Here is a 72,089-nt window from a genome sequence, read left to right on the forward strand (position 1 = left end):
TACACATTAACTATTCACAGGCTGCTCCTGTCACTTATAGACATAGGTGCCTAACCAGGGACAAATTTGCAATTGCCCATCCATTGGTCCAAGTTAAGTTTGAATAGTGTTAGGGATGAACTTTGCTTGAAATGGATCGGAAGTCTGTCCCAGAAAAGAAATAATCTTCAGGACGCCTACCTGTCCCTCAAACATGTCCTGTTGTAGATGAAGTTTCGATCCTTAGAATGGATATTTCTAAAGCTATTTGTTTTGCAGATGTGAAACAGATCTATCAGTGTAAGATCAGAAAATGCCTTGTAGATTAGGCTGTCTGTAGAAGACTGAGTACAAAGATAGGGCTTTGAGAGAGTCTGCAAAGAACTTGCTGTTTACTCCCTGTATTCTTTTTGTGAGGACATTCTAGATTCTTGCAAGCTGTTGCAAGTACCTGGTCAGGATGCATTGCACTTGATGACTGGTCTGATGAGAGAGGAGTATAGTAGAACAATTACCTCCTTGGATCTGGATGCCATGCTCTTGCTTATAAGTGCAATGGAGAATCATTTTTCTTACCATAGTGGTGGTAAAATGTCATGTTACTTTCAACATACATTCCCAGATCCCTGATCACTGGGGTCTACTTTGATGGGTATATTATCAATGTGGTAATTTCCAAAAGTTTCCATCTTTTCAAAGGGTGCTATTATGCATTTTTCACATTGAGTTGTAGTCCATGACTCTGGCATTAGTCTGTGTCATGCCTTCTTGAAGGGTACTTGTGTCTTTAGGAGATTTAATAACCTAGTTTGCAGTCATCTGCAGACTTGGTCAGTCAGAAGCCCTTGATGTTTGCCTTAACTTCAGAGAAGTAGATGCCAAAATGGAGAGGCCACAGAACTGATCTCTGTGGGACTCTGCCAGTAACTGGCCTCTTTATAGAGGTGGATTCCCCTATCATAACTTCTTGTGTCCTGTCAGCTAGCTATCCAGTGGGTGACATAAGGGTTTATGCATAATTTTGTAAGTTTTTTGACAATCTTTATCTGCCTGAATTAGGTATTGTGCAGAATGCATGGGCCAGGATGAGGTAGGCAGTGTGTGCACTGCCTTGCCATCACCCATAACAATAGTGATATTCTTGGAGAAGTCCACCAGGTCAAGTAGGCATGACCTGCCTTTGACAAAAGTAAACTAAACAAGTCATTGTTTATCAGATTCATGATAATTCTTTCCATGGCTTTACAAATGAGACTAATAAGACTTATGGGTCTGTAAGGTCTATGGAAAACCCTTCTACTGTAATGGGATAACTGTTGCAGTTCCCTGTTTGTTTGGCATGAAGCCTGTGCAGAGGCTATAGTTATTCAGAAGTTCTAATGTGTCTTGCAGGTCATGTTTCATGCTTTTCAGGAGGCATCTTGAGATATTATCAGGACCCATCAAAACAATGTTCTTGGCCTTAGAGAGTGCAGTAATGACTTGCCGCCTTGTGGTAGTTGGTTAAGAAATGATGTGGGGTATTTCCAGCAGTGTGACTGGGGGTGATGAGGTGATTTATTTTGAGTAAATGTTTTGTAATTATTTATTTAATTAGCTACTTATTCCTTTTGTTGCTGGGATAGTATGACTGGGCTATGGTAGCCCCTTTTCAATTGTGGCCCAGGGAGAAAAGTTTCATTAACAAAATAGACAATTTTATACAAGGGAGAAAATGTAAAACTTAAAGCTATAATATGGAAGCACAGTAAGTGAATGGCAGCTGTATTAGAAAAAAATTTGCAATCAGTGAAATATGGTCATTACATATTAATACAAGACAATTTTCTGGCATATACTTTGAGGTTAAAACATCAAATTACAATTTAACATTTATGAGTAGGAGAAATAAGAGAAGTGGTGTAGGAGTTATGAGTAGAAAGGACAGAAAAGGTGATACAGAGGGAAAAAAAGTTGTAACGAAGTTCAGGTAGATGCAGAAGGTAACAAGTAGGAGATGGAATTTTGCTGGCAGGAAAACCTTTTCAAGTGGTAAGGAGAGACAACAGAAGTGGCAGTAAGGGCAAAGGGATAGAAGACAGGAAATTTACATTAAGATTTTTTTTTAATTGAACATATTTTGGACTAATAATCAGTGAAATGTCTTTATGGTGAGTTGAAATGGTTATTTTTGGCAAAGCAGTTTACTCTGAGTTGTGTGTGCTCTTTGGCATGTTTGTTTTCTGGTCTGAAAAATATATATCAGTCCTCACACCATGTAGACCAAAGGCTATCCAGTCATCTCATTCCATTTTTACTAATAATAGCACTAGACAAATATCTAGAAAGTTAAACTGCAATTTTAATAACTCACAAAATGGCAGCACAGAAGTCACCTAACATCTCTTTGGGTTCTTCTCAACTGCTCCAAATGAACAACTGACACATTAGACTCAATGCATTCTAGGATTATACAGTTCTTAAAGACAGGGAGCTATGTGCTCTACAGAAAGAAAAATGTTCTTCATTATGGTATCTCAGCAGCAGGGTGTGTGTGTGTGTGTGTGTGTGTGTGTGTGTGTGTGTGTGTGTGTGTGTGTGTGTGTGTGTGTGTGTGTGTGTGTGTGTGTGTGTGTGTGTGTGTGTGTGTGTGTGTGTGTGTGTGTGTGTGTGTGTGTGTGTAAGCCAGTGTGTGTGCATACTGATAACATGGCATTCCCTTTCTGTTAGCAAGCCTTCCTGTTAATAAACCTGTTGGGCCTTTGTGTTATCTCATTGCAGTACGTCTTTATCCAGATCAGTAGTTGCCTTACAGTTCTGCTTTTGAGTTCTAAAACTTTCAGTACACCTTCATTTATGTATGAATCCATCTCTGGACTTTGATGCAACAACTGCAGGATTTTGAACCTTTCCTATACTGAAAAAAGATACTGCACAATTGACTGGATGTCACACTTGATTTGATTCCCGACTTCACTCATGCCCTCAGGGGAAGATACTTGTATCATCTATCAGAATATATTTTCCTTTTGTCTTTGCAAAGTGACACCTGTATAAACATTGTAACTGGATGACCCATATATTGATTCCACAATTATTCTCTCCACCCCCCCCCACTCTGTCTAGGTGATGGCTATTTATGCCTGTTTTCAAATTCAACCCTTGATGCGATTGCATTAAAATCATACAGGACTGAGTGAAAATATTGTTGCGTTATGGTCCAGCATTTTCCAAGCTGAACCAGTCAAGCAAAAGAACTGCCCAATAGCATCACTCCTAAATATACAGAGAGATTTGAGTCAAACAGTTACAGGGACATCCTGAAGTGCAAAAAGTATGACTGAGTCCATCTGAAGAACAGAAATGTTTCATGCATTTACTTCAGTAAACCACAATATCTTTTCAAGACTGCAACCTTTATGGGAATGTTCAGTTTTGTATGTGGCTTACGTACAAACAGTAATTTAAATGAAAATTAATTATTATCTGGTTATATGGTGCTTCATCCTCCGTCCTGTTGCCTTCTGTAAATGTGACACATATGCATTCTTGACTGATTTCTTTGTTATGCATTCAAAAAAAGATGAATGATGCTTTATTGTCTAGATATCCTTTAGTAATGTAGAACCATTTCCGGTCTTTTAGTGCTGGAATTCTCAGCACAAGTACTGCACAATTTTTTTAAGAACATTGCCCAGAACAGGAATACTAGAATGCATCTCCTGACGTCAGCTTTGAGTACTTGGTGGCTGGGTAGCCTGTTCAGGGGTAGCCTGAAGAAGTTCAGTAGAGTCACAATAACTTTCTGGAGTCTGTTAGTTGCAAGGCCAGAATACAGGTATGGAGAAGGACAGGGTCGGTTGTGCTGTTAGTTAAGTGCCAGGAAGAAGGATGGATTAAGAAGGATTAGACCTAGAAGTGGTTACTAGCTTTTCGTAAGTTAATGTGGTCTTACTGTTTTGGGAGTAGCTAGAGTTTGTGTGTGGAATTAAAAACTACTAATTACAGATAGCACATCTTAATGCTAAAAAAATCGCAGCCATTAGCATCATAGATAGTTTTTTGCTTTTCACGGTTAGGGGTCACCATAGCGGAACTCCAGTCTGCTAATGATTGGCAGTCAGTTTTTATGGTGCCAAGTTGCCAGCCCAATGCCCAGCCATCAGCAAAGGCACACCCATTCACGCATGTCTTTCAGAGGTCACTCAACTGTGGGGAGGCCATGCAGACTCCACACAGAAGGCACTCCAGCCATGAATCGAACAGGAGAACCTCTTGCTGTGAGGCAACAACGCTACCGCTGTACCACCATGGATTACATTAGCATCATAGATAGTACTGGATATTATTGCATATAGTGTTAGTAATACATAAGATGGGATGAAAGGTAATATCTCCAAATGAGATGTCATGGTTTTCTTCCAGAAAAAAAGTCTCACTCTTTGCAAGTGAGAGAAGACTGCTCATCACAGCTGGAGGAGTTTAAGTATCCTGGGTCTTGTTCATGAGTGAGGGTAGAGGGGGGCCAATGGACTGATCTGCAGATAAATTCACAAACAGCAGAGTATTTAGGAAGAAAACTTTTTCTAATTGCTATTTGCACTTCACCAGTGGACATCCTACCCACCAGAAAAGAAGTATTGTGAAAGGCCAGTTTGTTAGAATTTCGAGAATGACCTCTGACGATTCAGATTTTGTTGAAGAGAGTGAGTTTCTGGTTCAAATGTTTTTGGAAAGGGGACACCCTTTAGAATTTATTATGAAAATCAAAGATGAAGTCACTAGAGGTAGAGAAAATAGATTTCAACCCATTTTGGGTAAAAATGTTAATAGTTCAAAGTATAATGACAATACAACTATGATAGAGGCTATTGTTAGCCCTAAGAATATAAGCATTACAATAGGGCTTTTATCACTGATTTTAGTGGAGATGCTGCTATTATTCAAAAAATCTTTGAAAAGGAATGGGATAAATTTATTAGAATAAGTGATCTTGGTTTAAAAGAAAACATACCCCTCAAGATTATCTTCAGAAGGGGACGTAACATTAAAGATTGGCTGTTACCACTACATAATGAGAAAAAGAAAACAGTGAAGCCTAATGGCACTTTTCCATGTAAAATGTGTGCCCAATGTCCCTGGATGGCTGATACTAGAAGTGTTTTTATTGAAGCTAGGAGTAAAGAAATTACAAGTAAGACTCACAGCACTTGTGAATCTGCAGGAGTGGTATATATTGCTACATGTAAGGTGCGCTCCAGTTTTTACGTTGGTAAAACTGAGAGGAAGATTAGAAGAAGAATGTATGAACATATCAATGATATAAAAAATAGAAAAATTACCAATGCATTATATAAACATACCCACACCTGCCCCCTAGCAAAATACACTTTTTTTATTATAGAAGAAGTTCAGAAAGATGAGAGGGGTGGTTTATGGGAAACTAAGATTGAATATCGGGAACCATATTGGCAGATTATACTTGAAGCCAATAGGTCCCCAGGTTTAAATGATAATGTTTCCCTTGCACCAGTTTTAAAGATGAGAGCTGCTAGACTTGGGTATCTTACGTTGGGAGGTGTACTAAGTTAAACCCCTGAGAGGGAGCTTCATGGCAGACCCAGGACATAATGGACAGATTATCTGTCTCAGCTTGGGGATCATATAGGATGAAGAGAGAATTGTTGTTTGCTATATGGAAGTTTGGTCTTCCTTGCTTAGCTTGCTATTTGGGGTTGGGACGGTGGCCTAATGGTTAAGGTGTTTGCCTTACAAACACAAAGTACAGCGTTTGAATCTCATGGGGGATAATTGGCTAGGCTTAACATGGCTTGCAAGGGCAGTTAGCCTAGTACTAATCTATGAGCCTGTGAACCAACTGTTGTGATCCATACTAGCACAAGTTGTTTAGAAAATGAATTTATGCATGGATGAATGTGTAGACTGATATAATAAGTAGAATGCATCAAATTTACATGAAACAACATCAGCACTGGCATATTATACCATAAGTCTGTGCTTGTTGCTAGGGTGAAACACAAAGTGGATTCTGCTGTAAAATATATGTCTAGACGTGCATAGTGAATGCATTCAGATTACAGGTATTTCTAGTGTAGTCTGGGAATTTATTCTATTGCTCAGGGCCATTGATTCTGTTATTTGCCATGAACTTGGTATATAGAATGATGAGTGATTTTATGACAATAAAGTAGCCTGAAGAATTCTCCACTAATGCCACATTTTTAAGAATGTGCTAATTTTACAAATTAAGAAAGATAAGCACAAAGATCAATATGAAGATAAAATAGATGGAGTGTAGCAATGCAAGAAATTAGTCTGCTTTAGGTACAGTAATGAAATGGTGACCTGGTAAGAGGAAAGGGTGCTAAAATAATGAACTTTAATAAGTAAATTTGAAGTTTGGTCTGACTGGATGATAAGGCAGAAGTTTTTTTTTATAATTTGTCTGATGGTGTCTATCTGTGGCTATACACAAGACTAGTGTAAATACAGCAACAGACTTTCTTGACAGTACAGGGTCAGTCCAATTGCACAGGAGATGGTCTGAAGTCAATGAGATGAGAAAGACAGATGACACTGAGGAGAGGAGGGGAGAAAGACAAGGTGTTACGATCTATGAAAGACTTGTTGCATAAATAGTTGCAGATGTATGGAATCACAGATTTGTGGAAATTATCAAGGTGAAGTGAATAGTTGACACAGTTCATTGTCCTGTTTAGATCATCAAACTGTCCCAATCTGTCTCCATTAATTGTTCTGTGAATGGATCTAGTCAGGGCGGAAAGGCTGCAGTGGCATTATGGCCTAGACAGAAACATGTACTGTTTTACTTAATAGACCACAATTACTAATATTTTCTAATAAACAGGGAGGATGCTGAGCTCTCCAGTAATTTATACATAGGTAGTATTACAGAAATTTGTTAACAATGTGATAATGAATTGGAATGTCCAGGCTAGAAAAGGTACATAAGCCAGGGGAAAGCACTAGTGCCAAGTGTTCCATTGGCAATGCTAGCTATTTCTTCATTTGTTAACTTACTTATTTAATGTTGTTAACAAGGACAGTCTCAATGAGCCAAACAACGGTAACAAGTGGATATCTAGGAAGATAGACTCCATAATACAAGCCTAAGAGAAATTGATGAAAACAGCCTATTAACCTAAGCAGTACATAATTGGGCAGATGAAGATGTGTATGCATGTTTGTGTGCTTCAAGGGAAGGGCGTCACTACTCACACATGCATTTCTTTTGTTGTAAACAGCCACACATTACTTTTAACATGTGGATTTTATTTTCTTCACAGGCCAAAAAGAGAGTAATGTAGTTTCAATTTGGATCATTTTTCGTAAGTATGAGGGCCCTACCACCTTAGCCTCTGGCAGGCTTGTCAGACAGAGAGAAAACGACCTACCTGGGATGGTATAAGGCACAACGCCATTCTTTTTCAGCCATGATTTACAAATGTTGATGATTTCAAGCTTATAGTTATCCATCTAAAATGATACTACCATAACTACCATGTGTTCTATATGACTACCTGCATCCAATGTTCATTTTTTGTCTAGACCTCTTTTTATTACTATTTCTCTATTCTGGTTCTCAGTTAATTCATTTGTAGTGCTTAATATCTTTTGTATATGTGACATTCAAGTAATAATGCCCAACAAAGTGTGTGTTATTGTGGAAATAACGCCCACCCATGGGTGTTCTGAGGCCTGACGTCATTATGTCCTGAAAGGACATAACTTCTACAATAACACAAACCCTGGAGGGTATTATTGTCCTTAGAGAATGGGCTGTGTGTAAAATTGTTGTGTTTTACTTACTTAATTTCTATATTATTTTTTATATATATTTGATGTAAAATACTTCCTCCACTTGACATTTCAAACTTGGTGTAGCATTTATTATTGGTATCATAGGAAGCATATTACATCCAAAATACACTTTTAAAAATATCCAGGCATTTACTTTATTTTTTGGTCCCTTACTCCTAAAACATGTGGTTTGTTGTCAGTCATTGGAGACAGAATTTGCAAAATAATGAGTTATATTTGAGTTTCAGACTTTTATTTCCTTCAGAAAATTCATGCTAACACAAATCCTTTTTTTAAGCCAGTTTGTCATTTTATAAGAGCAATAATTAAAATCTGTTCCTATTTTTGAGCCTTTGTTCCCACTTTACTTTGGGTTTTGTCCAGATTTCTTCAGCTGAAAGGTCCAGAGGTATGCCAACCTCTTTACTGTTGCTGACAGTAGTCGATCTCACTTACTCACTCTTACCCCCCCCCCCACTTCAGAAAATTCATGCTAACATTTAAAATGTTCTTATTTTGAGCCTTTGTCCCCAGTTTATTTTAGGCTTATCCAGATACCTTGATCTAAGAGCATACCTCTCAACTGTACAGATTTTTACAGAACGTCCAGATATTTGCCTCATATTGTTGGTCTGTTCTAAATGAAAAATGTGTTTTTTGAAAAATCACTGGGATGGTCTAGGCATTAAAGTTGCTAAATAATGACATGCATTTGAGTTTGACTTCATATCCTTCAGAAAATGCATGAGCATGAAACCTGTTATTCTAGCAACTTTCTAAGTTTATAAGAGCAATATTTAAAATGTGTCCCTATTTTTGAGCATTTGTCCTCCCATTATGTCAGGTGTATCCAGATTTCTTGTGCTTAAAGGTTGAGAGGTATGTCTAAGAGGTCGAGAGGTATGCAAACCTCTTAACTGCTGCAGCTGCTGCCAGGGGATCACTCAGTTGCTCTCACTCTTCTTTGTCTCTCTCCCTCTCTCACACGCAATCACACACACACACACATACACACACACACACACACACACACACACACACACACACACACACACACGCGCGCGCACGCGCATCTTCTACTTTCATGCATGCATTCACTCACACACGAAGACAGAAACATAAACACACACACACATTTACACTTTTGTTCTGCTTCATTCAATCTCTCTCTCTCTTATTCTCATACACGCATACATACACACATACTTTATTTAATTTTTTTAAATAATTTATACACTCGCTAACAGCAACACCACTGCTTAGCAAGCTTAAAATAATGGCAGCCATTCATTTTCTTTTCAGTCTGAGCTGTTTAATATGGTGCAGTGAAGTGTCAGACTCATTTTTCAGCAAGCATTACCTGTAGATTAACACCTTGCTGGGGAACATTCATTCTCCAATCATTGTGATCTACAGGTTGCACATTTTCTAAATTAAGTATAAGTGACTGTTAGTAAATGTTGACCATTTACCTGAAGAATTCTGTAATATTTCTAAACAACTTGTATGGCTTCCTTTTGACTCCTTCCCACTTCTTTAATGTAACTTTAATGGTAAAGCAATGTTGCCACACGCCTATTTACACAATGTATTTTTTTATTTGATCACTAGGGCTCTCAAAGGACCATTTCAGCCACTGCCAGGAGGAAAAAGAAGAAAAATAGAAACAGATATCAAACAAGGTATTGCTTGTTCAGACATTTTAAAAAGGGTTGTAAACTGACAATCAGACATTAATAACCAATAATAAGTAAGCAAATATAAAATTATGCTGTAACAACAGCACAAAGAAAAATGCAATATATAAAACATTTATTTACACATATATTCATTTTGATTTCAATTCAAAAGCAACATAAAACAATATGTGATCAGTTATAACCCTGGTAAAACACTGTCCCTTCTTGTACATTTTTATTTGTCTATATTTAATTTTTTTGCAAATTCATGATCTTGCTCATGAGTTAATCTAATCGTCAGTGATGGCACAGAGCCCCCATGAGCCTCACTTGCCCTCAGTCCTCATTCTGAATTCTGGTTCCCAACTTTACACTGCTTATTTGGGTTACTAGCCCCAGTATTACTGGAGATGCAGGATTTATGGGAGGCAAGCAGGCCAGAGAACCACCACAGATAGCAACATACAGAAGTTACTAACTCTGCTTTATGGTGGTTGTCTCACCACCTTATATGCTGGAGCATCCTAATATCCTACTATAGGCCAATACTTGCAGTTAAGCATGGTCTAATTGCATTGCCACTCCAAGCCTCAGTGGTGGTGATGCTTACCTAAGCCTAGCTTGGTATCTGTTCTGAGCACGGATTGCTAAAGTGCTTCCACAAATAGCCTCCCAACCACCAGCACATTATCTCATCTCTCAACCCAGAGAGAGAGAGCTAGAGAGAGATGAGCAGACAGAGCTTTATCATTCCTCTCAGTTCTGTATTAACTGGTGTCTGACTCAGAACTGAATTTGGATATCTTGGTCATAGTTGAGCTTTTATTACTCTATACCATCAAAGCTGGTCATGTATGTTTTTTTTTTCATTTGCTGAGAGATGTGAATAGGAAAAAAATAAGCAGGTTGGTTGGAGAGTGTCACCCAACCTTTAAACAGTAAGGCCGAGGCTTGCAAGGACGTAATATGTAGGTAGAATGGAAAGCAGTACCATATAGTTAAGCAGTTGGGATATGATTTGGTCTTGTTGTTCACCGATAACACATTTTGAAGAGTGTGCTTATTTTACAAGTTAAGAAATATAAACCTAAATATCTGTGTGTAGTAGACCATACTCCTTGTGGCTAGGTGAAATAGGTATTTTGATATTTATTTGTCAATAACTGCATAGATAAGTATTCTCTGATGTCTTGTGACTGCTTTATTCATTTTTAGTGTGTTTCTGAATGTATTTGCTTATTCTTAAAATAGATTATAACTAAGATTGTTTTGCATTGTACACAGGAACACAGGAACAGTATTAGGCATGTCACAATGAAGAGCATAAGATGCCTATCCATATACACCTTTAAACAGAGAGACACAGTTGAAAGTTATTGCCACCCTTTTCAAGCATTTAACAGTAGTTTTAAATTTGCATGGCTAGTATAGAAATGATGGAGTTTGCAAGAGCTCTAAGAAACCTTCCATATAAACATGGCTTGACTCTTAAAGCTGCCCGCTTTTGGGTTGGGGAATAGACAATAATATGCTATACTATTCAGAAGTGCAAATTATTGCATATTTAAGGGTCTAGCATGCAGATAGATTTCCTCTTGTAATAGGACATGGCCAGAGCTCTGCAGACTGGGGCATGGAAGAAAGTTTTTACGAAGAAGCACATTTGTATAAAAGGCTACAGCATAATGTGAAAGGTAATGTTAATGAAGCCGGTTTGCTGTTGGATGGTTCATGACACAGGTAAAGCAGTTGTACATAATGTGAAAGGTAATGTTAATGAAGCCGGTTTGCTGTTGGATGGTTCATGACACAGGTAAAGCAGTTGTACATAATGTGAAATGTAATGTTAATGAAGCCGGTTTGCTGTTGGATGGTTCATGACACAGGTAAAGCAGTTGTACATAATGTGAAAGGTAATGTTAATGAAGCCGGTTTGCTGTTGGATGGTTCATGACACAGGTAAAGCAGTTGTACATAATGTGAAAGGTAATGTTAATGAAGCCAGTTTGCTGTTGGATGGTTCACAACACAGGTAATGCAGTTGTACATAATGTGAAAGGTAATGTTAATGAAGTCGGTTTGCTGTTGGATGGTTCACAACACAGGTAATGCAGTTGTAGTTACTGATGCTATGTATAATGCAGGGCGCATGGCAGCAGCTGTGATGCATGGAGTGCTGCACTGCTTCCAGCACTGGATACACCAGGAATGAATAGGGTAATGGGACTAAATACTTTATTACCCATGGTACATCTCTTTGTCTTGGTGGAATATTATTTAGGGTACAGTCATCAGGGAGGCAGAGGGAGTGTGGAACCTACTTTATACATTGTATCTAAGAGCTAGTAAGGGAGATAGAGTTATCCTTTACTGTAGAATAATTTTCTGTGTGTTCATACCTTCCGTCCTAATAAAGGCATTCTGTCTTCTCTTTGGGAGAGTATATCTCTAAACTGATGTATATTGTTATGAAAACAGTTTCATATAAGTCTTGTAGAAAGAACAATGTCTTTATCTCCTATAGTTCCAGATCTCTGTCTTCATTTGTTTAAACAATTTTGTCAGAGATATTTAGGTTCCTATAACTATGTATATCTTGAGGATTTAGAATTAAATATTTATGGTTGAGGCATTGCCTATGCTATGGGTGAAGCACACAGATGTATGCATGTGAGAAATGTAAATCATCATTCCTTATGAAGTGGATCTCCTACCGTTAATGGTCTCTCTTGTCCAACTTAGTACTCTGTGGGTTTTATATTTAGAAGAAAGATTCTCCCTAATATAATATTTCTACAAGCAATATATTAAAGAGATGAGGAACATGATAAACTGCTGGACCTAGGTTGCAATAAGGGGTCTTGTGTGTCATATCTGTGAGGATGATGAAGGGGCTATGATGTCATTTTATTTAGAAAAAGACTTCATATACTGTTAGTTCAAAGGAGAGTAGATGGAAGAGCAAGTCTGCAATGTAGAAAAAGGGATTTTAGAGTAGCAATATTTAACTTTTCTCATTGTTTATATTCCACCAGAAACCAGGGCTGACACGATAGCCCCCATATTGAATGTTTAGATAGTATTTTAGGAAGACTACCTTGGGGAACTATTATTTGTTTTTCTTCTGTATACATGATGTTGTGTTTTCTGATCATAAACCTGTTGTATTTGATGTTAAGTTGTATTCTAGTGTAGAAAATTACTCTGTGCCAGTTAGATTCAGACGTTTTTTTAATCAAGATGTTCTTGAGAGGTTTTCTTTATTATTTAAAGAAGCTATGTTTCAATTTTCAGAAGGGTCTACATTGAATGGATTTCTAAGCTGTTTTAATGAGACCTGTAGGGATATTTTGGATATTATTGCCCCTTTGTGTTTGAAAAAGAAAAATTCAGTAAGAAATCCGTGAGTAACGGATATCACTCGAGCTGCAAGGAGAGAATGTAGAAGATGTGAAAGGCAGTGGAAAAAGAATAAGCTTTCCGTATTTTTAATTGCTTTGAGGGAAAGTTGGAAGGTCTATCAGAATACTGTAAAATGTGCAAAAATATGTATTATTCTAACCCTGTCTCTGAAAATTCTCATAATCCTAGGATTTTGTATGATGTGATTGATTCTGTTTTAAATGCTCAAGACTATTTCCCAGTTCAGGCTTCAACTATAATTTGTAATGATTTTCTCAAATATTTTATGGATAAGGTTGTCAAGTTAAGAATGACTGTGCCTATGGTTTCTTTACAGGGTCCATTGATTCCTGTTTCGAAGAAATTATGTACTTTTAATCCAATATTATTGCCAGATTTAATTAAAATGATAAATGAGGCTAAGCCTAGTGGTTCTCCTGACGATGTTTTACCATCGTTTGTTTATAAGGACGTATCTTCTATAGTGGCACCGGTTGTGTTGACAATAATTAACACGAGTTTACTTTCTGGTGTAGTGCCCAATGATTTTAAAAGGGGGGTTATACATCCACTATTGAAAAAATCGGGCCTTGATGCGTCTGTATTGGCTAATTATAGGCCAATTTCCAAGTTACCTTTTTTGAGTAAGGTGTTGGAGAGATGTGTCTATGGCCAATTGTTGGACTTTTTAGATAAAAATAATTTCTTAGAAAATTTTCAATCTGGTTTTAAACCATTACATAGTACTGAGACAGCTCTGTTGAAAGTTATGAATGACATTTTTCTTGCAACTGATGGAGGCAAATCTGTATTATTAGTGCTGTTGGATTTAACGGTTGCTTTTGATACAGTTGATCATGAGGTGCTTTTGCACCGTCTTGAGCATTATGTGGGAATCACTGGTTTGGCGTTAGATTGGTTTAGGTCTTACCTTACTGACAGAATGGTATGTGTACAGCTGGGTGGTTTTTCATCTGATTTTTTCCATCTTCCTTGGGGAGTTCCACAGGGTTCAATCTTGGGGCCTTTGTTGTTTTGTATTTATATTTTGCCTCTAGGAGACATCTTACGAAAATATGGTATTGACTTCTGTATGCTGATGATTGTCAACTTTATTTACCTTTGGATGAGTCTGATGGTCGATCACTATCAAAGATTCTGGATTGTCTACGTGAGCTTAAGATATGGATGGTGGAAAATTTCTTGAGTCTTAATGAAGGAAAGACAGAAGTGGTGCTTTTTGGTTCTAGGCGTTATAGTGATTCCATTATGACAGATTGAGGTGAATTGACTCCCTATTTGAAGGATTCTGTTATTAATTTGGGGGTAAAAATGGATAAAGATCTCTGTTTTAGGGGTCATATTAATAGGGTAGTGGCATCCTCCTTTTATCAGTTAAGACATCTGGCTAAGGTGAAACCTTTTTTGTCTAAGTGTGATCTTGAAATTGTGGTGCATGCCTTTATAACCTCACGTCTAGATTATTGTAACTCAATTTTATTTGGAGTGAGTCAGGGTGCCTTGTCCCGCCTGCAGCTTGTTCAAAATGCTGCTGGGAAGTTTTTGGAAGGCAAACGTAAATTTGATCATGCTATGCCCACATTGGCAGTTTTACACTGGTTACCTGTTTTCTATAGAATTCGCTTTAAAATTTTGTTATTAGTATTTAAAGCCCTAAAGGGGTTGACCCCAATTTATTTATCAGAGATGTTGCATCCTTATGTCCCTGCTCGGGCACTTCGCTCAGAAGATTTGTCTTTACTTGAGGTCCCAAGGTCACGATTAAAGACGAGGGGAGATAGAGCTTTTGCTGTTGCAGCTCCAAAACTTTGGAATGAGCTTCCACTTTATATTCGGCAGTCTTCTTCAGTGGCAGTTTTTAAATCAAATCTTAAGACTTATTTTTATGATTTGGCTTTTAGTAATGTATGTTGATTGTATTTGTATTTTATTTTTTGTAACTTTGTAAAGCACTTTGGTGGCATATTTTGTCTGTAAGGTGCTATATAAATAAAATTTGACTTGACTTGACTTGACTTGACTTCTTTGGGAATACATCGGGTCTAATGTAGAATTTCCTCATTTCTGTCCCTTGGTAGATATTTGCAATGATATATAAAACAGTGCGGATTGTGTATGTATATATATATATATATATATATATATATATATATATATATATATATATATATATTGGTCTTTAGCTTTAGGATAGAAAATACAGTTTTAACCATGCACTGGAGAATGAATTGTTACAATTTACAAAGATCAAGACTTTTAAAGAGACTTTAGGCTGGTGGAGGAAAAGTTGAGGCTTCAGGTAACCTCTGGTCTCTCACTGAAAAACAGCAGGATTTTTAAAATCAAATTAGCTCAGTTTTTAAGGACTCCTATATAAGAGAAGGTTAAATTAAAACAAAACACATGAATACCAATTTACAAGTTCAGCTATTAAGACTGCAAGATAATCTTGTGAGGAGGTCAGGGGATGGATGATAACATTTTGAATATTAGATTATGAGAATATTGAATTTATGGACAGAACATGCAATAATACCTTGAAGGTCATCAGTTTGAGTCCTCTCTATAATGAAGGCTGAGGTGACAGAATGTGGAAAAGGATATACATTAAAAAAATATCAAAACTCAAAAAGAATGATGACACATCCGGAAAATAAGGTAGTGATATTTAGATATTACTATGAAAACCTATATGCCAGACAGTCCGACTATAGTAGCACCTTAAATGAAGTGAAGAAATATTTGTCACAGAGAGTCAGGCTATGGTGTCAACACAAATATTTGTCACAGAGAGTCAGGCTATGGTGTCAACACAAATATTTGTCACAGAGAGTCAGGCTATGGTGTCAACACAAATATTTGTCACAGAGAGTCAGGCTATGGTGCCACCACACATGAAAGGAATGAAGGAATATATATCAGAGCCAAGATTGTCAGGGCTTCAGTTAGAGGATTTAGAGGCTGTTTTATAATAGTTACTTATGTGGAAATTGAACAGGCAGGTTATTAGATGGATGGGTGCAACAGCACATTTGGTGATATTCTGGCAGAGATTTACTTAAAATGTAAGGATAAATTAATTCTCAGCTTTAGGAAATCAACTGATGATATAATTATGCTTCAGGAAATCCCCATTCAAATGGAAGTAGGGTTTTGAAGCCCAGTAAGGTCATCACACTTGTAGAGTCATACAAGCATATGTCAGTATTTAACCATGATTACAAAGGGTTTACTTTGACCTTAAAAACTACCTTCTTAACTTTAGCTCCTGTCCATGCCAGGACCCTACTTAATATCCCCCACACCTCTCTATACCTCTCATTACGCTAAATCTTTCATCCTATTTCTACCTATACTCTCTGCTGATAACGTTATCATGTATTTCATTTTTTTGTTCTAAGCTCTCATCTGCTGCTCTCTCAACCTTTTTATTTTATTTTTAAATATACTTTTTATGTAACTTCTGTTACTGTAAATAACATAAACAATATAAGTATGCATTTTTCTTGCTTTGAATGTATGATATAACTATATAATATTCTTGTTCTTTGAATGTATACATGTTAATATTTTTTTTCTGGAGCTTTTCTCCTCAGATCTCCACTGAAAACTTGCCTTTGGCTCAGCTGGTCTAACCTAACTAACAAATGACAAATTATAATAATAAATAATTTACTTCAGTAACAACAAAAAAGGTTAACAGATATTTTATCTTTATTGGTTCATTTAAACCTGACTGGGTTCATACCAGCTGATAATCTTATAAGGATGGATATGTTACCGGAAGAGATGCTGGCAAGGAAATATAAGTTGTTATTGTCAAGTTTTGACACAGACTGCATTTTATAGAGCAGATTGGACTTAGCTGCTTACAGTTTTGAAGGTGATGTGTTTTCTGGATGTGCCCATTACATTAATGGGGTCTCTGTATGAGAGTACAATGACAAATGTTAAGATGGTCCCTGGGATTTCTCCCCCTTTTCTATATCTTTGAAGATTAGACAAATACAAGGGTTTGCATTATCCCCTATATTATTTGCACTTTAAATTGAGCTGCATGCCAAGGGACTGCAAAAGGCTCCTACAGGAGAGTTTATTACAAAACACACTCTTGTAAAATATCACTGCATGCAGATAACAATGGTAATCTCAGAGTAACCTCATCAGGACCGGGACATTACTTTTGGGAGTTACACTGCCAAGGTGTGAAATAAACAAGGCTAACACTACTTTTGTAAAAATTAACTATACTCCTTTAAATATTACTTTGGTTAAATACTATTTGAGCTCAGCACATCTGAAAACAAGGATATAGGCTCCCTGATTGGCCTACTCTCTGGCCTTTTGCAAACAGGCTCCACTGTAGAGCTGCTACCAAAAAAGAACAACCTTTTTCTAGTTTCCTTGTTTGAAGCAGTTAAAATCTAGTACAAGGTGCTGGACTGCTGCTTACTCAGTTCCTGATATTTTCAAAAGCCTGCAGTTTACTCTTTTTTTTTAAAACAAATTTATTGTTTTAACATATAAGAGAAATATCATAACAATTTTATACAAATAATTAAAAATAGGTATTATTATAATATTCAACAAAACAACTAAAGTATTTACAAAGACATCCACTACAATCAGATCAATTAATTAAACTAAAATACTGTGCTATTGAAATTAGAATTTTTTTAACAAATTTTGTAAATTATCCCATACAATAAAATGTGATGTTTTTCTAGTTGTTCTCATTCTAATTGTGCTTATTTCTATATGACACATTATATTCATAACATTTTTAAATTCATTGAACGAAGGAGGTGTATCTGAAATCCAATTTCTAGTTATTATTTTCCTAGCCACTGCTAGGATAGACCATAACAAGGGAAGCTTAATCTTTTAACACATTGAGGTACAGGTGTGTTGAATAATATAAGAGACTTAGAAATAATGAAATTATCTGTAAAAGAGCCTGCAAAATTCATTAATTGACTTCCAGTATTCTTTCAACTTCATACAGTCATAAAACATATGAGCCCAGTCAGCATTAATTTCTACATTACATCTCTTGCATAGATTATCTTTATTATTAATTTTATTCATCATCAAAGGTGTATAAAAAGATCTATGTAAAAATTTCCATGTATAAAGTCTCCAGACAATGGAAGATGTAGTTCTATAAGCAGATTCCAATATATATTGTTTATCTTGTTGAGTTGGTGGGTCCCCATTAATAGAGGTGAAATAATTCCAGTATGAATCTACATTGTAAAAAGTTTCTTGTCTGATAATTTTATGTATATATGAAAGTTTACCTTTATCAGAAACTTTATGCTGTAAATTTATTATCAAGTAATCAATCAGTTTTGGAATAGATTCTTTAACTGTTATAGACATTAGATCTATTCTATCAATGAGATGTTGTCTAAAGATCTGAACCTCTAACCAGCAAGTTTCTCTTAGATCAAATTCTTGTTTTAAGAAATCTAGATTTTTAACTTTACTATCAGATATCAGCTGATATCAGTACTTTAGATTATTATCTATAGCTAAATGAGCTCCTTCAGAAGTAGACCTGCAGTTTACTCTTGAAGACTGTTCCTTATTTTGCTTGGCAGGTTGCTCACCACCTGTTTGTTAACTGTTAGCCTTACAAAGTGCTCTGCACAAGCATTAAAAATCCCCATCTTCTTTTTTTCTTTCCATTTATTATTTACCCTTATTCTGCAGTAGTACCCCTTCCAGACTTATGATCTCTTGAAACTGTTTTACTCTTGCTTCTCAACTGCATGCAGACTTACAAACTTAGCTTTCATGGGTCACTACTTTCTGGTCTCTAGTCACCTTCTGTATTAGCCAGTTATCCCAGCATTTTTAATTAATTAATTAATTAATTTATTTATTTATTTATTTTATATTTGTTGACCGGGATAGTCTGACTGGATATATGTCTATTTTCAGCGGAGACCCGGGGAGAAAAGCTCCACATACCAAAAAGAGACAGTACATACATCACTGAGTGATAAACTCAGGCAGACATGCTTAGAAAAATATAGACAAAGAATGCAGGCAGATATCAATATACACAGTGTGCAGACATACATCTGATTGGCAAAGACGTATCAAAAAAATGTGAGCATAGAATACAATCAGATCTCATAATTCACAATACTTAGACATTCAAATGCTATGAGGCATAGATACTTGGCTAAACAGCAGGTTGGGTAGCAAGACATGTATTAGTGAAGTTGTTAGTCAGGTTTAGAACAAGAGCACAGCCAATGTGATGCAAGGTATTTCTTGAGTTCTTTTTTAAATAGGGGTATTGAGGTTTGCTTGGTAATGGTAGTAGGGAGTAGATGCCACATTTTACCAATTGAGTTAGCAAATATAGCATTGCCTGCAGAGTTGTTGGATTTTTGGGTGAGTATCATTAGTTTATCAGCTGAGCATAATGGCCTAGGGGCACTAAGAGGGGTGAGAGTATTTTTGAGGGCAGGGGTGTTATCAGGTTGATGGAGTATTTTATGTGCTACTATAAGCTGGCTGAACTGCAGAAGGATAGAATACTCTAGCCATCTCAGTGCTTTGAGGTTCTGGCAATGGTGGGTCCTAAAAGCCATGCCAGTAGCGAATCTGGCTATATGATTGCAACAGCACTACTTCCTAGCCTATAACCTTTTAGATACTCTGTACTGCCCCCACAACTGTTACAAAACATTCTGTTTCCTTTCTTACCCCACCTTCCTTTTTTATTATCCTGCTCTACTCTTTCATTAATACTCCCTCTATTATCAAATAAACTATTACTGCTTAGTGCTTCCCCCACTCAGGTAAAAAATGCCACATCTCAAAGATTGTCTAATCATCTTCATGCGAACCTAACACATCTTAATACTTCTATCTTTCTCCTTAGCCACACACTATACATCCTACCACTACACCCTAGCCCTTCCCCAAAGTAACCAAAAGGTAACTATTAACTCTCCTCCACTAAAACAATCAACAAACGTTCAGATATCTCCTGGCATCTTCAACACCACCAACCTAGGCCAACATAACACTAAAATACCACCACCCAAAATAATTTCAAAAAATATCAAATTTAGATACCACAAACATATATATAGTCACATCAGAACAATAGCAAACATTGCCAAAAAAATGCTTACAAGTGGGGACATACACACAAATCTTGGACCCAACATCCCCTTACTTCATCCAATTCTGAAACACCTTGCAAAAACACTGACTTATTGTTTCTAAACTTAAATGTTAGAAGCCTGGTTAATAAAGTTCATGAACTAGAGGCTGGTTATACTATCATATTATTCCCCAGAAATAGTTATCCTAACAAAGACCTGGCTTAAACTCCATATCTCAGACAATGAAATTACACCTTCAGGGTATAATATACTTAGAGCAGACAGAAATGACAAAAGAGGAGGTGGAGTAGCTATACTTCTCAAAAACAGCCTAACTGTGATACCTCTAAATCTACAAATATCTACCTCTACTAATACTGACCTAGTACTTGTCAAATTACAAATTAATGCTAACAAACACATAACTATAGTACCCATTTATATTCCACCAAGCAATAATATTTCCAGCACTGAATGCATCCTTTAGTGTATTTCTGTTAACATCACCCAAGAAACTATTATCATAGGTCCAGAGGTGTGTACTAGGCTAATGGCCTTGGAGCCTTTACAAGCCCAGCCCAAAAAAATTGTCCAGGCACTGTGTCACCCGATGTTATTTCACAGTGCCCCTATCCAGTAGGGCAACTGGAGTGATCCCTGGGGTGAACTTTCTGTTACCCATCCACTCGTCAAGATTTCTCTTGAAAAGGGCCAGCAAGGTGTTCTGCTTGACATGAATGGGAAGCTTATTCCAGAGTATGGGCAGTCTTTGGGAGGTGAACCTGTCCCTCTAACATGTTCTGTTAATTGTGGTAATGAGGTTGTGATCTCTGGAGTGTGTTGGATGGGGGGATTGGGATTTCTTTAGGTGTAGCATTTCAAGTAGGGCTGGGTCAGACATGGCTTTGTAAGTCAAGCAGAGATCACTTCTGAGAGTTTGAGAACAGCTGAAGTTTCTTGAGTTTGTCCATGTAGGACATGTGTTTAAGGCCTAGGATCCTTTTTGTGAGATACTTTTGTGGCCTCTCCAGTGGTTGTAGGTGTCTGGTCAGGTACATGCCAAACGGGACATTATATTCGATGATTGGTCTAATGAGAGATGAGTAGGGTGGGATGATGACCTCTTTCTTCCTGGATGCAAAACCTTTGGTTATAAGATGTACCACATCGAAGGACTTTCTGACCACAGTGGCAATGTAGTGGCCGAACGTGAGGTGGCTGTCGACCTGGCTGCCCAGATCTCTTATGGCCCCTTCAGTGTTCACTGGGCTCCCATCAACATGGTAATTTGTGGGAACTGAGTTTTTTCCAAAGTGGATGATAACGCATTTTTTGGCATTAAGCTTCAGGCCATGTTTCCAACACCAGTCATAAGTCTCAGAGAAGACCTTTTGTAGGATGTCTGCGTCACTGGGGGAGTTGATAATGACTCCTAGCTTGCAGTTATCAGCAAACTTGGTCAGCCAGAGTCCTTTTGTGTTGGTCTGGACTTCTGCGAAGTAGATGCCGAACAGGAGTATGCCCAGGACTGAGCCCTGTGGGACTCCACTCATGACTGGTTGACATTCTGACCTGGTATCTGCAACCTTCACTCTGTGGGTCCTGTCTGTGAGCCAGTTTGCAACCCACCTAGTGATGTAAGGATTGATGCCTAGTTTGGTGAGTTTATTAATGATACCTGAGTGGTGAATGGTATCAAAGGGCTTGGCCAGGTCGGAGTAGGCTGTATGCACTACCTTTACCCTCATCCACAGCCTTGGTGACTGCCTCAAAGAAGTCAACCAGGTTCAGCAGGCAGGATCTCCCCTTGACAAAGCCAGACTGTGTGGGGTCAAGAGTTTGGACATTGCCTATATCTTTGTTAAGCAGATCCATGATAATGCACTCCATAGCTTTGCATACCAGACTTGTCAGGCTAAAGAAGCGATAGTTCCCAGGGTCTGTAGTTGCTCCCCCTTTATGGAGCGGGATGACTGTAGCAGTGCGCTATTTGTTAGGGACATAGCCTCAGGTAAGGCTGTGATTGAACAGGGCACACAGATGTGGTGTCAGTTAATTTTGTAGCTCATGTAGGATGCAGCCAGGGATATTATCAGGTCCCATGGACACTGTATTCTTGGCTTTGGACAATGCAGCTTTTATCATGGGTAATCTAAATACTGACTGGTTTACCTGTAACTCTAACAACCCTAGCAACTACAGTAATCTGTATGGCTTCTCACAAACTATCCAGTTCCCTGTTAGAATAGACAAAAAATCTAACAAGCACTCCATTCTTGTCTGGGCCCTAGCAAACAAACCCTCCCATTATCAAAATGCTGGCTGTTATCAGACAGTGTAAGTGATCGCATACTTACCTACCTACCTACTCAGGCAACCAATCACACTATATATCATCAGATTTGTAACATTTTAAACCACAGGAACTAATATACAGTCTAAAACACTATAACTGGAGCCCACTGAAGACTTTACCCTTAGATGCAGTGGCTAAACATTTTAATAATACTTACTTCAATATACTCAACAGTATGGCACCCCCTAGAACAGTTTGTGTCAAAGCAAATTCTGCCCCAAAGCTTACTATTGAAACAAAAATCCTCCTTAAGCAAAGTGACAAGGCCTGGATCTCCTGGCATACTAGGAAAACTCTACCTGATCAGTTAACTTATCAACAACTCAGGAACAAAGTTAAACACCAAATCAAGCTAGGCAAAAAGAACTGTTATGCCAACATGGAAACTAAGTATCAAAGTAACCCACAAAAATTCTGGGCTGCGATCAAAAACATACTCAATCCCGAGCAAACCTCCCTCCCCCACCTTACCAAATAACTCAGAATCCAACACTGAACAGTTTAAAAAATACTTTACAGAAAGCATTGTTCCACTAACCACAAGATAACCCAAATAACTTACAAACAGCTAACAATCTGAATAACAATAATAATACTTCCTTCTCATTTCAATCCATCCCTATCAAAACTATAGAAAACTCCTAAAAAAATTTAAACCAACTACAACTGCAGCTGATAACTTACCAGCACAGTTCCTAAAAATTGCAGATGAGGCTATATCTTATCCCATATCAATATTGATTAACCGCTCAATTTGTGAAAAGTACATCCCTACCATCTGTAAAATTTCTTAAATTACTCCCCTACATTAAGGTGGTAAATCAACTGAACAAAATAATTATTCCCCCATAGTTATCCTATCCCAACTTTCAAACTCCTGGAGAAATGTATACATTCCCAACTTATGAGATATCTCACATACAATAACTTACTTGCCATCTCCCAGCAAGGATTTAGAATATCCAATAGTACAACCACTGCCCTACTTAGCTTTACCAACACCATAAACCAATACAGGAATGAGGGAACCATAGTCTCATCAGTTTACTTGGATATGTCTAAAGCCTTTGATACAGTCTCCCACAACACAGGTCTAACTGCTCTCTCACACCTAAAGATACATCCCCCATGTGTCTCATGGTTCCATAGTTACTTAACAGGTCATCAGCAGGCAGTTAAGTGGCAATATGACCTCTCCACACTTCTCCCTTTTACCCTTGGGGTCCCACAGGGATCCATACTTGGCCCTCTTCTCGTCAAACTTTTCACTAATAATTTCAACTCAGCCACCTCATGTGCCACCATATGTACAGCACCTACAATGCAACAACTTTAGGACAAAACACAACAGACCTTTACAGAAACTGAAACATGGCTGGCTAACTCCAAACTTATTCTTAACCCTCAAAAAACAAAACTTATGATCTTTCAACTTACCAAACCACTAGATCCCCCCCCCCACATTTCCATATCACAACACAATAATTACACCTGAAACATCCACCAAACTACTAGGAGTCATTGTAGATGATAAGCTAAGATTTGACTTGCATATATCACAAACAATTTTAAAAAGTCCACAAAAAATGGGCACCCTTTACAGAAACCAAACATTTTTAACAGACTCCTCAAGAGCTGCCATAGCCAAAACCCACCTGCAAGCAATTCTATTATATGCTTCACGCATCCTTATCAACCTCAAACTAAAAAAAAAAAACAGATCTAGATAAACTGAATACATGCTATAAAAATAGCTAAATTTGCTGCTGGATAATTACAAGGGTCACATCACTGTCTAGCCCTCAAAAACACCTGGCTTGAACTACCTCATCTTCTTGCATGCAACCAATTAATCATGACCCACAAATTACTCTATAACCCTGAAAAATACTCCAGCTCTCCAAAGCATACTACAACCTTCATACCCACTGAGTGGCACACAGCTACAGTTATCCCACTCCACAAGGGGGGATCCAACTTGGATCCCGGGAACTACCACCCCAACAGTCTGACGAGCCTGATCTGCAAGGCCATGGAATGAATTATCATGGAACTTATAAACAAAGACATTGGCAACCTTAAAACACTGGACCCCACCCAGTTTGGGTTCTTGAAGAGCCGATCTTGTCTCCTGAACCTGATTGACTTCTTCAAATCAGTCTCCAGAGCCGTGGACGAGGGTAAGGTAGTCCACACAGCCTTTCTGGACCTCGCCAAGGCCTTTGACACCATCCCCCACTCTGGAATCATAGATTAACTTACTAAGCTGGGCATTAATCCCTACATCACTCGATGGGTTGCCAATTTGCTTACTGACAGGACCCACACTGTAAAAGTAGCTGACTCCAAATCCAGCTCCAGACAAGTGACAAGTGGAGTACCTCAGGGTTCAGTCCTGGGACCTCTCTTGTTTGGCATCTACTTCTCTGAAGTACAGGCCAACACTAAGGGACTCTGGCTAACAAAGTTCGCAGATGACTGCAAACTGGGAGCCATTACTGAATCCCCAAATGATGTCAATACTCTACAAAAGGGCCTTACAGAAACAGATGCTTGGTGCCAGAGCCATGGGCTCAAGCTCAATGCCAATAAATGTATAGTTATCCCCTTTGGGAAAAAACATGTACCTGTGAATTACCACATAGGTGGCAGTACACTAAACACCGAAAGTGTGATAAGAGACTTAGGGACACAGGTGGACAGTGGTCTCACCTTCAATAACCACATCGCTACAACAGTCAGGAAATCCTTCTATGTGGCACATCTCATCACTAAGGGATTTTCATCCAGAAAAAAGGAAGTCATTGTCCCACTGTACTCATCCCTCATTAGACCCATTATAGAATACAACGCCATATTTGGTATGTGCCTCTCAAGACATCTGCAACAACTAGAAAGGCCGCAGAAATACCTCACTAAAAGAATCACAGACCTAAAGCAGATGCCCTATGCTGACCGCCTTAAAAAACTCCAGCTATTCTCTGTCGCATATCATCTACTCCAAGGTGATCTCTGCTTAACATACAAGGCTATGTCAATCCCAGAGCTGTTGGACATGCTACACTTAAAGAAATCCCAATCCCTCAGAGACACACATTCCAGGGATCTAAACCTTGTCATCACAATAAACAAAACATGCTGGAGGGATAGGTTCCTGACCCAGAGACTCCCCAGACTCTGGAATAGACTGCCCATAAATGTTAAACAGAGCACCTCTTTGACCCTCTTCAAAAGGAACCTTGATGATTGGATGGGAGAAAGGAAATTCACCCCAGGGATCACATGAGTCACCCTGCTAGACAGGGGTCTAGGGACATAAATAGTGTGGGAAGAAATAGCCAGGGAATTGTTATGGCTAGGCTTCTATAGGCCCTAGGGCCAATAGCCTAATACCATCCTATGAACCTATGAACCTATGGACCTTACTCTAACACTTGAACACTATGATCATCAAATAAATCTATACTACAAGTCTCTAAAACTAACAACACTGCAGGAGACTCCTTATACTCTTCCTATATCTCAAAAACCTGGAACTCCCTCCCTGTAATATTAGAACCACTGACAACACACACCATTTGAAAAAAATAGTGAAAATTACCTAAGCGACACTTAGCTCTGCTCATGCAACATCCTGGGCAGATCTCTGTTGTCATAAGTACACTCTTCATTAATTATTCAGCCTGTCTCTTGGACAGTGATCTTATTTGTATTATGATTTTTTTCTTTCTTTTTTTTATTCTTAAATGTGTGATCAATCTAGAATTATTTTCCCTTTACAAATGTAAACTAATACTCATAGGTTCTATGTTAATATCACTGTATTAAGTTCCATATATAACATTGTATCTACTGTTAGACTTGCTGTATCTCCTGTAACTTATGTTGTATATATTGTTCGTCATCCTGTATTTACTGTTATTAATGTTGTATATACTGTCACTTTTTGTGGAGCTTTTCTCACCAGGCCACTGAAAATGGGCTCTGACCAGTCAAATGTTCCTGGTTAACAAATGTAAAATAAATAAATAATAAATAAATAATGAGAAATAGGGACAGAGCCTGGAATAAGTATCATAAATTCAAAACTCATAATATCAAACCTATAACCAACTATTAAACCTCACTAAGACTCATGTATTTACAGTCGAAAAAACAGGTTATTACAAAAACCTTCAACAGACCCAGCTTAACAAGCTTAAGGAATTCTGGACCATTATAAACAGTGTTAGAACCAGACAGAAAGGCACAACTGAGCGTGAAAATGTAATGATGATAGCTGCTGCCATCCCCTCTCCCAACAATAGAAATGTAGTTCTCCAACCACACCTATTAATGTATCTATTAAGTGGAAATTGAACAGGCATGAAATGAGATGGTTAAAGGTGGAACACTACGTTTAGTGATATTCTGCCATAGATTTACATAAAATGTAAGAATAAGTTAACTCTCAGCTTTAGGAAGTCGACTGATGATATAATTATGCTTGAGAGCATTGTGATTTTTCTCTCAACCTCATTTCAAACTTTTCTATCAAAAAACTGTTGCGTATAAAAGTAAACCCATAACAACAGCAGCTGACAGTCTTGCAGATGAATTTATTAAAACAGATGGAGAAACATTAGCCTACCCAGTATCCATACTGATCAACCATTCCATAGTGTATCCATATGGAAACATCCTCTGTTTATATTTCTCTTCATAAAAGTAGAACCTCCACTGAACTATTTAACTACAGACTCACAGCTATACTCCCACTCATATCCAACATCCTACAAAAATGTATTCATATTTAAATCCTAACCTGTCTCCTAGACAATGACTTATTATCTCAAACCCGACAGGGATTATGTCCACACCATAGTACTGAGCCAGCTCTGCTATCCTCTGTAGACACTATAAATCATGAATTAAATAAGGGGTAGCTAGTTTTCAACCTGTTACTCAACCTTTCCAAAGTCTCCACTACAGTATCCACAAGGTTCTATTACATGACTGTCCACCTTGATCTACAATGAAAAAAATGCATAACCTGGTTCAGTAGCCATTTTACTGACAATATTCAGTGTGTAAAATGGCACTCACCTGTCAAATGGGGATTCCTCAAAGCTCCATATTAGTTAGTCTCACCTGTAACATATTTATCAATGATAAAACAGCATCAAAACAAGCTAGGATTATACAATATGCAAACACCTTGACCTGGATCTGCTCAGTTGGTTGTCATGCCCATCTATAGTTTATAACACAAGATGTGTTATATTTATATGAAACAGTCCGTACAAAAAAATGATTCAGTGGTCATTTAAAGAAACAAAAGCAGATGCTTTCTTGAAGGAATTTTTTTTCAATAGGATGGTTTAATTTGCAAGGTTCTTGGAAAACTGAAGTTATAAAGAGATGGAGCAAAACATGTAATGCAGGTTTTCAGAGGACCTACAGTGTGTGAGTAATTGGCTGGAGTTTTTTTTTTTTGTGCATGAACATTTTTTGAGCAAGTTTGCACATTCTCCAGATGCACACCAATGGAAGGAGTACCTTGAAGAAATGATGGTGGGGCTTTTAGGAAGGGTAATGTTAATGAACATACCAATGAAAACATCACACCCAAACCCGAACAAGATTAAATCAAGGTGGTTCTGCTAAATGTTAGAAGCCTCAGTAAGTTGTTTGACCTTTAGATGATCCTGCCTTTGGAATGCAACTGTAAGTTCATAAGTGCACACTAGGTTAATAACCACTAGGGCTCTTATAAGCTTAGCTGTGCAACTCAAATGTGACCCACATATTATATTTATATACGGGGTGATTTACTGAGTGCCTCTGTCCATCAGAGACATAGGTGCCAGACCAGGAGTGAATTTGCAATTACCCATCCAGTGGTCTAACTTGCACTTAAATAGGGTTAGGGAGGAACACTGTTTCACATGGATAGAGAGCCTTTTTCAGAGACTGGGAATTCTATAAGAAACATATCTGTCTCTCCAACATGTCCTATTTACGATGCAAGCAAAATATAGGTATTTTGATATGACAGTTCTACTGTTATTTGTTTTGCAGATGTGTAAAAAGTTTATAAAATTTGGGTCAAGGAATGCTTTATACACCAGGCGAAGATCACCTGTCAGAAGTCTGCATGATACCAAGTAAAGAGACAGGGCTTTGAGATTGTCAGCATATAACATTGTGTTTACTCCATGTATTTTTTGTTTTTGTAAGGAACCTTTGCGGACATTCTAATTGCTGCATGTGTCTGGTCAGGAACAGACCAAAGGAGGGAGTATACTCTATGATGGGTATGATGAGGGATAAGCACATAGTATGATTACCTCTCTGGACCTAAATGCCATGCCCATAATTATAAGTTTAGCAACACAGAAAGATTTTTTTACATATGTTGGTCTGAGTTCCCAGATCTCTGACTAGTGAATCAACTTTTAGGGGTGTTTTATCAACGATGCAGTTAGCCAGGTGGTCGACTTCATAAAAAGTACTATAATGAATTTTTTGGCATTGAGTTTTAAGCCATGGCTTTGACACCAAACATTTGTCTGTGCCAGACCTTCCTGAAGGGTGTTTTTGTCTTGGGGGGATTGAATGACTGCTCACAGTTTGCAATCATTTGCAGATATTGTCAGCTAGAGGCCTTTGACATTGACTTTGACTTCTGAGAAGTAGATTCTAAAGAGGAGCGGGCTCAGCATAGAACCCTTAGGGACTCCACTGATGACCAGCCTATTTGTGGAGGTGGCCTTATTGATCCTAACGTTTTAGGTCCTGTCTGTGAGACAGCTAGCTATCCAGCATATATATATATATATATATATATATATATATATATATATATATATATATATATATATATATATATATATATAAAGGGGTTTGCATCTAGTTCCATAAGTTTGTTGACAATTCCTGAGCAGGAGTATTGTATAAAATTCTTTAGCTTGATCTAGGTAGGCAAACCTTCTCCTCATCCATTGCCTTACTGACCTTTTCAAAGATGTCAACCAGGTTTAGTAAGCATGGCCTTCCTTTGACAAAGCCAAAGTGGAATTGATCCAGTGTCTGGAGGCCTTCTATGTCCTTGTTGATAATTTCCATGATACTTCTTTTCATGGCTTTGCAAATAAGACAAGTCAGAGATTAATGGGTTTGTAGTTTCCAGGATCTGCTGAATGTCCTCCTTTATGAAAGGAGATGACCATAGCAGTTTTCCAGTCTCCTAGCACAAAGCCTGTTATAAGACTATATTTAGATAGTGACTCCCGAGTTCTGGATAGGTTGTATTTTTGAGTTTTCAGGAGGCAACCAATAATGTCATAAGGGCTCATTGAGGCTGTGCTCTTCTTGGCTTTTGTGAGCACAGTCTGTACATTCTCTCTACTTATATTTGGATGGGCTATGTTGGAGGATATTTCTTGGGTGATGATTTAGGGCTGACGGGGTAAAGCTGGAACTGAATTTGTCCACTAACAGGTTTTCTACACAGCCAGGCTTGGTAAATGTGACACCATTAGCCACCAGTTCAGCACATTACTGTGTGCTGCCCTTGCGGTTTCTGACATACTTGAAGATATGGTTATTGTTCACCTGGGAGGATATCTTAACCTCAAAGCTAGCTTTGTTTGATCTTACTTGTCCTCTTAGTTGCATATTTAGTTTGTTGAGAAAGTTTTTGTCTTTATGGGAATTACCCTTTTTTATTTTTGCCATAATGTTTTCCTTTTGTTGCATATCCTGTTTAATTTGAGATATCACCAGAGTGGCTTTTTTGGGGGGGCTAGTTCTGAGCTTATTTCTGGTAGGTACAGCAGTGTCTTTGCACCCATTGACACTGTTTTGTACAGCATTTCTGATAGCTATTCTGTGTAGCCTGCTGTATTCTTGAAGTTTGGATGGGCATTGAATTTTGACAAACTATCACTTAATAAAAGGTAGTGTGCCTTGAAATAGTTACTAACTGTTAAGGGTTTTACTGGGGAGACAGAGAAGATTTTGATTTCGAAAGTGACAGCTTTATGGTTAGACCTTAAAAGGGATGATGACACACTGTGGGGGGGGGGGGGGCAGCATTCTCCCATATTTAGTAGTACAAGGTCCAGTATCTTGAAGCCTGTAATGGCCATATTCAGTATTTGGGCAAGGGTGCCCGTATTTACAAAGTCCAGGAATCACTGTGCCTGTAAATTTGAGGCTGTGTAGCATTCCCAGTCTACAAAAGGGTAATTATAATTAAAGTCTCCCATGAGTACAGTGTTAGGATGGATGGCAAATGTCTCCAGCAGATCCAAGTATACATTGTGAGCTTATTACACATGGAGGGTGACCTAGAGCTGGCTGGGATATGGCACAGGTTCTGTCTATGGTGATCTGTACATGGAGGAACTCCAGTACATCATCCTGTTTGCCCTCCCGAGAGGTATGCTTGTTATTTATGTATATTGAGTCGCCTCCACCTTTAGCCCTTGTCTGTGCAGCTACTGGTTCAAAAGTGTGGAAGGCACTGGAACCCTACACTGCCACTTTAATCTATGTTTCTGTGACTGCATAGATGTGTAGTTGTATGTGTAATCATGAAAACCTGTTTTAAATGTCTAGAAACTACTCCCTCCATACCTGTATTTTATATCTACTATGTCTTCAGAACTGATGGCAGCTGTGGTGGCATATCCGTATTACCAGCAGATGGATCCCCAGAGACCTACAAACTGAAGTTGTCTAACTCCAAATCAGAATAAACAAGACCAATCATTAGTTGATACAGGACACATTCCATGTCATTTGATGTTCATGTAAGGTTCCTAAATGTACTTGATTAACACTCCATTAATAATAACTCCATCATTCTTGGGCACTTTAACTACCTCTATATAAAGTGGAGTAATTATACCTCCACTGTAGTATATGTCCAAATGTTTATGACTCTAATAATTAAAACCACCATGGTTCAGATTGTTATCTCACCCAACTGAGGACATAATATTTTTGACCGAGTACCTATATATAACTTCATCAATGCACAAGCCTTCTGGTATCTCCTTCCTTGGTGAAGTCAGATCATAAGCTAGTAGCCTTCTTCCTCAAAATCATTAAACCATCTGAAATCAATATATCAGAATTCAAGGATTTCAGACTTACAAATCTGATCAAATTATGTGATATGAAACCCATACCATGAATTTAAACTTATTAGAAACACTAACCATCCAACCCAATACCATATTCATGGGTGACTTTAATTACCCCACTATTAACTGGGAATCCTATACAACACCAAATGTACATGCACAGAGATTCCTGGATGTTGTAAACACAAACTCCCTGGACCAGATAGTCAATACACCAACCAGGGGTGCAACCACACTGGATCTGGTCCTCACCCCTACTGTAATGCCTTCCCTGAAGTAAAAATAAAACCTGGGCTCCCAGCTAAACCTGGAATATTCAGGAACTATTCTAAGGCTAACCTCATGCTATTAAATGAGAACCTGGCAAAATTTCAAGCCCCCATAAACCCTGAGAACACTTCTGCCTAAGCAGAACTGTTCACAGAAACCATGTACAAACATGTTAATAGCTGCATAGAGGCAGCTGTACTCACTGGGAAGAAGTACTGAATTAACTCAAAAAACAAACCACTCTGGTGGAATCACAGAATCAATCGGCTGTATAACAGGAAGAAGAAAATCATGGCAATAATTAGGAGGTGAAGCACCCAGCAGGATAAAAGCATTCTCATTAAACTAAACAAACAACTCAGAGGACAAATAAAATGTACCAAAGAAAATTTGAGGTAGGTTTGGCTTCCCAGGCCAAGAACAGCCACAAAGCATTCTTTAGCTATGTCCATAATCTCAAAGGCAATACACAATTGTGTGCAGAGCTCATTTTAAATGGAGCCACCTATACTGAGCCAGAAGATATAGTAAACCTCTTGGCTGATAAATTCAGCTCCAACTTTATCTCTCTCTCCCCCTCAACCTTCCCTCAGGAAATATCATCAAATATAACTTCCCTTACTATCACTAGAGAATAGGTCCTTAATATTCTCTGTAAGACCAATAACACTGCATCAATGGGCCCAGACAATATCCCAGGATGCATTCTAAATAGCATGAAACATGACCTATGAGGGCCTCAAGAATTACTATTTAACTGTAGCCTCCAAATAGATTTCATGCCTCATGAATGTAGAAAGGCAACAGTCAGCCCTCTGCACAAAGGTGGGCCATCTACAGACCCTGGAAACTACAGACCCATAGGTCTCACTAGTCTTATATGTAAAGTCATGGAAAGAATTATCATGGAGATGATCAATAGAGATATAGTAAACCTCCAGACAATGGACCCAACCCAGTTTGATTTCATCAAGAGCAGATCATGCCGACTCAACCTGGTGAACTTCTTTGTGAAGGTTCCCTAAGCAATGGATGAGGGCAAAATGGTTCACACTGCCTACCTTGACCTGGCCAAGGCATTTGAAACAATACCTCACTTGGGCATTGTTGACAAACTCAAGAGGCTAGGTACAAACCCATATGTCACCCAGTTGATAGCAAACAGGCTCACAGACAGGACCCAGGAAGTTAGAATTGGGTCGTACACCTCTACAAATAGGCCAGTCACAAGTGGAGTCCCTCAGGGATCAGTCCTTGGACAGCTCCTTTTTGGCATTTTCTTCTCAGATGTCAAGGCCAATGTCAGTGGTCTCTGGCTGACTAAATTTACAGATGATTACAAATTAGGAGCTGTCATTGAATCTCACACTGACACAAATGTTCTACAGGAGGGGATGACACACACAAACAACTGGTGTCAGAACCATGGACTAAAACTAAATGCCAAGAAATGCATAATAGTATCCTTTAGGAAGTTATCCATTCCTGGTAACTATCATATTGACAACATACCCCTTAAAGGTGACCCAGTAGTCAGTAACGTAGGGACACACATAGATAGTAATCTAGCCTTTGATCATCACATATCTACAGTGGTGAGGAAATCATTCTATTTTGGGCAACTTTTAAACAAAGGTATGGCATATAAGTCCAAGGAAGTCATTGTTCCACTGTATTTGGCATTCATCAGACCTATCACTGAGTACAATGCCCCCTTTGGTATGTACCTAACCAGGCATATCCAACAATTGGAATGTCCATGGAGGTTCCTCACTAAAATAATACAGGGAGTAAGTAATATGCCCTATGCAAGCCATCTCAAGGCCCTATCCCTGTATTCTGTCTCCTGCAGGCTTTTGAGGGGACATCTATGCCTGGCATACAGGACACTGTCAAACCCCACTCTGATGGACCTCCTGCATATCCACAAAACAAACAACACCAGAATGACCTGTTCTGAAGACTTAAACATTGCCTGTGATATAAATAGAACCTGTTGGAGAGATAGGTATTTATCCCAGAGACTACCTTGTCTATGGAACAAGCTCACCATCCATGTGAAGTAGAGTTCCTCCCTAATCCAATTCAAGTGCAATTTGGACAATTAGATGGAAAAACAGAAATTAATCCCTGTTTTGGAACCTATGTCTCTAACAGACACAGGTAACCTGTAAATGGTTCATCTCCCAGGCCCATCCTTACAATTATCAAGGGTATACGAACGTGTCAGAGATTTGGGATGCCTGGCTAGGCTTAAAAAGGTCCTTGTTGTTGTTAGCCTAGTAAACACCTATGAACCTATGTCATTCCAAATTTTACTTATAGCTATATCACCCCAGATATTGCCTCAGCAGGTAGTTTCACAAAGGAGATATATACCCACTTAGATAAATGAATAGAAAAGGAAGTCCTCTCTAGACTGGAAATTTAAAAGCAAACCACCTTGATGGTCCATTGACATGAATTTGCAATAAAAGGAAAAAACTCATTAATGTATGCAGCAAATCAAAAAATCCTCAAGTCAAATATAATAAGTGGACCATGAACTCTGACTGGCATCTGAAGCAAAGACAACACCCAACATTGCACTAAATGCATAGCAGATGGCACTATTTATACAAATCCATTAGTCAGTGCCAGTATACTAGCAAGTAAGCAGGAATTTTACTTTGGAAATGTCTAGACAAAGCTGTTCTGTCTGTGAAGCTTTCATCCCCCTCGCCATTGCTAAAGAACATACACTGAAATTACTGTCCAAAACCCAAAGCATTTCCTCCTTGGGACATGGTAATATATCTGGCTGTTTGATTAACATGTCCTGGCAGAACCATTCCATAAACCCCTTAATCTAATCCTAACAATAGGCTCTGTTATGGGGGTATGGTACACAGCAGTGGTGATGCCACTTCATAAGAGTGGCTCTACCATAAATGGCAGGAATTTTAGGCCTGACAGCCTGATGGTTTTCATTTGCTAGACTATGAAATATATTGTAATAGACCAGATAAACTTTGACATTAAAAAATTTATCAGGCTAGCCACACAAAAATTTTGCTTTCTAAAAGGAAAATCCTACCTAATGAAGCTGATAAACTTTCAAAAGGTAAGGCAAGCTGTTGATAGTGGTCATTCAATCTATATGGCATAACTTTTTTGAAGATTTTTTATTGAATTTTAACTAAGAACAGAAATTATAACAGTTCAATTTAGAAGGAAATATTTTAGATAATAAAGAAGAATAAAGATAACAAAAAATAAATAATAAACCAACTGAAAAAAACATATAAAACAACTATTTACAAAGGCATCTACTAGATGAGAAATATTATAAAAATTACAGCAATTGTCAGTTGTCATACAAATATCAAACATTGTTTGTTTAATAATTCTTTTAAACTTTTCCACGGAAAAGGAATTTTTTCAGGAACATTTGCACTAAAGCTAAACAGCCACCTCGGTTATCAAAAGAAACAAAACTTCTACTTAAACAAAGGGACAAAGCCTGGACTCTTTTCCATAAAAACAGAAATACAGACAGTACTATCAACAACTGAGAAATCAAGCCAAAAAAACAAATAAAAAAAGATTAAAAAAAAAACAAAAAAAACAAAAAAAAAAGAACATACTTTCAATCATGCCAACTGAAATACCAAAATAACCCTCAAAAATTCTGGTAAACTATAAACCTCCTGCTTAACTCTGGAAAACCCAGTACTCCAGTGCCAACAACCAGCAGTTCTACATGGTGTATAGACACAAATTCAATACCCGCTATATCACCTTGATAACTTCATTACTAAACAACACGGCAAATTCACCTCTTTCCATAACCACCCCCACCAACCAAAATTCCACCTTTGTCTCGCTTAATCCAATTCAAACTAGCTAAATATAAAATCTCCTAGATAAATAAAAACCCTGCACTCTTGCAGAAGATCATCTAACTAGCAAATTTCTAAAACTAGCCACTACATCCATCTCCTTCCCTATATCTATCCTAATAAACAGCTCTATCTCTGAACAGTATGTTCCTCTCCTTTGGAAAATATCTAATGTCATACCCCTTCATAAAGGTGGCCGCTCTACTGAGCTTTCCAACTATAGGCCTATCACCATTTTCTCACCGCTAGCCAAAATCTTAGAAAAGTGTGTACACAAACAAGTCCTTAACTACTTCCTTAAGAACAACCTATTATTTAATACTCAGCACAGCTTTTGACTCAGACATAGTAGTAACACAGCTCTGATAAGCTTTACTAATACCATAAATCACATCAGAAATCATAGCCAACTCTTCTCTGCTATCTTTGATATGTCAAAAACCTTTGACACAGTATCACATCAAATACTTTTCAATGGATTCCGGCGTGTAGCTCGCGAGACATATGCCTGCGAGCTACATCGCCGAAACCAAACGGCTGCATCAGCACTTTGCCGTAGTGCAAAGTGCCTGGCACAGCGCTACAGCGATACTCTATGGACGAGCAGCTGCAGCGTGCGGCTGTAACGCATTCCTTCTGCTCGTGCAAGGCATGCATTTATTTAACTATTTATTTATTGTGATGTCAGACTGACAACACAATAAATAAATAATTAAATAAATGCATTCCTTGCACGAGAAGGAATGCGTTACACAGCCCGTACGGCTGCAGCTGCTCGTCCATAGAGTATCGTTGCAGCGGCTGTGCTTTTCAGGCACTTTGCACTACGGCAAAGTGCTGATGCAGCCGTTTGGTTTCGGCGATGTAGCTCGCAGGCATATGTCCCGCGAGCTACACGCCGGAATCCCTTTTCAATAAACCTGCCTCATACAGTTTCAGCTCCAAATCCCAAAACTGGTTTCATAGCTATCTCTCTCATCAACAACAAGCTACAATATGGGATAATAAACTCCCCCCACTACTACTTGTCACTGTCGGAGTCCCATAAGGTTCCATCCTCAGCCCTCCCCTTTTTATTATATGTACCAATTACCTCAGTTCCTCCACCAAACTCACCTCAGTCATCCAATATACTTATGATACCTCCCTCATCTGCTCTGCCCGCTCTATCAAAGAACTTCCAAAAAAAACACAGGTCACCTTCCAAAACACTGAAAACTATTTAACTGTCCATCAACAACACATACTAAACTCCAACAAAACCAAGCTCATGGTCTTTAGTAATTCCACTGTAAAAAAAAAGCCCATAACCTCTCTCCATCTATTCCTCTAATGCCACAAAAACAGAACCAGTAGAACGAGCAAAACTTCTTGGTGCTATTATTGACAATGGTCTGAAGTTTGATAAACATATAGCATTAACAATCAAAAAAGTCCATATAAAACTGGGTGCTCACTATAGGGCAAAACCCTATCTTACCAATCATGCCGGACTAATAACAGCTGGATCCCACCTGTTATGCACCCTTCTCTGCCATTCTCAAATATTTACCAATCTCCATAAATCAGATTGAATAACCTCAAATCCTGCTATAATAAAATAGCCACATTTTCCTTAAACCTGCCTCACAGAACACATAATTGCACTGCTCTTCACAATGTAAACTTGCTAGAACTCCCTAATTTACTATCTCTTAACCAACTATTAGTTGTTCATGAAGACATCCATAAACTTAATAACTGTCCTGCTCTAAGTGACCTTGTCCAACCCTATACTAACCTCAGTTTACTTAGGTCAGCTGATATATTATTGCTTAAAGTAATTAAAGCCCATAACTAATATGGAGACTCCTTATACTCCCATAAAATAACCAAATCCTGGAATTCTCTTTCCCAGCATATTTTATCCTTCCCAAATACACATAATGTATGTATATAATAAAGGGACAAAGCCTGGACTCTTTTCCATAAAAACAGAAACACAGACAGTACTATCAACAACTGAAAAATCAAGCCAAAAAACAAAGCAAAAAAGATTAAAAATTCCAGTCTTACATGAGCTCCAAAATGAACTAACCACTCACCTAAACACACTGTTCAAACTCAGTCTCTCTACAGGCTACGTACCCATAGAGTGGCACACAGCAACAGTTATCCCACTCCACAAAGGTGGAGCCACAACGGACCCTGGGAACTATCGCCCTATAAGCTTGACTAGCCTGGTCTGCAAGGCTATGGAGTGCATCATCATGGAATTCATTAACAGAGACATTGGAACCTTCAAACATTGGACCCTACTCAGTTTGGCTTTGTTAAGGGCTGATCATGCCTCCTAAACCTGGTGGACTTTTTTGAGACAGTTACCAAGGCTTTAGATGAGGGAAAGGAGGTCCACACAGCCTACCTAGACCTCGCAAAGGCTTTCAACACCATTCCCCATTCTGGTATTATAGACAAGCTCACCAGCCTGAACATAAACTCCTACGTCACGAGATGTGTTACCAATTGGCTCATGGATAGAGCCCATACGGTGAGAGTTGCAGGCTCTAGGTCCGACTCTAAACCAGTTACAAGTAGCGTCCCCCAGGGCTCAGTCCTGGGACCCTTCCTGTTCGGTATATACTTCTCATTGATACAGGCAAGCACAGGAGGACTATGACTGACCAGGTTCACAGACGACTGCAAACTGGAGGCCATAATTGACTCTCCAGCTGATACAGACATCCTTCAGAAGGGTCTCACTGAGACGGATACCTGGTGTCAAAATCATGGCCTCAAGCTAAATGCCAAAAAGTGCATAGTCATCCCCTTTGGAAAAAACAAAGTACCCGCAAACTACCACATACATGGTAGTCCCCTAAATACAGAAAACGTAATAAGGGATCTGAGGACCCAAGTAGATAGTAATCTCTCCTTTGATAATCATATTGCCAAGGTGGTTAGAAAATCCTTCTATGTGGCCTACCTAATCACAAAAGGGTTCACATCTAGAGCAAAAGAGGTTATTGTGCCCCTCTACTCATCACTCATCAGACCCATCATAGAGTACAATGCCCCATTTGGGATGTACCTTGCAAGTCACCTGCAACAGCTGGAAAGACCACAGAAGTACCTTACCAAGAGGATTACTGGCCTCAAACATACGCTCTATGCAGCCCGACTGAAGAAACTCCAGCTGTACTCGGTTGCATACTGCTTACTCAGAGGTGATCTCTGCCTGACATACAAGGTCATGCCCAACCCAGAATTGATGGACATGGTCCACCTAAAAAAAAAAAACAAATCCCCAAGAGCCATGTGCTCTAGGGATCTAAACCTCACCACAATGATAAATAGGACATGCTGGAGGGTAGATTCCTGTCCCAGAGATTCCCCATGCTTTGGAACAGGATTCCAATCTACATTAGGCAAAGCCTATCACTAACACAATTCAAGAAAAACCTTGATGAGTGGATGGGAAACAGAAAATTTACCCCAGGGATCACTGCAGTGGCTCTACTGGCCAGAGGCACAGGGAACTAATAGCTCTGCTGGACCAAGGTACAGGGAACTAATCTAAGGGGCGGCGAAAGCCAACACATTCTGGCTAGGCTTATAGATGCCCTCGGGCAGATAGCCTAGTACTTACCTATGAACCTATGAACCTATGTCAAACAATTTCTAAAAGAATATCTCTCTAATCATTGGCTATGATCCTGTACATTTCCAGGCTAAATACTACATACCTGCCTATCTTTATCCTTATACACTTTCTCCCTCCTGACCCCTTATAGGGTTGGCAATCTAAATTCTACCTTCCTTTGACTGATTTTTGCTTTTACTATATAAACACATAAAAATATCTATCTCTACATATGTGTGTGTGTGTGTGTGTGTGTATATATATATATATATATATATATATATATATATATATATATATATATATATATATATATATATCATCATTAAAAAAACTAAAAAAAAAACTGTTATTGGATTTGTATTGATGACCATTACTTGTGTTTATAACTCTGTGATATATTGATTTTTGTTTTTTGCATGTAATTTTAATCTCTGTTAGCATTACTTGTACCTTCTCTGTATGTCACTTTTTCAAATTATGTATTATGTAACTTTTTGAAGCTTTTATCCCTGGGTCTCCACTGAAAACTGGTTACTGGCCCAGTCAGACACTACCCAGTAATCCAATGCAAATAAATGAATGATTATAAATAAATTGTATGATGAACTGATTCTTAGGTTCATAGGCAGGCACTTGGCTATCTGCCCAAAGGCATTTATAAGCCTAGCCGGAATGTGTTTAATTTTCACCACCCCCTTAGATTAGTTCCCTATGCCTCTGTCCAGCAGAGCCATTGAAGTGATCCCCGGGGTAAACTTTCTGTTTCCCATCCACTCGTCAAAGTTTCTCTTGAAGAGTGTTAGCGAGGAGCTCTGCCTAATGTAGATTGGAATCTTGTTCCAGAGCATGGGAATTCTCTGGGACAGGAATCTATCCTTCCAGCACATCCTATTTATCATTGTGGTGAGGTTTAGATCCTTAGACCGTGTAGCTCAAGGGGATATGTTTTTTTTTTTTTATGTGGAGCATGTCCATCAATTCTGGGTTGGACATGGCCTTGTATGTCAGGCATAGATCACCTCTGTGTAGGCAGTATGCAACCGAGTACAGCTGGAGTTTCTTCAGTTAAGCTGCATAGGGCATCCGTTTGAGGCCAGTGATCCTCTTGGTGAGGTACTTCTGTGGTCTTTCCAGCTGTTGCAGGTGTCTTGTAAGGCACATCCCAAATGGGGCGTTGTACTCTATGATGGGTCTGATGAGTGATGCGTAGAGGGGCACAATGACTTCTTTTAATCTGGATGCAAACCCTTTTGTGATTAGGTGGGCCACATTGAAGGATTTTCTAACCACTTTGGCTATCTGATTATCAAAGGAGAGATTACTATCTATTTGGGTCCCCAGATCCCTTATTATGTCTTCCGTATTTAGGGGGCTACCACATATGTGGTAGTTTGTGGGTACTTTGTTTTTTCCAAAGGGGTTGATTATGCACTTTTTGACATTTAGCTTGAGGCCATGGTTTTGACACCAGGTATCTGTCTCAGGGAGACCCTTTTGGAGGATGTCTGTGTCAGCCGGAGAGTCAATTATTGCCCCCAGTTTGCAGTCGTCTGTGAACTTGGTCAGCCATAGACCTCCTGTGCTTGTCTGTACCTCTAAGACGTATATGCTGAACAGGAGGGGTCCCAGAACTGAGCCCTGGGCAATGCCATTTGTAACTGATATAGAGTCAGACCTAGCTCCCACAACTCTTACCATATGGGTTCTGTCCATAAGCCAGTTGGCAACCCATCTTCTGATGTAGGGGTTTATGTTCAGGCCATGAGCTTGTCTATAATACCAGAATGGGGAATGGTGTTGAAAGCCTTAGCGAGGTCTAGGTAGGCTGTGTGGACCACCTTTCCCTCATCTATAGCCTTGGTAACTGTCTCAAAGAAGTCTACCTGGTTTAGGAGGCATGATCTACCCTTAACAAAGCCGAACTTGGTAGGGTCCAGTGTTTGGAGGTTCCCAATGTCTTTGTTAATGAGATCCATGATGATGCACTCCATAGCCTTGCAGACCAAACTAGTCAGGCTTATAGGGTGATAATTCCCAGGGTCTGTTGTGGCTCCACCTTTGTGGAGTGGAATAACCATTGTTGTGCGCCACTCTATGGGCACATAGCCAGTGGAGATGCTGAGTTTGAACAGTTTGTTTAGGTGAGGCGTTAGTTCATCCTTGAGTTTGTGTAGGATGCAGCCTGAGACACCATCACGGTCCCATTGATGTTGTGTTTTTGGATTTGGAGAGGGCTGTTTTAACCTGAGTGTCTGATTTCAGGGGCTGTACATTCTTCTGGTATGGTTATGGGCCCTTTTGGGGGTGAGAGGAGGGTGAAGTTTGCACTGAACCTGTCTGCCAGGATGTTGGTGATATCATTCGATTCAGTGTATTTTGTGCCATTTTGACTAACTCCAAGCAGATCTGAGAATTGCCACTCAGATTCTTGACATAGCTAAAGAATGTCTTGTGGTTATATTTGGAGTCCTTGGAAATTTTTCTTTTGAAGCTAGCCTTGGATGATTTTATGAGGGAATCGTAGTTTTTTGCTGATACTGATCAGGGATGTCTTACCTTCTTGGGATTTTACTCTTTTCTGTACTAGTTTCCTCCTTCTATTGTATAGCTTGTTTATGGCAGGGGTCCACCAGACTGGTTTCCTTTTCTTGGAGGAGTGAGTCTTGGCTTTGCTTGGGATAGCACAATCCATGCATTCTTGTAGATGCCTGTAGAGTGCATTAGTAAAAGATTTTGCAACTTGGGCAGTGTTATCCTTTAGCATGGGGGCTTTGAAAGTTTCCACCTTGGCCTTAAGTAACATGAATTTTGCTTTTGAAAAGTGTTTCACGGTGGTTTCTTTGACCAGGGGTGGTGGCGGAATGTGGCTATCCAGAGTGATTAGTTTATGGTCAGATCTAACCAGCAAGGGGTTGACCTCCAGTGTGGAACACTGGTCACCCATGTTGGTGATGACCAGGTCCAATAAGTTGTCACCTCTGGTGGGGGTGTTGACCAGTTGATCAAGGGCATTTGAGTTTGTAAATTCTAGGAAATGTTGAGCAAAGGAGTTAGTACTTGAGTAGTTCTCCCAGTTAATGTTTGGGTAATTGAAATCACCCACTATCAGGGTGTTTGGTAGGACCTTTATGTTTCCCAGTGTTTCCAGAAATGCAGAATGGGGGTCCTGGGACATGGTGGGTGATCTGTAGCAAGCTACAATTTGAATTGCAGTTTTGCCCGTTGTTAGTTGCACGTGGATGATCTCTGAAGCATCGTGCTGTGCCACTAACCTGGAGGTGTGGGTATCCTTGATGGATATGGATACGCCCTGGTCTGGGTTTTGTGGCCAAAATGTATGGTATGAGTTGTAGCCTGGTAGTGCTGAGGTGCTCTCTGGAGCCCTAAACCAGGTTTCTGTTACTGCACATATATCGATTTTATCCATATTGAGGAGTGCCTCGAGTGAAGGCATTTTGAGGTTTAGACTTCTGGCATTGAATAGCATTACCCTCAGTTTTTTTGTTACTTGTGCTATTTATAGCAGTGGGTTTCTCTTTTGAGCATTGCCTAAAAAAGGCACTATGGGGGTGGCAAGAGCCTTGGCCAGTATTCGAAAGCCTAAGGTTGACAGGTGCAAGCCGTCTCTAGTGAAGCAGCGTGGCTTGTCGAGCATGTCATCCCAGGCTGACAGACACTGGATCCCCTTTGAATGACACTAAAAGCTTAGCCAGTTGTTGAAATTGATAATTTTTTTCTTTATACCGTGGTATCATTCTTGATGAGGGCAGGATGCTACTCAAGGTCAGGGGTCATACTGGCCTGGGCTACATGATCAGAGAGCTCTTCCATGTCTCTTTTCATGTAGTCTAGGGAGGTACAGCTCAGGTCATTCACACCAACATGGAAAATGACAGAGTCGTATTTGTGCTTGTTCTGGAGTGACCTGAGTGCTTGTGTTATGTGGTGGATCCTAGAACCCGACAGGCAGCTATCAGTAACCTTCTCCTTGCTCAACCTAGTGAGTGGAACATCAGTGTGCCTGACTATAGAGTCACCTATTACTAGTGTGTTGGGTATGTTATTTTGCCTTAAGGGCTGTGATTGCGTGGCACACTGGTTTTGTGAAGTATGTGTTTCATGGTTTGTGTTGGGGAGGGGTTGGAGGTTGCTTGGGTGTCTGCTTTGGAGGTCTCTGTTTCTTTTGCAGATTTTTATTTAGAGCCTCCAAGTATGTTTTCATGTATTTATGTGTGTTGTTTGCCAGTGCTGGTTTCATAGGTCTATGTGAGACTGGTGGTGTGATGCAAGTAATTCCCTTCTCCTTTTGACTGTCTTGTCCAGTCTTGGGTTGAGAGAGCTTAGCCTCCAGTTTGGTTGTATAATTGCATCTCTTGCATGCATTAGGGTTTGGTGGTAGGAGGAGAGGGTTGTCTGTGTACATGAGGCAGTTGCAACATTGCCTCAAAATGCCCAGATTCACCTTGGACAGGAGAGTACACCTGAAACTGCCCTTTGGACATGCCTGGATAGGTACAGTGAACTGTTTTACTGATTGGCTGGTGAGGTCGAATAGAGTGCCTTGTCCTTCTCTATAGTATAGGGGGTCTAGTGCTAATGTTTATTAGTGCTTGCTATGAGTTTTGAGCAAGTGCTGGGCTGAGAAGTGAAAGGTTTAAATGATTAATTTGAAAGCCTTGTATATCTTGATTTAATGGTGATAAGTTCCAAGTGACAAACTTCAATGGCAATGTTAGTAAGTTCTTTAAAGAAGTAAGGAGATTCATTCTTTCAGTTTCTTATAGGTTCATAGGTTCATAGGTTGGTACCAGGCTATCGGCCCTAGGGCCAATACAAGCCTAGCCATAACAATTCCCTGGATAATTCTTCCCACAATATTTACTTCCCTGGACCCTTGTCTAGCAGGGTGAATGATGTGATCCCTGGGGTGAATTTCCTGTCTCCCATCCAATTGTCAAGGTTCCTTTTGAAGAGGGCCAAGGAGACACTCTGCTTGACATGTATGGGCAGTCTATTCCAGAGTATGGAGAGCCTCTGGGTCAGGATCCTATCCCTCCAGCATGTTTTGTTCATTGTGATGACAAGGTTTAGATCCCTGGAGTGTGTGGCTCTGAGGGATTGGGATTTCTTTAAGTGGAGCATGTCCAACAGCTCAGGGTTTGACATGGTCTTGTATGTTAAGCAGAGATCACCTCTGAGTAGACGATATGCCACAGAATATAGCTGGAGTTTTTTTAGACTGTCAGCATAGGGCTTCTGCTTTAGGCCTGTGATTCTTTTAGTGAGGTATTTCTGTGGCCTTTCCAGCTGTTGCATATGTCTTGTGAGGTACATACCAAATGAGGCATTGTACTCTATAATGGATCTAATGAGGGATGAGTACAGTGGGACTATGACCGTCTTTTTTCCAGATGAAAAGCCCTTAGTGATGAAGTGTGCCACATAGAAGGATTTCCTGACTGTTTTGGTGATCTGGTTAGTGAAGGTAAGACCACTGTCCACCTGTGTCCCTAAGTCTCTCATCACACTTTCGGTGTTAAGTGTACTGCCACCTATGTGGTAATTCATGGGTACATGTTTTTTCCCAAAGGGGATAACTATACATTTCTTGGCATTAAGCTTCACCCCATGGCTCTGGCACCAAGCATCTGTTTCTGTAAGGCCCTTTTGCAGAATATCCACATCATTTGGGGATTCAATAATAGCTCCCAGTTTGCAGTCATCTGCAAACTTTGTTAGCCAGAGTCCCTTAGTGTTGGCCTGTACTTCAGAGAAGTACATGCCAAACAAGAGCGGCCCTAGGGCTGAACCCTGGGGTACTCCACTTGTCACTTGTCTGGAGCTGGATTTAGAGTTGGCTACTTTTACAGTCTGGGTTCTGTCAGTAAGCCATTTGGCAACCCATCGAGTGACGTAGGGATTTATACCCAGCTTAGTAAGTTTATCTATGATTCCAGAGTGGGGGATGGTGTTCTTGTTATTGCTTTTCTTACAATTGATAATATGCTCCACAAGATCGGATATTTCACTCTTTTAACACAATCAAGGATTGGGGTGTTGAAAAGGACTAGTGATTTGGTTAAAGGAAATGTATCAAAAAATAAAGCATTTAAAAAGTATTAATCTCTTTCTAATATGGCTTAAGTATAATTCATTCAAAAACATATGATCCCAATCAGCTTTAATGTCTCATTTACATCTCGAACAACCCATCTTACTTTCAGATATTAATTCTATTTTGTGAGGAATATAAAAGATCTGTGTAACAGCCTCCATGAGAATATTTTCCATTTCAGTGAATAAGTGGTTTGTTTGGATGATGATAAAATTATTTTTTTTATCTTCATCAGTGAGAGATTTGTTTATGATCTACATGGCATGCCTTGATAGTCAAAGCATTGGACATCAACCCCCCCATGCTAGCATAGTTTGTAATCTAAATGCATTATAAATATATCCCTATGAAATATCATGGATAGACAATTGGTTAAAATACAGAACCCATTAGAGAGTATGAAGGTAGTCAGTGATGTCTCACAGGGCATAGTGCTGAGACCTCTGTTATTTAGTATTTACTCTTCTGACTTCCAGACCAAAAACCAAGCAGTTTTTCACAACTAGGAGGGGAATAAGAATACGTTAAGAACATACAACAATTAGTGTAAGTAGGAGCACAGGCTATAACATGCATCTTAGCATGGATAACCTTAATTTTAGGTAAGGTAATGCATGTTTGTATTGCTGTTGGTGTGGGTCAATGGATGGTTAAACTTCATTATTTGAAAATATACATAGTTTTGCATTTGTGTGTGCGTGTGTGTGTGTGTGTGTGTGTGTGTGTGTGTGTGTGTGTGTGTGTGTGTGTTCTGTTTAAGGGTTTTCATTAAAACATAAAGCCTTACAAAACATGACAGAGGTTCAAATGGAAATGACAAGAAACAACTGTATAAAAGCTCAACCTGCCAGACATTAGTAGGTGCATGTAACCCAAAAATTGGAAATTGCCATTTAAAAAAGCTGTCATATATAATAGAAGGGAATAATAATTTCTTATCATAATGGCTACACTATCAATATTATTTTGGAACATGAATGGCCTCACAGGTATAGTCAAAAAGGATAGACTTTTGAATTATATTAAGAAATACAGAGTACAAATAGCAATGATATAGGATACACGTGGAAAGAAATCATCATGTGAATTTGTTAAAGAAATTATTTTAGTATGGATATTCATCAGAGTGTCAGGGGCATAGAAAAAGTGGAGTAGCTTATACTAACTGCTAGATTAGCTCCAATAATAATAAAAGATGGAAAATATAATAATGGCAGATTTGTCATAGTAAGGAGCTATTGGCAAGAAAGGAGGATTACAATGACATGTATTTATATTCCACCTAACACTGCTATTATGGACCTTAAGAATAATTTGGGAGAAATATTTAGCTTCCAGCAGGGAATAGTACTTTCAGGTGGGGACTGGAATTTGATTTGCAATAGTATGGATGTACCTGGGGGACCTAAAAGGGAAAGTATATTAAAAGGGTGTAGATTGCTGAAGAAACGTATACAGATATTTGGTATGGAAGATATGAATTTAGTAGCAGGAACTCTGAGACAATTTACATATTATCCTCCAAGGTACAACAACTGGGCTAGACAAGACAGAAATTATATTTCACAGGAAAATGTACATTTAAACTTATCCAATAAGCATTTCCGATTATGTACCAGTAACAATTAAAATAAAAATAGAGGGTAATGAAGTGAAAATGAGATACTGGCACTTTTCCACTTACATTTTAAAAAGAGAGGAATTTACGGACTGGGTAGAGGAAATTATGCAAGAGTTATTAGGGAAGACAGAATTTTCTTCAGATGTTGTAGCTAGTGAGAGGGATAAAATAAAAGTGGAGTTTAAAAATTGGTTAGAAACAAAAGTAAAAGATATATGGCTAAGAAGTAACAATAATTAATCGGATGGGCTGACAATGGTTAAAATATTGCAGAACAAGTGGAATGTAACATAATAAGAAGAGGTGTAACTCCAGAGTGCTAAAGAGAAAATAAGGGAGTATCTGGATAATATGCAATAGTTTAGAAAGATTGCTGTTAAGCAACTGTTTTTGATAATAATTCCAGAACAGAAAAACGTATAGCACAGTAACTTACACAACAAAAAGTAGAAATGGTACAAGCAATTAAAATGTTTTTAGTCACTTTAATCTTATACACAGGTCAGGCATATTTTTATCAACCAGAGGAGAAGCTGTGGATAGCAATTAAAAAAAGAGTAGAAGGATTTTATCTGGGAAGGGAAGACAGCAAGGGTCAAGTGGGATAAGATGATTCTTTCAATAGAACAAGGCAGACTAGGATTACCCAATTTGAGGGAATATTTTAGAGCAACACAGTTAAGGCACTTATACATAGCAGAGGCAGAAAATGATTTTTCAAAGTAGAAAGGAATGATGATGATACAGGGAGGAAGCTCAAGAAATAAGGTGAGATTGGGATTTTAGATGCAGACTCTTAAGACAAACAACAACAATCATACAGAGTATTATATTCATAAAATAGTAGGGAGTATTCTAAGAACTAAACCAGCACAAGAATAGAGAAAAGAGATTCTGCCAATAGAGATGACTGTGGTTAGGGTACACATAATAGGCAAGAGAGGGCTGGAATTTATTCGAGAAAACTGGCAAAAGAAGCAAGGTATTGGGAGCAAATAACTAGAAAGGGAAAGGTAATAGAATGAGAAGAGGGCAATAATTTATTTGGACTGCAGGTTAGAGACTGTTTTCCCTATCAAGGATTGATAGAGTATAAACAAACAGAAAGTAATGAGGGGAGTCTTAAATGAAAGATCAGCACTTGTAGAGTTCTTAATAGAATCTAGAATAGAAGCTGCCATTGAAAAAGGAATAATTACTAAAGCATATAAAATATTGCATGATAATTATAAGAATCAATTAGAGGAGTTTATAAAGGATTGGGAAGGGAGATTGGATAAGTAATTCACAAAGAGACAATGGGGGATATATGCATATCTCCCAAATATGCAACAAAGTCTAAAAGATTCAGGATCTTTGCCTGGAAATGTTTACTTCGGTATTTGTATATCCCAAGTAGAAACCAAATAATTTTTCCTCAGGTGGATAGCAAATATTGGAAGTGTGACAGGTAAGAATATATTTTTGGAAGTGTAGTGAGCTGGCAGACTTTAACAATTCCCTGCAGACTGCTCTGTCAGAGATGCTGGGTGAGCAGATTGCATTGAGTAGGGAGGTTATATAAGTAGGATAATGAAAGCATTCCATTCCCTGACTCAGTAATAAGGTTAATTAGAAGAATATATGAGGGATCAGAGGCATAATTTAAAGTGGGAGGGTTCTTCTATGACAAGTTCTGCCTGAACAGAGGAATCGCACAGCAGTTGTCCTCTTTCCTCTTTGTTATTGGCTTTATATTTAGCACCAGTGTAATAGAAAAATAAGGGACTCAATGGTTTTCATTTAATTGCTAGGAGATAATGTTTTCTGAAAGCATTCAAGTTTTTTCCCAGTCTGAGAGAGTAATAAAGATAAGAAAAAAAACAGACAGCCCTTAGTAGAAGCACAGACTGTACCATGCATCTTGGCATGCATAACTTTCCTTTTAGGTCAATCCAAGTCTGTGAGTGTGGTTATCAGTGTGGGAAAATTGTTACTATTAGGAGGGTAAAATTTCAATATTTGAAGATGTACATAACTTTGTGTGTTAATATTGTTAATAGGTTTTAGGGGTGTATTGGAGGTGTTTTGTTTTTTGTTTGAGGGTTTCAATAAAACAAGTTTTTTTAAGATATGAGATGCGACACTGTGAAAGTAGCAGACTCCAAACCTGTCTTCAGATCAGTGACAAGTGGAGTACCACAGGGTTCAGTCCTGGGTCCTCTCCTGTTTGGCATATACTTCTCTGAAGTACAGGCTAACACAGAAGGTCTTTGGCTAATGAAGTTTGCAGATGACTGCAAACTGGGAGCCATAATCGAAACTCCTAACGATGTGGACATCCTACAAATGGGCATCACTGAGACAGATGCCTGGTGTCAAAGCCATGGCCTGAAGCTCAATGCCAAAAAGTGCATTGTCATCCCCTTTGGTAAAAACTCTGTACCCATGAACTACCACATAGGTGGTAGTCTACTTAACACCAAAAATGTGATGAGACCTTGGGACACAGGTGGACAGTAGTCTCTCCTTTGATAATCACATTGCCACAGTGGTCAGGAAATCCTTCTACGTGGCACACCTCATCACAAAAGGTTTCTCATCCAGGAAAAAGAGGTCATTGCTCCCCTCTACTCATCACTCATTAGACCCATTAAGAGTACAGTGCCCTGGGTCTATATTAGATCAGCAAATGCTTAAAAAAGCAAATGTTGATTGATCGAACTTATGTAAGTGAATGCTTAAAATATTGAAGCAACAGAAGCCCCAATTTTTTCCTAGGGAAAGAATTCAGTTTTCCGTTTCTGTTGCTTTGGTATTTTCAGTGCTGTGGTGGAAAGTTATTGGGTCTGGTTCAGGTATGTGTGCGATTGTGTGGATGTGAGTGTTAGGGTGGGTTAGGTGAGTTAGGGTTAGGGAGCGGGTGAGGTGAGTGTGCAATAGTGACAGACCTTAGGGTTAGGTTTGGGTTAAGGTAAGTGGATAGTTAGTGGTGTGTGTATAGTTTAGTGTAGGGTTAGGTGTCAGATTTTAGGTGTATGTGTTCTGACAGTTCGAGATTGTAAGCTTTCGCTTACATAAGTTCAATCAATCAACGTTTGCTTTTTTAAACGTTCGCTGATCTAATATAGACTCCAGCGTCCCTTTTGTTATGTACCTCACAAGACACCTACAACAACTGGAGTGGCCACAGAAATACCTCACAAAGAGGATTACTGGCCTCAAACAGATACCCTACGCAGGCTGTCTTAAAAAACTCCAACTTTACTCTGTCGCATATCGCCTACTCAGAGGTGATCTCTGCCTAACGTCCAAAGCTATGTCAAACCCAGAGCTGTTGGACAAGCTCCACTTAACAAATTCCCATTCTCTCCGAACTACATGCTGTAGGGACCTCAACCTTGTCACCACAATAAACAGAACATGCTGGTGGGATAGATTCCTTTCCCAGAGACTTCCCATACTCTGGAACAGATTACCTATCTATGTCGAACCGAGCTCCTCATTAGCAGTCTTCAAGAAAAATCTTGATGATTGGATGGGAAATAGGAAATTCACCCCGGGGATCACTTCTGTGGCTCTCCTCGACAGGGGCACAGGAAAATAATTTTCTTGGGTGGCGAAAGCCAGGGTACTTTTTTGGCTAGGCTTATATAGGCCCTAGGGCCAATAGCCTAGTACCTACCTATGAACCTATAGACTCAAATGCATATGACAAGAAACAAGTGTATAAAAGATTAACCTGCCAAACATTAGTGTATGCATGCATGTACACAAAAGCTGGAACTAGACACTTAACAAAAAATCTGTTACACATAAATGGTAGGAATAATAACTTTTTAACATGGTGACACTTTTCTATATTATTGTTAAATGTAAATGACTTCACAGATTTTATACACACATATATATATATATATATATATATATATATATATATATATATATATATGCACACACACACACACACACACACACACACACACACACACACACACACACACACACACACACACACACACACACTCACACACACACACACACACACACACACACACACACACACACACACACACACACACACACACACACAAAAGAAAGTGTAGTGAACTATATTAAAAATGTGGAGTGTAAATAGTTATGCTACAGGATACACACTGGGAAAGAAATGAACATGTGAATCTGATAATGAAAGGTTTTCAGGATGGTTACTCAGCTGAGTAGCTGGAACAAAGGAAAACAGGAGAACTTATATTAATTTCAAGAGGAGCTCCAATAGTGATGGGAGAAGATAAAAAAAATAATAATGGTAGATTTGTAGTACTTAGGGGCTACTGGAGGGAAGAGGATTACACTGGCATGTATCTATATTCCGTCTAAAACTGCTATAATGGAGCTTATGAAAATTCTGGGAGAAATAATCAGCTTTCAGCAAGGAATGTTATTTACAGGTGGGGACTGGAATTTGATTAAGCAGTGAAGATGTAACTGGAGGGGGGGCAGAAGATAAACTATAACAAAGAAAGTAGATATCAAATATTGGAGGTGTGATGGGAAGAAAGAGATAATTGAAAAAGCACAGTTGTGTAAAATCTTACCATAACAGTAGATGCTCTTTCCTTCACTGCTGCAGTATTCTTTATATTTTTGATTCCCTGCCATTGAAAGCCCGACGTCCGATCATATACCAAAGCCTACTGTTGGTTTAAGGTATGGCAAATGTCACATGTATGATCCTTGCATAGAGTAGGGCATAAAGGTGATGTCTGGATGTACCATCCTCAGAACAGATTGATCTAGTAGGAACAGCAGTCTGTGGAAGCCCAGCAGGCAACCAGTGCATCCAGGAAGGTAAAGGACTAGGGGGAAGGAGGGCGGGAATGAATATTCCAGCATTGAAGTAGAGGACGTCTACTGCTATGGTAACATTTTACACAACTGCACTATGTCCTTACATACAGTGCTGTGGGATTTTTTATGTTTTTGAGAGTGCTAAAGCTCATGAAAAAACTTGGGAGGAGGAAGAAGCAGTAGAGCCCTCTAGGAAACCACGAAGAATAGCTCCAGCAAAACCAGCTGTAGCTCTGGAGAGATCATCCATCTTAAAGTACTTGGTAAAAGTATGCACAGAGGTCCAGCTAGCTGCTTCAAGAATAGAATTATTATCTAAGCCCTTGAAAAAAGCACCAGAAGAAGGCAGAACTCTAGTAGAATGAGCCTTTAAAGAAGAAGGAAGGCTCTTACCATGAAAAGTATAACAAAATGAAATAGCCTTTGAAATTCAAGAAGAAATAATTTGTTTGGATATTGCTAATCCTAAGGACCTAGGATGAAAAGAAACAATCAGCTGATCAGATGTTCTAATAGCCTTCATCTTATCCAAATAAAATCTTGGTTGCCTATGCACGTCCATAGTATGCAGCACCCTCTCACTGGCAGATTGTGGAGAGTGGAAAAAGTAAGCAAATGAATAATGAAAAATTACGCCTAAGATGGCAATTCATTAGCCACCTTAGGCTTAAAAGAAGGATTAGTATGCAATAATACTCTGTCCTTATGAAATATCAAAAACTGAGGATAAGCCATAAGGGCTTGAAGCTCAGGCACCCATCTGGCAGAAGTAAGAGACAACAAAAGAACAGTCTTTGAAGAACCATGTTGCAAAGAAACTGAATCAGCAGGCTCAAAAGGAGCCTGAGTCAACTTCCCCAAAACAAAATTAAAATCCCAGAAAGGAAGAACAGGCTTCCTTGGAGGTTTCATATGAAAGATGCCTTTAAGGAACTGTTTAGCCTCAAATCTAGAAGCCAAAGAAGGAGATAAAGGCAGACAGGTAGAAAGAGCTAACAAGTGGGCTTTAATAAAGAATAGGCAAGACCAGCATTGAGCAACTCACACAATTCTACTCTTTAACCAAATAATCTTTGCCCACAAAATTCTCCACCAACCTGATAAAACCCCTTCTCTCCATAATCTCATTCAACTATACACCACTGCCCAATCTCTTTACTCAAGTAACCAACACCTTCTAGATACCACCAAAGCCAAGAATTTAGCTGGGAAATCTTTCTTCTCTAACTCTATTCCTAAAATATGGAATAAGCTGCCAACTCCAATATCTTCCAACAGCTCTATCTCACAATTTAAGAAGCTCCTCAAGTCACATCTAGTGGACACCTGGTTATGCTCTTGTAACTCCCCTGGATAGGCCTTCCCTAGTTCCCAGACAAAATACTGTCATTTATTTTATTTTAATCTAACAGCAAGTTGTAACTACATCTGTAGGTAAATAACCCTCTTTACCATTATATTTGTAGCATTATGGTGTATAATGGGACTTCTTTCGTGTAAAAAATGGTATTCTTCTACATTATGTAACTGTTATTTGCCAGTAATGTGGTATTTTGAATTGGTTGTAAACTGCTAAGATGTCTGTAACTTGTACTCTCTGTATACTTTTATATGTCAACAATATGCCTATAACTGGAGCTTTTCTGATCAGGCCTGCACTGAAGAAGGACCTGTGTCCAGCAGGACTTTCCCAGTAAATAAATATAAAATAAAATAAAAATAAAAATAAGAGACAACCAAAAGAACATTCACAGTATGTGGGTCCAGGTTACGAGAAAAACACCAGGTAGAAAACCTCTTCCATTTGGATAAGTTAGATTTCCTAGTAGTAGGTTTCCTGGCCTCCTGCAGGATCTTCAGTACATCCTCAGAAAAAAAAACGTGTCTATTTGTAATCAAAATCCTATCACCCACAGTGTCAGTTGAAGAGTGGACAGGTAGGGACGGATGAGAGATCCCTTGTCTTGTATGAGTAGATCCACTCTGTGAGGTAACTTGTGATGGTTATCCTTGGCTAAATGCAGAAGTAAAGAGGAACCGATGCTGTTGTGGCCAAAAGAGAGTTACCAACAAGATTTTGGGAGCATCCTGTGAATTTTGAATGGGACATTTGGAATGAGGAAGGAAAAGGAATGAATAAAGAAACATCTCCTTCCAAGAAAAGGACAGGGCATGCACCTTCCACACCAGATGACCTGGGACTCTGGCACAAAATAGAGGAAGTTATCTATTCAGAGGGGAGGCAAATAGATCTACTTAAGGAGCACCCCCCAGTGGATAATGTGCAGAAACACATCCCTGTGAAGCATTCATCATGCAATTGAGTTAAGGACCTGCTCAGAGTGGCTAGCACAATGTTTTGTCCTGAAGAGATGTAAACTGCCTGAAGAGTCACTTGATACTTGACAACAAGATTCCAAACCAGAAGTGCCATCTGGCAAAGAAGATAAGATCTTGTTCCTCCCTATTTGTTTATATACCACATCACTGTGGTATTATCTGTGAATACTTTGAGAGGCCCTGGAGAGAAAAGAGGATGAAAAGCTTGAAGAGTCAGTATAAACGCTCTCATCTCTTTGACACTGATGTGCTCCTTCCACCAAAGAGGTGACCACACCCCACCATACCATTAAGGAGCCAAATGGTGCTCTCCATCCCACGTCTGAAGCATATGTGAACAATTCTTGAGAGGGAAGAGGGGGATGAAAGGAGAGCCCTGGATTTAGACACAAGTGCTGGATCCATCGGTGAAGTTCCTTTTTGAGATAAGAAAGAAGTGGAACTACAAAGTCTAGAGGATGTGCATGTTGAAGCCAAAGTGACTTCAGAAACCACTGAAACTTTCTGATGTAGAGAATTAATAATAAAGGCTATTCCACCTACTTTTGGACTCTTCAATTGCCCCTTGCAGAGGTATTTTTTATTTCTTCCTGCTTTTCTTTGTGACTCTGGTATTTGGTAGTATATTAAGTTATGCTTCTGTGTTGTACTAATCACAATATGGTGTTGAATCAAATTTGTTCTGCCATGTAGTTCTGAATATACTTCCTTAGTCTGAAACAGAAATAACAGTAAGTTCCTCTGAGCTACCTCCAGATAGTCCAGTCAAGAAAACATGAATATTGCCTGATGTCTTTGCATGTGAAAATGTGGTACTTCATTGTATGTCAGGGGCATTGCCTGAGCCATCAGTGCCTTAACTATGCTTATAAAATTTTCACTGTTTAGAGACTCAGGGGCCACAGCAGGAACATGGTTGCATGGGGACCACAAGAAGGAGGATGAAACTCACTCTACCATATTAGCCTTCTACATCACCTTACTGACCTCACAGATGATGCCTCTGCAGAACGGGAAATCTTCTGTCAGCACATACCAGCCGCGGCTCACTTTTCCCCTTCTGAAGCGGAAGTGTATAAGCCCCTTAGTCAATGACGCAGCAAATGGCCATTTGAGACTAATATAAACCCTGATGTATATGTTATTCCCATTTTTCTTTTCTTTTTCCCTTCCTAAACCCTGTTAATTTCCCTGTTTATTACTGTAAAACCCTGGTCAGTGGCTCGCACACCAAAAGGATCACGTTGGAGTAATCCCGTCTCCCCAAATAACTACACTACAAATTCTAAATCATTTTTTCTTTTAGTTTTTGTAATTTGAGCTACTCAATTTAAAATGAACCCTTAGATGATCACTCGATAAGTAACTGCAAAAGCTGCTAGATGTTATCTTATTTTCTGTCTCTGACCTGTTGCAAGGGGCAGTAACTGATTGTTTTCTTCTGGCCGCCTTTTGACAACTGAGGTTCAATAAAGCCATTTTCCATCCAGCAATACTATTCCTATTAGACAACTCATCCTATTACTTCTGATACAACCCCCCCACAGCAGCTATGTCAGCTGAGCAAGTTCACTTAGCCACCAAGTTAACAGGCACCATTTTTAAATTAGTAAGCACAGTGCACAGCTCCTAGCGACCTACATGTGTTGTGCCAGCCACGTAAGCCTGCATTTATTTGACTATTTAATTTGTAAACTATATACTACATCTATCATAATTGTACTTGGTCATTAGTTTCAGTGCAGCTCGGTATTGCCAGTATAAAAACTACACTAGAGACTTGTATTTTTCAGTTGTGAACTATGTTGAGTGCTCCATCGCTATAGCACCTTCACAGTCGTCTTTTGGGTTTTTGCTAATGTACTTTGAATGTTGATTTCTCATGTGTATGCCTAACGTTAATTAGCTGCAGCATTCTGCTTCAGTTGTAAGTATTGTAGTAGCTGGTTGGTTACAGATTTCTCAAATTTGTATCACCTCAATTTCCTTACAACTGGTGCTTTGCGATCATCCAATGTGTGCGACAGCCATAGCAGCTTTTACAGTTTATATAACCAGATATAAGGAGATACAAATGTGAAAATGAGCTTATAACAACAATAAATGCACTGCAGGAGGTGAAAACAAAGCACCGGACTTCCAACTGTAAAAAACATAATTTATTAAGTAACTGACAACAATGGCAAAACGCTTAACGAATCACCGCGTTTTTCATCTATTCCATACAGACTTCATCAGACAAACAAATAATTACTAACGTCACTTATATACTAACCTAAACATTTAAATTATCCAATGGCATCTGAATTTTGTAAAACTCATTAATATGTAAACATACCTCACAAATACTGTCACCAAGGCAAAAGCCGTGTTAATCACACCATATTCAAAACTTTTTCTTACTTGTTTTAATTAGTACTGGATACCATCTTTTACTCTTTTAAAATATATTGATCCCACCACTTTGATGAATTGAATGCTAATGGATGAATGTATATAGCAGTAGCTCAAATATAACCCATATCTACGCATTGGTTCAATATTCATTGTACCACATTCCCTAACCAATAGTACCCCCAAGTGGACAAATTGTACAATTGCAAGCATACATTTCATTTCTAAACCAAACATGTACTACATAATAGGCAGGATGTCTAGACTATATCATTTAAAACACATAAAATATATTAATTATATATATATATATATATATATATATATATATATATATATATATATACAATATAAATATAATAAAATATATTAATAATTGAAAAATGTATATGAAATATATTAATAAAATGTAACTGTGTATAATCCCATACCAACTATAAAAATCCATTAAAACCTTAAAAAAACATTGACCTACAATACAACTTCATATGAACCATTTAACTTGTTTATAATCTAGCTGCCCTCATTTTAAGAATGGGTGCAAGGGAAATAGCATAATTTATTCCTGGATATCTATTAGCTTCTAGTATTATTTGCCAGTATAACTCATGGTATTCAATCTTTGTTTCCCTCATACCACCCCTTTCATCTTTCGGAACTTCCTCTATAATAAAAAATGTATATTTCGCTAGGGGGCAATTTGCAGTATGCCTAAATGAGGCATTACTCTCTTTTTTATTTTTAATATCATTCATATGTTTATAAACCCTCCTCCTTATTTTCCTCTCAGTTTTTTCCACGTAAAACCCCAAACATATCTGACATATTGCAATATATACGACACCCTGCGTGTCACAGATACTATGTGTCCTACTGACCATCTCTCTCCCCCTGGATTCAATATATATGCGATCTTTATTAGCCATAAATGGACATTGAGTGCACATCCCACATATGTATGTACCCCTTAATTTAGTAGTTCTCTTTTTACCATCATGCTGAACCATGAACCAATCTTTAATATTTCGCCCTCTCCTATATATATTTTAAAGACTCCTTATTTTTTAGCTTTAGGTCCATTAAACTTATAAATTTATTCCATTCTGTTCCAAGTGTATTGTAGATAACCTCCAAATGCACTTCCAAAAAAATCTATCTTCATTAAAATTATGATTGAATGTACCCGAAAAATTAATATTTTCTCTATCATCCAAGGGTATCAATTCCTTCACTAGAATAGGTTCAAATCTACCCTTCCACCCATTTGTAACTTCATTCCTTATATTATTACAAAGTTGTAAGGGATACCCCCTTTCTACAAATAGTTGAGCCAAAAATTCACACTCATCATGAAAATCATCATCACTAGAAGTCATCCTGCAAATTCTCATGAATTGTCCCTTGATGATACTTTCTTTCTGATGTAAAGGGTGTCCACTGCTGAAATGTAAATAGGAGTTAGAATATATTTTCTTTCTATATACTTTTGACTTGAATATATTTCTATCTTTCATTAATTTTACATCCAAATAATTAATTTCATTTAACCCAATCTCATAAGTAAATTTTAAAAAGTCAGTGGAATCATTTATATATTGTATAACCACTGATGTGGGTACTGGAGTAGGCATGATTATCAGGTATTAATCAGAGAAGTGAAAAAACACTGCCAACTACACACTCGAACAGCCCAAATCAGATCCACAGACTCGAACAAAGATAATTCCACAACGTGGTCGATGAACCCAGTTTATTAATGTTGCACCGTAAAATAAAGAGCAAGACTCAATTACAGATGGTTAAGCGCTTTCATCTGGTCAACCCCAGATTTCATCAGAACCAATGCTCTCAATAATTGTTCCTTATTCAAAGCACTTTTGGCGCCAAAAAACAATAAATGTAACAATTAATTATATAAAATATAAAATATATAAAATATATAAGTATTTCAAATTTATTATACAAAGTGTATTAAATAACTACCTAATATCTACTCTATATCTATTATATGATACAATCAATTCATATTATTCTATGATATATATAAGGTAAAATACAAAACAATAAATATGTACTATTAAAGATAGATAAAATTAGAGAAGTCCCCATTCATTTAATAATAAAAACAGTTTTAAACTTATGCTGTCGTTAATGCCTGGAAGTGTTGTGGCATCTAAACTTATCTGCCATTTACTTTCTACCCAGGCCAAATACACTTTCCAGTTCCCTCCTCTATCTATCATTTCTACCTGGTCAATAATGGCAAAGCTGAAGGTATGTTCGTTTCCCATATCAATAATATGTTTGCTTAATGCATTTTTAGTATCATGTTTCTGAATCCTATACATGGGTTCATATATGCGTGTTCTGAACTTCCTTTCAGTTTTGCCTATATAATAGGCCGGGCATTTGGAACAAGTAGCTATATACACCATACGCTGTGTGTTGCAATTTCCATTTTTACAATGTATGACTGATTTAATAACGTTATTCAATTTAATTTTTACACTTTCATTAATGTGTCTGCATTGTTTGCACTTTCCACATTTAGTAGTACCCTTCTTCTTTACTACGTGTCTCTGCCTTACTTAGCTCCAAAATCCTCTTCAGATTTTTACCAGTCTTATATACAGTAATGGGATACATTCCAACTATATGTCCGATGGAACTTGAGCATGAAATTAAATCCCAATGTTTCCGGAGAATTTCTTTAACTAAATTAGTATACGGATTGAACATAATAACACAAACCCTACTAGTTTTATCATCCTCAAGTCTAGAGGTATCAATACGTGTGACTCCCAGAAGTGGTGCATATTTCAGTCCCCATTGTGTCTTAACATAACTGGTCACATCATCCAACATACGAACAGGATAATCTCTATCCTTAAACAATTTGTGTACTACTTCCAGTTCTTCTATCATTGTGTCTCTTGTGGATGACATACGTGCTACACGTATGCATTGACCTTTGACTACATTCCTAAAAATGTGGGGGGGATGACAGCTTCCATATCGTATATAATCGTTAGAAAAGGTCGGTTTCCTATATATCTTGGACGCAAAACCAGTACCAGTATTGCTTATCCAAGTATCTAAATAGGCTATACCTGTCTTATCCATATGATGGGTAAATTTAAAAAAATCTGTCGTTTGATTTAAATATTCTATAAAACAGGGGATCATATCCATTGGACCCTTCCAAATAATAAATAAATCATCCAGGTATCTAGTGTATAATTTAATATGTTGATGGAATTCACTAGTGAACACAAACTTGTTTTCCCACTCTAACATGACCGAGTTAGCAAACACTGGGGCACATGACACCCCCATAGCTACTCCACGGGTCTGTCTGAAGTACTCCCCTTGATGGAGGATGTAGTTGTGGTCTAAAACCAAACCCATCATATCAATGATGAGGTTGATTTTGTCCCAACTAAGTCCTGAGTACTTGGTCAAACTGTTGAAAAAGTATTCTAAACCTATGGGTCCCGGTATACAAGAAAAAAGATCTTGTACATCTACCGTTAAGAATATTAAGTCCGCTTCCCATACATCAGTAGTTAATTTGCTCAAAAAGTCCCAAGAATCTTTCACAAGATGGGACACCTTATCATATACGGGTTTTGTCCATTCATCTATAGTGACACCTAATTTGAAGGTTTTAGGTTTTGACCCTGAAATAATAGGTCTAAAGGGCGGATTATTTAAACACTTATGAATTTTAGGTATCCCTATGATGTGAGCCAATATAGGGAATTATGTTCTTAAATATTCATATAATCCACTACTAATCTGATTGTCAAGAAGATATTCTTCTAGAGCCAGGTCTATGCATCTATAACCTATGTTAATTTGGTTAAGAGATCTCTGCTCATAATTTCCTGACTCAAATAGAATATTATGAATAACCCTTAGATATTGTTGCTTATCAAAAATCACTATCCCTCCGCCCTTATCGGGTTTCATTAATCTAATCTCTTCATTAACTACTATTTCTTGCAGACATTTCCGTTCATTTACACTAAGGTTGTCATTTCATGGCATTTGTGCATGCTACATTTCATGTTAACATGACTGTCCTGCAGGTGGTGGGGTCTGAAACTCATGCGTCTATCATAACGGCATTACTTCCACCACCAGCTATTTGCCACACTAATATAAATGTCTTGTGGTACAGAACATACACTATGATAGCTTACATCTTGTCATTCAGTGCTGATTTGCACAGTTGACAGGTATGGTCCACTGTCCACAGGGCCAGACTCTATGTCCATAGCAGTTGTCCAGTAGGACATCATTACAACAACTCCTGATGGCACATATAAATCTTTCCCCATCATCTATCCCATTATTATAGACCAAGTACTACATTCAATTACATGCAGATATGTTTCACATACCTGCTGTAGTATTGTCCTCTCTTCTAAGTACACTTTTATGTGTCCCCTGTGTTATATAGGTTTGGTTTGTAGTTTTAGTTGTTTTAGATATTTATTTTTTCCTGTTTCTCTCTCTCTCTTTTTTTTTCTCTCTCTCTCTCCCTCAATCTCTCTCTCTCCACTACAGGGATTGAGCTGCTTTGAATAGATTGCAGTATGGATTTTGTAGGTGATGTACATGATCAGGCTTCTGCACCAATCTGTGTTCAACACTTGCTAATTGCATGCAGCCAGCTGTGTAGTACTTCCAATTACCACTGTCATGGCAACCCACTACTATAAATTACTACACCATTTGGGCGTTGTCCCTTTACCTTTCCTGTATGGAAGACATTCTTCCTGTGTGTGGGCAGCAGTGTTGCAGACAGCTGGTACCAATGCCTCTTACAACAGGACTTGCAGACACAGGCCAACTACATATTTGTATAAGGTTCCAGACCTACAACAGTGTGAGTGATGTTGTTATATGAATTGTATACCGCTAGTTTTACATGGTTTGTGTGTACATGCTAGTTAAGCATGGAATGCAGTCCTTCTGCATAGCTTTCAAGTGTGGGCCTATCCACATGATGGCCAGAAGATTGGCTGTTATGTTTTGTCTGTTCACTACACAGGTCTTGTCTCTGATATATCAGAGGCATTCTGTCTGTTGAGTGCCATCAGTACATGGCTACATCCATTTGTGTTTCTTACTTCATATTCCTGAGTAAGGGTATGTTGCAACCAATCCTGTAACACCAGTAACTTTCACAGTGTATAACAGCAATATTCCAAATATGGCCCTGTGTTCCAGCCTCTGTCCTCCACCTATATACCAGGCTTTGTCCATATGTCATGCAGTAAGAGGTTGTTAAGTAGTGGCCTATTATTATATAGTGCTGGCATTCCTGCCATCATTCCAGTGATGTTGTCGACTTCCACACATATTGTGAGGTAGGGTCCATATACATGTGGGCTACAGCTGGACAAAACGTGTGTAACCTTGCACAGTCCAGCGGTCAGAGTATGCAACACTGTTAAATGCCCTTGTAAGTCATTCTATGAGGGAGGGGTATGCACCATTTATAACCTAGGCTGTTACAACATGTGAGGGATATCGGTAGTAAGACACATTAAGGTATATGGATGTACATTTTCATACATTTCACCATGGTAACAGTGGTGGGCTAGGACTTACTGTTTTACAGACAGTTCTGTTTGTCAGTGTGATAGTAATGTTTTAAGTTAAGCATTGTTAAGTAACAGATACATTTTCATTGTGACAATTTAATTCTTTTCCTCCTAGGGGTTGAGTACAGAATGTAGTTGGAGGCTGCTGAACTACAGCTGTATTAATTAGTGTTGATTGATTCTTATCTTCCAGGCCAGTGTTGTACTACTTGAATGCCTTGGCCTGGAAAGCAACATATGTTATTCTTTCAGATTGTTTTGCTTGAGGGTTGCATTACTCAGTTATTATGTACTTCAAACACCTAACTGCTATATGAACGGGCATATACGACTGAAATAGTACACAAATAAACATTTTTATGTATGCAAACCTGTGTGTGGTGTTATATCCTTTGACTTCTCTGTGGGTATATGTTTCATGCAATAATTGTCTTTTGTATGAGAGAATCAAACACTGTCCATTTTAAAAGGTGGCAACTGTAGGAATACTGGCTGTTCAATATGCTGTGCACCCTCTAAATATGTATCTTCCTATGCATATCTATACATAGTAATATATGTATATGTGTATGTATATATATATATATATATATATATATATATATATATATATATATATATATATGTATATATATATCTTTGTAGAATATATATATGTGTGTGTGTGTGTGTGTGTGTGTGTGTGTGTGTGTGTGTGTGTGTGTGTGTGTGTGTGTGTGTGTGTGTTTGTGTGTATATGTATCACTGGAATGTTTACTGCTTCCATATTGTACATTCCCTATGGTAGACAGACCGCTCGGCATGATATGCTATTGATATCCTGACATCGTACAGTTGAGATGGATTACTGTTAACTTGTTGTGGCTATGTTATGTAGGGTCCTGGGTATAAAACTTGCAAGTGCTGGTATTGTGTTGCAAGGCAGATCTGTTCAGCTGTCGAGGGGGGATGATTTCAATAATTACAAGAGATACTTAATTTGGGCCCCCTCAACCCCATTCCCCATTAATGGTGCCTTTGGTCATATATTTATTTGTTGTGTTCTTTATAAATATATATATATATATATATATATATATATATATATATATATATATATATATATATATATATATACATACATACAGACATGTACATATTTAAATACATTTCCCCTACTGTTGAATGACTGTGCTGGATGATATGTTTGAGAAAACACCATGCTTTGTTTTTTTACATCTGACGTGGCTTAGTGGTAAATCACTTTTGCTATAGTGTGCAGGGTACTGGGCTTGAGACTTGCAAGGGCTCATTATTTTGTTGCTCGGCAGAACAGGGACTGTAGGGGACAGAGTGATTAAGGCACTTTAAAGCAGTTGTAAGTGGGTTTGTGTGGGTTTGCGCAGAGCTAAGTGATGCTTACATGTGCTTAGCTTCGCTTATGGCCACTTAAACTTGTGCTAATTTCAAATAAAGAAAAGAAAAAAGTGACATAGGAAAGTGGTGAAATTGGGGCAAGCAGGGGGACAAATAAGAGGGAAACAATAGGGATGTGCAGGACAGGTGTAGGAAAGGACCATAGCTCTGCATTTCTTTGACAGCAACAGCTGCTTTCAATGTGTGAAATTTAAAATTTGGAACTTCACACCCTACTGGGAGGTGTGCGTGCATCATACAATACAGATGATTGGTAGGGTTAAATTGTGTGATGGGTACATGTCTCTGGGTGAAATACCGAGCTATGTATGGGACGTGATGTTTTATGGGACAGACAACCTTTTTTAAGGTGAGAGTGGGATGTTAAGGAAGGATTATTGATAAGTGTGGTGAGGAAGATTTGGTAGGAGAGGTTTAATTTGCAGACAGACAAGACAGACAAGACAGCAGATGGGGAGGTTTATGACACATGGGGGTAAACACCTTGATGGGGAGTGTGGTTGAGAATCTGAGGCTCATGAGCCCCCCCAGATGGTAATAGGAGCACTGATGTCACCAGCCGGTGGCAGGCACCACTACTCCTTCACAGACCCAAAGGTGGCTGTGCTGGGGGCTGAGCTGGATGGGCAGCCTGCCCCTCTAGCTGCAACACCCTGCCCTCCACCTGGTGCAGGCAGTCATCCAGCTATTCACTACTCTACATTCTGACCACACTTATACTCTACCTGGGCCATGGGGCTGCTTCAGCACACAGACAACTGTAGATATCAACAGAGCAATTGTGCCCTTATTTTGGTTATACACATCAGTCCTGTTTCTATACCAATTTCTTTACCTATGGACCTGTGCAGATGAACTGTGTGCTCATTACATTGCTGTTTCTACATATATTTCAGATTCACATATTAGTTGCAGGCCCTGGAAGGTGTGTTGTGTCTTTCACATACATCTACTGGGACATTCTCTGTGTGCAGGTTTCTTGTCAACTGGGGAAACTATCTGTGACAGCATGACACTTGAGGACTTTCTGAGCCAGACTGCAGAGTGTGGATGTCTAGCTTGCATCTATTTGTAGGACTGGGGCTGATCAACACAGCAATTGTACACCTTTCATAGTTATACACATCATACTAGTATTTCTATTCAGATTGCTTTACCTGTGTGCCCTGTATGGAAAATGCATGTGTTGCAGTACCTTATTTTTTCCATTCAGATTGCAGTTTAAAACTGTAGAATCAGACTGAGATGTTAGAGGCGGTCCCTGATTTGAATCGTGCTGTGTGTGCAAAATTGAACTAAAGGCCTAGTCCTTGTCAGACTGAGCTACCGGGGAAGTGTTGTGTGTTGCTTGTGACATTTCTATCTAGTACATATTTTTGTGCACAGTACTTTTATTATCACGTTGCATTATTCGTTTCCCATTTTCAGTACAATTTATACAATTGGTGTCACTGTTTGTGAAACGTGCACATTAGCTGGATTGCACATTCAACTGTTTTACAACTACATACTGCAATTTAGATTCCTGAGTACACAGTGTAGGTTTTAAGTCTACATCTGTTAGCCTTATACATTTCTCAGTACAATCACAGCTACATACGGCTGAAATTGAAAGGTTAACACAGGACAATGCTGGCAGACAAACAAGTAAAATAAATTCTGATGGGAATATGTACTGTTGCTTTTTTTCATTTATTTGACATGCCCATTTTAAAGTATGCAGACAAGCAGTGCTAAATCAGTTCACCTCAGTTAATGGATTCTGCAGGACATACACATTTCTATTTATCACGTGCAAGTGAGATGACACACACCAGTGTTTGGGATCACCTTTATTAGTTTTGACATACATATCTGTGTATGACTCAGAACTCCACAATTACTATTCCTGCATGATCTGCACAAGGGAATGCTTTTCATTTCTAACTGTTACAGTAGCCCTGACATGGTACTTTCTTGGCAGATTCACTCAGACACACTCATACATATTCTAATATTCCTCTCCTGCATATTGTACCTTGTTTGCTACTGATATCTGTCTTACACAACAGCTGGGAATACTCGATTGTAACACTGGCAGCTTGACACTGGCATTTATTCCTGACTTTTACAGCACAATTTTATATACAGGCAGTATTACCATTACTATAATTTTGATTTCTTACTGCTAATAGTAGGGGTATTCTGTACTCACCCATACTGCTGACACAGTTGGGCCAGTCACTCTGCATTAGCCTGCACATTCTGGGACCTCTCCACAGCAGCTATATGGGGAGACATCACACATTAATCACACCTGCACAGTCACAAGTTGAACTTTTTCCATACTTAGTTAGAGATACATAAGACTGCATACTTACAGACAGGTGGGACATCCTGCGCTTGGGCTTCTTGGATCTACTGGTCCAAGAGTGCTCCCCTCCTCTACATCAGGTCATTATGGAGATGATGTACCTGCTCACCAGTCCGGGGTATGCCAGCGGCACTGGTGAGATCACGTGCAAGCTGCTCCCATGCCTCTGCTTTGTTCTGTGAGCCCTGGTACTGGCCCTGCAGCAGCCTGGCATCATGGTTTTTAACTAGGAGCCCAACCATAACCCTGGACTCCTGGATGTCCCAATGTTGCACTCGGAAGCATACACCTTCTCCGATGCCAGCCATTTTGGCCCTACTGTGTGCAATCCCAAAAGTTTATGGCTGTATTCCCACCTATGCAGTTTCAATAGGGCAGTATTCCCGCACTTCTTTTGATTGGCCAGCTTTAATATGCTGCACTATGCTGAGCTCTGCACAAATCCGCATAGCAATGCTTACACCAGCTAAGCAGAGCTGAATGCAGGTAAGCAATGCTTACATTAGCAAAGCATTGCTTAAATCTATTTTTTTTATTAAAGTTATAAATTGTTTTTTTACATTTATATTTTACATATTCCCACCCCTACTGTGCTGTACATGAGCCATATGATTGACATCTATCATTCACATTCCTTAAAAGTTTATTAAATAATTTACCACAGGGGGATTCAAACCGAGCATGTTCTACATACTACACCATGGCAGTACCTCTATGCTACAGCAGCTTGATGTTTTTTTTTATCACAGTAGCACTTGTCTATTATTTCAGGATTTCAGCCAGGCTAAGCATACAAGCAAACAAGCTGCACAGCACTTAAACTTCAGATTTATTTCATGAAAAAAACATATTACATTTTTTTTTTATTTTGTATTCCTTTCCTCTTGCCCTACTGCTTCCATGCATATAGGGCAAGAGTGCATACATTTGGGTGTGTGCACTTGAAAGCTGCTGCCTTCCATAGGTGTTTGTTGTATTTTTTTTTCAGTGACCATGGACACTGAAATGTTAGCTATTTATATTTCAGTGTCTGCGGACATTCGTTTACTATATAATATTAGAGCCAGGCTCTAATATTATATAGTTTGACACTCATCCATGTCAGAAAGTGCCGTACGGCACTTTCAGAGTGAAGGAGGCATGTTTCAGGCCCTGGGACTCCTGACACATGCCCCCTGCACTCGTTCCTGGTTTGTGTTCATTTAATTTAGATAGCTGTGAACCTTCATGCATATGCAAGGTGTGCTGCTGTCCTAAACAGACATGAACCACTCCGTGCAAGAATAGCCTTATTCTTACATGGAGCTTCATGAATTCAGGGGCGTGTCTTTTTGTAGTAATATCTGCAAAAAACAGTATCAGTTCTTTAAATAACATTTACAGCTTTAACAATTATAAACTGATAGCATTGCTTGTTGCCCTGACTTTATTTACATTTTTCTACATGAAATAAATGTATGCTACTAATATACTCTTATAAATCTGGAAGCAAACTTGTAAGGTACTATAGTAAAATAGATCTAGGTTACTAATAAATAAATTCTTGCAAGTCTATAACTGAACTGATAAAGTACTACACTGTAATGGAAAGGCTATAACTCCATTATTAAATCAAATAGAGACCTTGATGGCATTGTTTTTCTCTGTCATAAACTCAAATGAAGTTAAAGTAGTAATCTGACACTTACATTTTCAGCATTTTTTTACATTTCTCCACCTTTAAAAAATTAATCTTAACTGTTGAATTTTGTAGGTTTACTCTGTGACCCTGTGTAGGCTCAGACTGCCTTAAATGTAGCCGTCCTTTGAGGTGACATTATTTAACTCTTTCAGTACTACTAAACGCTGCAATGATTTTTCATTACTATATATAATTTTCTTGGATAAATAGTAATAACTGTTACTGCATAAAACTGTCACCAATAATATTTAACTGATCTTTACCATATTATTATGCAAGTGCATGCCTCTGGTGTGCTCTGGTAAACTGTAATTTCTACATAAAATATATAAAATGTTGAACTGTTTATGTATACACATATATTGTAAGAAGTGAACTGATCTGATTCTAGAACTTTACTTGTCAAGCATGTGAAGTTTCCTTATATAGCAAATTAACATTGCATTCTTTTCCTGACATGAAATTTGAACATGTGGCTTTAATGACATTAATATTTATGCTGCAGCCTTGTCTGTCATGGTATCTGAACTTTTGACTGTACTGTCCTGTCACTTTTAAAATTTAAACTTGACTTTAAGTTCTACAGTCTGTAAAACTAGCACGACAGTATTTAATATCTGTAAATGATCTTCTGTCTTTGTATTAAGACATTCCCCTGGATTCAGCAAGCTCTGCATAGAATGCCTGAATACTGCAAGAGCTGCTGCATGCAATATGGCCACCGAGTGATCCAGGAACAAGCCCCCGAGATGTGCACAAGCGCGTCTACACTATTCCCGCACGGACACCACTCTATATGCTAATTACCTCATTTGCTGGTGAAAACCATGCAGATGAAGTGAATTAGTGATCCAGGAAGCAGGCAGGTGTCAGTGCAGGAATACTGTAACCTGCAGAAATGTACTAGGTTACTAACCGAATACATTTCTGCAAATTATAAAACGGAGGCATGACAGCTCGAAAGAAAGCATGTATTCAATGTTTTAGGCATGCCAATGGCTAAATATATGGCCATTGGCATGAGAAATAGTTGCAAATTTATAAAAAACAAGTTTTTTTTTTTTTGGCTGATCTCGGCCATTTAAGCGTAGGGCAATGGTGTGCCAATGGAATCACCCCGTAAATAAGACAAAATGGGGAGATAAGCTTTTAAACCCAAATCAGCATTTTGCCATAATAGTTAATGGCATGCATAAGACAACGATATCAGGGAATAGTGGTTGGTAAGGGGGAAGGCTCAGTGTGAGTGTGGTAACTATGAATTAGCATTCTGTTTTATGCAAATGAGGGGATTGATACTGAATCACAGGTTTCCTGTCAGTGTTAGCTTGCACCCAACTGTGTAGGTGCAGCAACACAATCGTGTAAGTCTAAGAGGTGGATGACCTTATAAGGAGGGAGTGTCATGCATGCTGAAAGCTTCTTGGAGCTCTGTGGCCCATGTTTGCCCTAAGCTAAGCACAACTAAGGAAGGGGGTCTGTCTGAGGCTGCCTAGCAGTGTTTAGACTGCCTAAATGGGTGTGCTCACCATGCACCAGGTTTTAAACAAAACAAAACAAAAAAACAGGAAATAGCAGCTCTGCTCACATCTGAGCACTGGGTATGCATGGCGTGCCTCGAGGCTTAAACAGGAAGGCAATGGGAAGGGAAAACAGCAGTAAGAAGGCAATCAAGGAGGACTAGCATAGCTGGTAGGTGAAATGTATCAGAATCAGCCAATTACACATGGAACCACCTAGCACACTACTATAAACTATGCAAACACTTTCCAGTCTCTCTACAACACCACTGTACACAGATGGGGAAATTTTACCTGACAAAACTAACAAAATTTTAGGAGATGCTGTCACTCTTATACATTGATATATGCAAGAGGCTGAGGGTGGTGAGGATGTAAATACTGATGACCAACCCACAGTGAGGAGGAGGAGAAGAGTGTGCAGACCCAAGGTAACTTACCAGGGGCTACATGAGCTGGAGATAGTGGAGCACTATAGGGTGGACAGGGACATTCTACAGCAAATTGTTGAGCTGTACCGGCCATGCCTCACACAACAGAACCAACAGAGGGGAACCCATACCAGTGGTTACCAAGGTATGTGTAGGCTTAAGAATACTAGCTACATGTACTTTCCAAAGGGTAACTGGGGATATCATGGGGATCTCACAGGCATCAGCATCCAGGGTACTCCACCAGTTCCTGGATGCCATGTCAGCACATGCTGGTGAGCACATATATTTCCTCAACACCCATGAGGCGTTGACCAGCAATATGCGTCTCTTCCACCAAATAGCAGAATACCCTGAGGTAGTGGGTGCTATAGCCTGCATGCACATATACATCAAAGCACCACCCAGCGAGTAGGGTAGGGTCTACATAAACTGCAAGGGCTTCCCCTCCATCAACTGCCAGGTTGTGTGTGATGCCCAGGGCATTATCTTGAATGTGTGTGCTGGCAGCCCTGGAAGCTATCACAGCTCCCACATCTGGCATATGACACAGCTGTACCAGTCATTTGGCAGTGGGGACATCCCATATGGCCACCTAGTAGGGGATACTGGCTACGCACTGGAGCCATGGCTGATGACACCCCTCAGAAATGCACACACACCTGAACAAGAACTCTATAATGAGGCACACGCACAAACCGGAATCATAATAGAGCATGTGTTTGGGATGCTCAAGTCACGGTTCCTCTGCCTAGACATTTCCGGTGTAGTCTTGCAGTACTCTTCAGCTACATGTACACAAATGTTCATAGTATGTGCCATGCTATACAATATAATCCTATGGAAACAGCTGCAGCAGGAAGAGCACAAGGCAAGGCCACACAACCCCCCCCAACTTTGCCAAGACAATCACAGGCACAGAGTGACTCAGAAGAGGAACTAACTGAGCTTGCCCATGTAGGCAAAAGAAGGCATGCCCAGTATGCCCAGGCCTTGGCAACGAGGCAATGCATAGCACATACACTGAGGCAGTAGGGACCCAGGGAATGACACCTCTCTCTGACTCGCAAATACAGTAAAAGGGATGCCAAACATGACACTAACTGTGCTTTACCATGTATAGTGAGTGTGCTATGTGCATCTGACATAGTCAGCCCTCCAGCACCATCCTCAGTACTGGCACAGCCACAAGGTAAGTCACTCTTCCTATCAATTACTGAATGGAGTAGTATGTTCTGATAGCTGTTATCTGTGTTACTGATGTGAGCATGCAAGGGAATCTGGTGGCTGAACGGGATGGCACAGATAGTGGACACCTATATGGGCAGCATGAAATCCATAACAAATACTGATGTCAACATACTAGGCAGTACTAGACAAGGTGACAAATCCCACTGCAGTACATGCAGTGGCCCAAATGTGTGTCCATAGGACACACACATGCATGTCAGTGAGGCTGACCTACCCACCACCAGCCTCAGCCAGCAGGACAGGTGTAGATGACCATAAAGAAAGACTGTTCTAAGGCCTCCAATTTATGACAATGGTGAACACCCCCCCCCTCCAGACATACACAGACAGACTACAACAGGTCTGGCAGTTGTATGTTAGTTCTGAATGGTAAGAAGTCTGAAACTGAAATGTAGGGCAATAAAAGGTAAGATCTCTACTCTACTGATATGCCTCCAGTCTGCATGATAGGTCAGAATACAAAATGAAAGGGAAGCCAACAGAGTACCTGAAATACCAGTACAGTCATAGCAAATGTTTAAAGTTGGCAGGTGTGCCCCCCCACAATCCTATATTGAAATGCAGTAACATGTAAGTGTGGGGAGTAATATCAGTGGAGCACAGAATACCCAAGCTGGCCCAATCTACAGGATAGATTGTTGCATGTGTACAATATGCAGGGGTCCGTGTGTTAGGTTGTTATGTATTCAATATTGTCTGGAAGTGGTCAGCATGTAGGCATGGAGGGTTGTGTCTCTGTGGCCTATGGGCAGTACTGTGGTTGACAGGGCCATGTTCCGACAACTGCAATGCCAACCACAATGATTTTCAGTAATACCCATGTCAGCAGTTGTCCATACTCACTGTCCAGATGTCAGTATCTGTCACTATCTGAAAGATCGACATGCCATGAAAGTGGGCCCATACTTACACACTGTACACAGGTGGAAGTATTCTAGACAGAGCACCTAAAATGTAACTGTCAACTGCACAGAAATTTGAAATTGTACATACAGGTTAGCAGCACGTTAGCTATCTGTGTAGTATGGAATATTGACGTAGTCTAGCCATTCACTGGGAGACCACAAAAGGCACAGTTATGAAGTAATGAGAGACTGTCTATGTCCCCGCACAAGGCAGCATAAGGGGAATGTCCCAGGTATATCTGTGAGTCAGCTGCAAGTAGCTTCTATATTACACATGCACTCAGCTCACACCACCATCGGCCACATGTTTATCGCATGT

This window comes from Protopterus annectens, chromosome 9.part0 (genome assembly GCF_019279795.1).
Source record: "Protopterus annectens isolate FY-2018-M chromosome 9.part0, PAN1.0, whole genome shotgun sequence".
NCBI lineage: Eukaryota > Metazoa > Chordata > Ceratodontiformes > Protopteridae > Protopterus > Protopterus annectens.